The sequence below is a fragment of the Oryctolagus cuniculus genome, chromosome 20 (genome assembly GCF_964237555.1).
Source record: "Oryctolagus cuniculus chromosome 20, mOryCun1.1, whole genome shotgun sequence".
In the NCBI taxonomy this organism is placed as follows: Eukaryota; Metazoa; Chordata; class Mammalia; order Lagomorpha; family Leporidae; genus Oryctolagus; species Oryctolagus cuniculus.
The window spans coordinates 38147510-38211010 of record NC_091451.1 but is presented as its reverse complement, the minus strand read 5'-3'; the positions used below and the strand labels follow the sequence as shown (position 1 = coordinate 38211010).

Genomic DNA, 63501 nt, shown 5'->3' with positions numbered 1-63501 from the left:
CTTCCTGTAATCTGTGAATTGAGTACCATTCATGCCAAACGAGGGAGATAACAAGTACCTTGCCCAAGTAAATTGGCAGAGCCTGGGTGGAAGCCCGGGTGGTCTGGCTCCCGAGCCCAAGTTCTCAAGCACCGTGTTGTGCCGTGCACCAGCAAGCACGGTGGCGTGGGCAGAGGGCGGAAGTAGGTGCACGCGTGGCGTTCATTTGTTCAGCAAGCATTCCTTCGTCCTGCCGGGAGTCCAGCCACTGCCAGCTGCTCAGGCCCCGGCCGTGAACAGGGCTCAGTCTTGCTCGCCCGCAACACTGAGGGCTTTCAGGAAGAAAAGACACGGAATGGTGACAGGGAGGGCTGGGGATCTCACTGCTCCCTGGACTTCTGTGGCCATCAGGTGGGAGAGGGAAGGAGGTCCCAGGGACCAACAGCAAGGGCTCAGTGGACGAGCTCAGTGGGGTGAGCTGACTTGGCTGGAACCCAGCAGCCCTCCAAGGCCAAGCTAAGGATTTCCAAGCCGACCCTCTGCAAAGCCAAGGCCGCTACAGGGCTTCAGCGGGGTCGTAGTTAACCAGAGCCGCGTGTCATGTGACGCTGGCCAGCCTGTGAGGGACCGGCTTCAGAAGACTCATCGGCCAGCCCAGGGAGGGCCGTGTGTGCAGGCGACGTGAGATGCAAGCAGACACCTGTAAATGGCAGTTGCCTGTGGAATGGGCACACAGGAAAACTGCAAGCTACGGGTGCCCGGTGGAGGCCGTCCACACACACAGGGGCACTACAAGCCTTGGGGGGGGGGGGGGGGAGAATGGAAATCTAAAGTCCACTTCAGAAGGGAGCTGCAGGCCAAGGGCAGCGTGTCTGCAACAAAGCCTGCAGAATACGGTGCTCAGAGGACCAGGAGGGGTCCTTCCAGAAAGGAGTGAGGGAGCAGGCATTTCACGCATTTCGTGTGGTTTAGATACCCACATCCTGTTTTGGGTTCCAGTCCCAAGTCTCCCTACTGCTAACGCCCACCCTGGAGGCAGCAAGTGATAGCTGGAGTTCTTGGGTCCCTGAACCCCACGTGGGAGACCCAGATGGAGTTGCAGGCTCCTGGCATCAGTTGGCCGAGCCCTGGCTGTTGTGGGCTTTTGGAGAGGGAACCAGTAGGTGGAAGATCCCTGTCTCTACCTTTCTGATACAGTGAATCCTTCCCTCCCCCCACGCCCACCAAGCTGCTGCCCTTTTGTTGGTGCCCATAACTGGGGTGCACGTCCCCTTCTCTAAGCAGGGTGCTGTGATCCTGCAGTGGTCACCCCACCACTGTGCGCTCCCCTGACGTCTCACATCTGTGCTGTTGCACTGGGCAAGGGGAGACGTGAGGATACGGAGAGCCTGGGCCACTGTGCTTCCCAGGACCCTGCCCACCCCGGGGCCTGCCTTACCCTGCACACAGTGCTTGAGAGCAGAGACCCAACAAGTGGGTTGGTTCTAGACTTTCTCACGTTGGCTCATGGAACTGCTGGTCAGCTGGGTCTAGGAGCCTTGTGGCTAAGGTAGGCAGGAGGCCAGGATGACAGCAAGAGCTGTGGGTCCCACGCCGGGGGAAAAAGAGAGAGGAGAAACCCAGGTGGGAGTCTGAGTGGGAGGAGCCCGGCAGAGGTGCTAAGCAGGTGCTGGGAGCCTGTGGACAGCCCCTCCTCCAGCCAGACACTTGCATGGGGGTCCGGAGAGACTTCCAGCCTTTTTCCATAGGAGGAGACATGCGGACTAAGAACTGGACCGAGTGCTGGTGAGGCAGTGAATCCGGTCGCTGAGATGCAAACGCAGCCGCTGTGGAACCGCACACTTCGGCGAAGCCCACGCGCTGCACGCACTTCAGGCGAGGCGTGGTGCATTGCTTGTGGCTGAATCATGAAGACTTGTTTCTGCTTTTCGCCTTCCAGGATCCTGACTTCCTCCTAAGGCTGGCTCCTCTTGTGCCCACAGCAGAGGGCCACGGTCACACAGTAGGGGAGTGGAGACAGCGAGCTGGACACGGCACTGCCAACAAGAGCAAGACGTGGCAGCTCCACGCCAGGACCACTGCAGGCCCCGAGGGTCTCTGCGGAGGGCGGGACTCCGGTCCTGACAGCAGCTGCGCCTGCTCACTTCTCAGATCTCTTGCAAACCAGTCCAGCACGATGCAAATCCCTGTCGACCGCCTACTAGCCCGGGGAGTGGTGAGGGACCAGGGGCTGGGCCCCCTCAGCGAGCTGGTACCTGGCAATGGCTTCAAGGGGCGTGACTGGGAGGCAGCCTTACCTTACCGCTCCCACACGTTCCCTGGAGGGCAGCCCTCCAGTCGGGGCTCCACTAGCCTGCTTCCTGGTCCCCTAACGACTCGGATCGCTCTGTCAACTTCCCTCAGTTCCACTGGGGGTCTTTTATGAGCAAGAGCTGGTTTTCCTGGCATTGGCGATCGCAGGGTTTTGAGTTTTGAGCTGTAGGAGCAGCCCGAGGCTGTTACTGACAACCCCGTTTTAATAACCTCCAAGGAAGCAGGAATCGGAAGAGCACACACATGGGCCCGTACATTGGCTTTTTGGTTTGCTTAGTGTTTATTTTTGAGACCATGGCCACCACGTCGGTGAGCCTCACCTCTTCTCTGGGCCGTGGGCTCGCAGCCCTCTTCCTGCACCCACGCTACCTGGGCGCCCGACTGCTCCTAACCCAGCCTGTTGCCTTGGTCAGCTGCTTGCTGAGATCCCAGCCATCGCGGCCCCTCCCTCCCAGGAACTGCTGGAGGCCGGGAGTAAAGGAGCCCTGCCCAGGGCCCGCGGCCCGGCCGCCTGGCACAGAATGGCAGGCGAGCTCCCCGACACTGACCCAATGCCCTGTGCTGAGAGCAGGATCCCAGGGCAGAAGAGCTGTTGGAACCTACTCACGTTACACTCATTTTCCTACAACTCGCAGAGGGAGGCTGTGTAGACTGAAGGGTGACCAAAAACGATCTGAAAAGCAACGATTTTGAATTTGGTTTTATTTAAATTTTACAGAAACCTGATTGGAGTTAAGTGTGTAATTATAAGTCCAGTAACAATTTCTACAAAAACGCACATATAATGTCAGAATTCCTTAAAAGCAACTAATACCGTATTTTTTGTTTTGCATAAAACATGCATTAATTATCAACTGCCACATGTTGGCCAAAATCAGTCTCTGTAAGAAGAGACAGTCCGATAGGATCAGTAAGAAAACTAGTGTGAACAAGAGGTAAAAAAGGAGGCTCCCGAGTGCTGTAGGGAGCAGTGCCTTCCCTAGAACAAGCCCTTCCGAATGGGGGTTTGGACCGTTGTGCCTCCGAGGCTTGGTCCTGACCTGCCATAGGACAGCACTTCCTGGTGGTGAAGTCAGACATTTGGGTGGAGAGAAACCGCCAGTGCATTTTGCAGAAGGGGTTCAACACCTCCTCAGAGCCGGCGCTCCCAGGTCAGACAGAGCCTCTCCGCGAGGCCAGCTGAGGGCACTCAAGCTGCCGCAGCCGACGAGACCCAGCTCCACGTCACGCTTCCCGAGGCCTGGAACTAGGAGGCTGCGTGCCCAAGACATGCCTGAACACTTCCTGGAGGCCTGGACGCTGTAGGACAAGCTCATCTTGCTTAGGGATTGGCGGGTACCCTCCCCATGGCTGTGGGGCACAAAAGGACATCAACAGTCACAGGTGGCCCCAAAGCCCCCCTGCGGCATACCTCAGTGTCACCCAGCGTCAGGGAAGGCCCTGTTCCTTGAAGGCTCTCCACTCTGGGTGACAAAAGGTGCGTCCACCCGGCCTGAGCGGCTGCCCGGACGTCACACCAACCGCAAGGACTTCCCCTTAATGCAGGTTTTGCACAATCCTCCGTGAGGATCCTCAGAAGGTCACAGTCACCGGGGAGCCGGCTGGGGACGTGAGCATCACTACACAAACCTCCCCACGTGTGCAGCTCAATCTGTCCCACAGTCTGGCTCTTCCGAAACAGGGCACGCCCTGCCCTACTCACTACCAGGAAGCTAAGTCTTTTCTTCAGCACAGATTCAAAGGGAAAAACAATAATTTATTGGGGTTCTAGTAACATTTTCATAACAGAACGATATCAAAATAGGTCCATTTTTAATATAAGCTCATGAATATCCCTGATAATGTGTAGAAATCCAGAGGACTTCTTAACCACCCAGATTTCACAGGGGTGACGCGGTCATGTCGAGGCAGCAAAGGCCCTGCGGCACTGGCAGACTTTCTCGCGGAAGCCCCGTGAGCACGACGGGCCTCTACGCCTGACGTCCCGGTGCCAGGAGGCTCGGGAAGGACAATGTCACTATAAACTAAGTCATGAAATCCGAGACAAAGATCTGCTTCCTCAACCCTGTCACCAGTCCATCTCCCTGCACTGACAGCCAGCCAGGCCAGAAAGCCATCAGTCTGGGTGAGTCAACTCCGGAGGCTGGGCCCAGAGAGGCCTCTGAGCCAGGAGCACACCTCAGAGAGCAGAGCGGCTGGGGGAGCGAGCAGGCTCCAGGAAGCCTTGACCAAGGCACCACGACTGGAGGGGTGAAGGGACCCACAGAGGGCCTGGCTGACAGCAAGGGACCCTCTGTGACACCTACGGAGCAGGTCCTGGGAGGCAACAGCCCTGCAGCGAAGTACACACGTTCGGGAGTTCAAGAACAAACCTTCAGGGAAGAAACCAACTTGCTTTCTCATAACCGAATCAAACTGGGCCTACTGGGGTCGGGGGCTGAAGTCTATGGAATGAGGTGCAGTAGCTGAGGCAGGAAGAGGAATGCTGGCTGTGGAATCAGCTCAGACACGGTGGCCACTGCAGCGCAGAGCGGCAGGGCGCCCGAGGCCGGAGGAGGACAGCCGGGAGCCGTGGGAAGTGCGCCTCTTTTATTCCGGGAACAGCGCGGGCAGGGCCGCCGGCCCGAGGAGGTGCCACCGCACCCTAGCTGCAGTAATACTGCATCCCATCCACTCTTCTTCTCTTTTTTGACTGAAACTCTTCAAAGAACTGCTGAATGTCCTCTCTCTTGACAACCTGTTGAAGAAAAGCAAAGATCAGGAAAGGGAACTCCATTACGGAAAGCAATGCGTCCTGACGGTCAGCGTGGCCCTCAACTGACGACGGCGTGCCGGCCTGGAGCCCACACAGGCTGGAAACATCGCACAGGCTAACCTCCTGAACACGCCGGCTCAGCACACAGCAGTGGCACTGACGGTGAGCTGCAGCCGCTGCAGCCCAGCGTGGTGACAGGACTGGACGGCGCAGTGCTACCCTGGCGAAGATCACAATTCAAATCCACAGTGTGGTGTCCACTTGGACACACAGTGCTGTCACCATCGTTGGCTGGAAAGACCCTGAGTCCTGAACACTCCGAAGTCGGGGCCGTCTGCACTTAGAGCGGAACGGAGATGCTACAGTGTACAGGAGGTGCAGATCACAGCTCACAGAGGCTGACCTGCGCGGAGTCGCCAGGCAGCAGAGCGGAACGGCTCGAAACTCAGGTTCCCTGTACGACCGGGGATAAAAGCAGCACCTGAGTCCCAGGGACACACAGCCCAGCCCCCGCCAGGAGCCCCAGAACCCTGCTCACTCAGAGCACCTGTGTCCCAGGGACACAAAAAGCCAGCCCCACCAGGCCACCCCAGACCCCGCCCACTCAGAGCACCTGTGTCCCAGGGACACACAGCCCAGCCCCGCCAGGCCACCCCAGACCCTGCCCACTCAGAGCACCTGTGTCCCAGGGACACAAGGCCAGCCCCGCCAGGCCGCCCCAGACCCTGCCCACTCAGCACCTGCGTCCCAGGGACACACAGCCCAGACCCCGCCAGCAGCCCCAGAACCCTGCCCACTCAGCACCTGTGTCCCAGGGACACACAGCCCAGCCCCCGCCAGGAGCCCCAGACCCCACCCACTCAGCACCTGTGGCACAGGGACACACACAGCCCCGCCCCGCCAGGAGCCCCAGACCCCACCCACTCAGAGCACCTCTGTCCCAGGGACACAAGGCCAGCCCCGCCAGGCCACCCCAGACCCCGCCCACTCAGCACCTGTGGCACAGGGACACACACAGCCCCGCCCCGCCAGGCCGCCCCAGACCCTGCCCACTCAGCAGCACAGCTGTCTCTGCATTGCCCTTCAGCTCTGCACAAGCACACATGGGAAACAGAGTCTGCTGGCGCTCAGATCTCTGCTGTCTTCTTTACCAAGAGCAGGGAATGTTTGAAGAAAAAAAAATTTAAAAACTTCCCTCTTCAAGAGTCCAAAATTGAAGATGTTTGCTATATAAACAAAACTGGAAAAAAAATTACTATAGAAGCACTCCTTTTTCTTTAAAAAAAAAAAAAAGATTTATTTATTTGAAAATCAGAGTTACACAGAAAAGGAGAGGCAGAGAGAGATCTTCCATCTGTTAGTTCACTCCCCAGTTGGCTGCAATGGCCAGAGCTGTGCTGATCTGAAGCCAGGCACTTCCTCCAGTCTTCCCACATGGGTGCAGGGGCCCAAGCACTTGGGCCATCTTCCACTGCTTTCCCAGGCCATAGCAGAGAGCTGGATCGGAAGTGGAGCAGCTGGGACTTGAACCAGTGCCCATATGGGATTGCAGGCGACGGCTTTACCTGTGACGCCACAATGCCAGCCCCAGAAGCACTACTTTTAGTAAATCTATTTCATGCAATAAAAATGAGAAATCTACCCTCTATTTATCGGAAAAAATATTTAGAGCATTGTACTAAGGTGTTTTTGATATCAGTAAAATAAAACATTACCCATATCAGGGCACCAGCTCAAGTCCTAGCTGGCCCACTTCCAATCCATTTCCCTGCTTCCTAGAGCTTAGGAAAGCAGCAGAGGATGGCCAAGAGCTTGGGCCCTTGTCACACACGAGAGACCTAGATGGAGTTCCAGACTCCTGGCTTGAGCCCAGCCCAGCCCCAGCTGTTGTGGCCATTTGGGAGTGAACCGGCAGATGGAAGGTATGGCTGTCTCTGTAATGGTCTTTCAAATAAATAACCCTTTAAAGAAGAAAACAAGCAAGCAAACAGGAAGGAAAGAAAGAAAAAAAAAGAAAGAAGTTGGGGTAGGCATTTGGCACTACGGTTTAGATTCTTGGGTCCTCCATTTTTTTAAAAAAATATTTATTTATTTATTTGAAAGCCAAAGGCAGAGAGAGAGAGAGAGAGAGAGAGAGACAGACAGGTCTTCCATCCACTGGTTCTCTCCCCAGATAGCTGCAATGGTCAGAGCTGTGAAGATCTGAAGCCAGGAGCCAAGAGCTTCATCTGAGTCTCCCATGCGGGTGCAGGGGCCAAGGACTTGGGCCATCTTCCATTGCTCTCCCGGCCCATAGCAAGAGCTGGATTAGAAGTGGAGCAGCTGGGACTTGAACCGGCACCCATATAGGATGCTGGCACTACAGGCACTGGCTTTACCTGCTACGCCATAGCACCAGCCCAGGGTCCTCCACTTCTCATCCAGCTTTCTGCCAGTGCACACCCTGGGAGGTGGCAGGTGATGGCTCAGGTACTTGGGTCCCTACCACCCGTGTGGGAGCTCTAGATTGAATTCCAGGCTCCAGCTGTGGTCTAGCTTAGCCTAGATGCTGTGGGCATTTGAGGAGGGAACCAGCAGATGGAAGATCTGTCTTTCAAATAAAATGAAAATAAGGAAATAAAAATTTTAAAAATAAAAAAAATAAGACATAGGGAAAATGTGGATTAAAAAGTAAACTGGGAGAGTCTAGGAATCTCTGCTCACCCCCAAGAGTGAGTCTAGGGTGACCTGGTCAAAAGCTATGTAACAGCCATCCCAAAAGACAGGTTTGATAATGCACTTTCTACTACCAAGTTACCACATGGGTATTGGTAGGAAGGAAGGGAGGCGGGCGTAGAGAAAGAGGGAAAGGAGGGTAAGAAAACAAAGCGGCAAATACTTCATCTCTTTCTCTCCCCTCCCCAGGGATGCTAACCTGCAGCAACTTTATTAACCCTGTAAGTGCCAGCACTCTGCTAGCAGGCAGCAGCTGACACCTCCGTGTCACAAGTTCCAAGGGGAGAAGCGCTGGTCAGCAGCCAGGGGCTGGAGCCCGAGCACATCCAGGACAGCCCCCGCATTCCAGGACTGCAGCTCAGCCTTCCAGGGCTCTGGCATTTACACTCGGAAGTGCAGTAAGTACAGGATCTGGGAGTTCCATGATGCAGTACCTGTCCCTGCCTGGACTACGAACAGCCATGGAAAGCCGAGAGAAGCAAATAAATATGTCTGGCAAGATCTCTGCGGAGAAGAAATGGGAGCGCAAAGGCGAGCACGCGGGTTTTGGTTTCCAGAGGTCAAACGGCCACACTCACCACGGAGAGCTGCATGCTACTGAGCACAACTTGGGTTCAATAATAAATCATTTTATTAGTTTGACCAAGAAAATTCAGTTTCTCTGGATTTTTTTTATAGTCAGACATCAAAAAAAAAGGAGTCCATCCTCAGAGAACATCTAGGACTTATTACCTTTATCTCCTGTGGACAAAGACAACCAAGTGGGTAAGAGTTATAAGCAACTGGAGGCTTCTGTGTGTTCGTTCTGGAAATTCAGCAGTGACGTCATGGAATGAGCACTTAGAAAGTCATCATGTCAGATAAAAAGTCTCGTCAGGAAGGCTCACAAAAACTGGTCTGGTGATCATCAAAAGGCCAGACGTGGAAGATGCGCATGAAGACTGACTGTATCTAACTGTTTGCTGGTAGTGGTTTCAGTAGGTGTGACAAGGTTGATAAAGAGCACCATGACCACAAAATGCATTAAGAGCACCACGTTCAGGAGCATGGCTCAGACACCATTTGAACACCTCACGCCACAACAGTGCAGAGATTAAAAGACCAAGGTCCCCCTCACAGCCGTGAACAGTCTCAGCAAGAAAGCAGCATTAGTGCCCATTAGCCTGAGGACAGCCCCCGTGACACAAGTAGGAATTACAGTGTCAGAACCGGGAAGCAGTGCTCACAGTGACAGGGAAGAACATTCTAGAAAATGAGAAACCATTTAGGAGATGGCTCTTTGAACCTCTGACTTTATCATCTATTTTGCAGAAAGACAAGGCTAGGACCCTGTCCAGAAATCCAGGGAACTGCAGGTTCACCCAACATCTATGAGGAGGAAGGAAGGACCTAAGTGGGCTGCAGTCTGAGTCTTCCCACACAGCCGCCCTCCTTTAGGGGCGGCTCCTTTAGGATCCAGCACACCCCATGTCCAGCTTGTTCTGTATTCTGACCACAGCGCAGTGACAGCAGAAGAAATCTTGACGTCTAAATCTAATTACAAAGGCTCAGGAGGACAGAGGAAGAAGAGATAAGGGAAGTTACCCAGTTAGCAGCTGCTGGCAAAACTGACAAAAGGGGCCCGCGCTGTGGTGTAATGGGTAAAGCCACGGCCTGCAGTGCCGGCACCTCATATGGGTACCAGTTCAAGTCCCAGCTGCTCCATTTCCATTCCAGCTCTCTGCTGTGGCCTGGGAAAGCAGTGGAAGATGGCCCAAGTCCTTGGGCCCCTGCACCCATGTGGGAGACCCAGAAGAAGCTCCTGGTGGTTCCTGGCTTTAGATCGGCCCAACTGTGGCCATTGCAGCCATTTGGGGAGAGAACCAGCAGATGGAAGATTCTCTCTTTTTCTCTCTGCCTCTGCCTCTCTGTAACTCTGCCTTTCAAATAAATAGGGAAATCTTAAAAATAAATAAACTGACAAAACAGTTTATGTTGAAACCCTGACTTCAATCCCAGGGACTGTTCACATACAAACTTCCTGGGCTGCTAATGAACCGCAACCAATCAAACAGCAGCAAGTGCTTCTGCTACTGTACTGCCCTCCCACCCCGCTCCCTGTGGACAGGCAGTGCAGGCTCCCCTTCCCGAGTTCATGAAAACCCCATCTCGGCTCTGCTCCTGCAGACGTTTCCGATGCCACCCAGCCCTGCTGCTGGCGGCTGCAGCAACTGGGCTCAGGACCCAGTTTACCTTTTCTGGCAACATCTGTAATGACTCAATAGACCTAGACCCTTTTAGTTCAGATCCCTAAGCCTCAAGATTTGGTCTAACAGACAGAATATTTACTGTTTACAAGGACAGCCTTAGAGAAATGTTGAATTTTGTTTTGTATCCGCCTTTGGAAGACAGAAAATATTCTAGAGAAACATTCTTCCATAAGTACACTTTGAATAATAAAGACTGGAAAGTACTTGTAAATTTATCTAGAAGCCTATATTAAAACAAAATAAAATAAATGTTTATTTAAAACTTACAGAGTTGACAGACATTTTAGAGTCAGCCTTAAAAATACAGAGCCTCAGGCTGGCTCTGTGGCACAGTGGATAAAGCCACCATCTGTGGCACCAGCATCCCATATGGGCAATGGTTTGAGTCCCAGCTGCTCCACTTCTGATCCAGCTCCCTGCTAATGTGCCCAGGAAAGCAGCAGAATGTGGCCCAAGTATGTGGGCCCCTGCACCCACATGGGAGACCAGGAAGAAGTTCCTGGCTCACTACTTCAGACTGGCCCAGATCCAGCCATTGTGGCCATTTGGGGAGTGAGCCAGTGGAAGATCTTTCTTTTGTCTCTCTCTCTCTCTCTCTCTCTGTAACTCTGCCTTTCAAATAAATAAATCCTTAAAAAAAAAAGAATACAGATTATTTTACCAGAAATTTTTCAGCCCACAAAGATAAAGTTCTTCTACTCTAAACTACAGAACTCAGAATCTCACAAATGGGTCTGGTTTGCATTTTCCCCAACACAGCCCGAAGATCAGTGCTTCCGTTCGGGACCAGCAGAATCAGCATCGCTGGCTTCTCCCAAGCTACAACCGCTGGCTCTGCACCCCGGGGGATGACGCTCCTCCCTCACTCTTTCTGTTCTAGCTGGGCTTGGTAAAGAGACCCAGAGGGACCCTTCACGCTTCACCCCCCTTAGTGATTGTCCTTCTGCCAAAGCTGCTATCAACAGTTTCTGCAGTATTCTCAAATACCGTATTTAAGTTGCAAAGTCCATTAAAATAAAGTTTATTCAAAATGTACAGGGTTATGATGACATTTTCTAACTCGGGGCAGGCACTCAGTTAAGAGGCCCATGTCACATATCACAGTGTCAGTTCAACAGCAGCTCCAGCTCCTCACTACACTTTTTTTTTTTTTTTTTTTTTTTTGACAGGCAGAGTGGACAGTGAGAGAGAGAGAGAGACAGAGAGAAAGGTCTTCCTTTTGCCGTTGGGTCACCCTCCAATGGCCGCCGCGGCCAGCGCACTGCAGCTGGTGCACCGTGCTGATCCGAAGGCAGGAGCCAGGTGCTTATCCTGGTCTCCCATGGGGTGCAGGGCCCAAGCACTTGGGCCATCCTCCACTGCACTCCTGGCCACAGCAGAGAGCTGGTCTGGAAGAGGGACAACCGGGACAGAATCTGGCGCCCCGACCAGGACTAGAACCCGGTGTGCCAGCGCCGCAAGGCAGAGGATTAGCCTAGTGAGCCGCGGGGCCGGCCCTACACTTTCTACTAATGCAGACTCTGGGGGGCGGCAGCGATGGTTCCTGTAACCAGATTCCTGCCGTCCCCATGGAAGACCTGGACTGAGTTCTCAGCTCTATGCTTTGGCCTCAGCCCAACCCTGCTGTCTTGGAATCTGGTTGTGAGCAAGCACATGGGAGCGCTTGCTCACTCTCTTGCTCTTTCTCTCTGTCCATTTGTCTATTTCAAATAAATATATAAATAATTTAGAGACAGCATTGTGGCACAGTAGGTTAAACTGCTGCTTGGGACACCCATATCCCACATCATATCCCACAGTGAAGTGCCTGATTCAAGTCCTGGCTGCTCTGCCTCTGAACCACCTTCCTACTGATGCATCAGGGTAGACAGCAGATGACGGCCCAGGTGCTGAGCCCCTGCTACACGTGGGGAGACCCAGACGGTGTTCCTGGATCCTGGCTTCAGCCTGGCCCAGTGGATGGAAAATACCTCTGTGTAGGTGTGTGTATATTGCTCGTCCTTTAAAGTAGATGAAAGTAATAAACACTTTTTAAAAACTTAATAAATAAAATCCTTTAGCTCAACATACCGTGCCTTCATCAGCAAATCGCTTGAGATAGTCTTTAAGTTCAGTCTTCAAGTCATTGTATTCTAAATCAAAACCACAAAAGTATTTAAGAATTTAAAAATTCAGATAAGCCATTTGTTTTTAAAGACAAAATATTTCTTTGCCATTGACATTTAAATTAACAGCTTAAGCCACATTTTTCTTAGGTGAAACCTGCATAGAGACTTGTCCCTAATTTCCCCCAGATTCTCTAGGCTGCCTTCAATTTGATACCTGGGACCTTTCTTCTTTAAACAGACAGAAAACAGAGCAATCCTCATTCCCATGAAGATCAGCTAAGAAGTTTTTATGGGTTCCCTATTTCTCTGGAATTCTAGTACTTGAAAGACCCTGGACCCATCAAACATTATATATTACAAATACTGACTTAACAGTGTGTCAGGTAAGGCATCCTGAATGCTACAGAACTTTTAGGTGCAGCTTCCACCCTCAAAAATATTTTAGTCTAATAAATTAGAAAGAAATTAATCAAATTGCCAATAAAAGCAATGATCAGTGCCATCAGAGGGACATGAAGGTGGTGGCAACTGAGTGGAAACTGCCTGGGGCGAAGTCACTGACCTCAGTTCGACCTACCAGGAAGGGAACGTGAAAGCCTGCATGCCAGGGTCTGGGCACGTCTGCCCCTCTGGCGGCTCCCTGTGAACCACTGTAGCACCCACACGCACTGTCAGAGACGCCACGCCTTACTCCATGGAGACTAGCTGGGGGCGGGGCGGGAAAACCCGCTGCTATGCTATATTTCCATACCTACCCCAAATCAAAACACACATGTTGTGGTTTCTCAAGCATGGAACTGACTCAGTGAGAACAGCAGACAATTACTCAAGAACACAACACTGAAATCCAGCAAGTGTAGTGGAGACCAATTAGCACCATTCCTTAGACTTCTTTTCACACAGTAAAGGAAAGTATGAATGTTCACACACGAGCAGCACTTACCACAGATAAGCTCCACTTGCTGGACTCTGTTCATGCTGCTCAGGGTGTCCATCAGAGGGTCGCGCCGATCGGCTGCCTGGTCACTCTTGCCTTTGTTTTCATAAGCCAGCACCGTGTCGTGTTCATCTGTCAGGAACAGGACATCCAGCTCTCCATACATCTTCTATAATACATAAAGTCAGTGTTCTCATTAGGCGTGCACATCATTCTCAAAAAATCAACTTCACGAGAATAACTAAAAATGCAGTGAGTTTCTAAAAACTAACACCTAGGAAAATCTAAGCACAGAGTCCTTGCAGGATTCATTCTGGATGCTCCAATCTCCTTTAGAAATAGCCCGACTTCCTAGCTGACACTCTGTGGTCTCTAAGAGCTTTATTTCAAAACCACTGATGTACTGTAACTGTCAAGCAATGTTTATTTCCAAGCAACTCTATGACACAAAAGATAAGAATTACCATTTTCCATAAAAATTAAGGCAGATTTTTTAAAATTACATAATTCTTAATTTTTTCCACGAGCATTCAAACTCTAAGTACTATTCCATAAATTTGCTTAATATGAACATTTTGAAAGTCCCTTACTCTTCCACCAATTCCACAAACACACTGTCCAGGTGTTCTCACTGTGAACTGCCACTGAACTTGTGGCTACTCACCATACACTCTTGGCAGGTACACAATTTGCTGCGCCAGTTCGGGGGCCAGTAGGTGGCAGTGTCTTTCTTCACAAACTGCGTGGCTTTAAGTGCCTCAAGCCTGCAGCCAGACTGTGGTTCTGTGTTGAGGCTCTGATTCTTAAGCGCTGTCTGAAGTAAAATTGAGTTTTGAAATACATTTTTATGACTATCATAGTTTTCAGTTTAGATTTTGTAAAGGGCTTTCTTTAGGCAAAAGACAATTTAAATCTGAAGCTGTGGAGCTTAACAGAGTTAACTGTGCTGATGTTTCCCTTTTAGGGCCTGTACTTTATTACCTGAAGACCCAATGCAGAACTAGAACTGGCACACGGTTCACTATTCTGCTCTGCCTGAACTTCCGTGGCGACATCCCTTCTACGGTCAGGAAGATCTTCCTTGAGGGCACTGTCTTGATGAGCTCCATTTTCAGGTTTGAGAACTTCCTGGTCACCTGTTCCATCAACATTCAGCACCAACCCATCATCCTCAGGAGATACTTTGGTTACTGTGGTTCAATGAAAAACAAACACACATACACATCCACAGATCTTACCAGGCAATGAAATTCCTTACCCTGACTTAAAACTATTTCAGAATCTAGAAAGAGAAAAAAGTTAACCTTCATCTCGGGAATAATTTGAAAGGCAATATCAACACCTTTTTAGGTTAGGCTTGCCTAATCCAAGAATTCAAACAGTTGATCAGTCCATTTAAAAATATCAATCACTATGTAAGCATTTATACATAAAGGAGAAAATAAGATAATGTTACAGAGAACTCAAGAAACAAGAGGCAGTAGGAGGAGATAACAGCTACAAATATAGGTAAAAGAATCATTTAAAAAAAATAACCAGCTTTTCTTTATGAGAGAGGTAGACCTAAAAGGATGGGTGTAGAAACAGAAATACTGGGGCCAGTGCCGCGGCATAGCGGGTAAAGCCGCCGTCTGTGGTGCTGGCATCCCACATGGGCACCGATTCTAGTCCTGGTTGCTCCTCTTCCGATCCAGCTCTCTGCTATAGCCTGGGAAGGCAGCAGAAGATGGCCCAAGTCCTTGGGCCCTGCACCCACATGGGAGACCTGGGGGAAGCTCCTGGCTCCAGATCGGCACAGCTCTGGCGGTTGCAGCCAGTTGGAGAGTGAAGCAGAGGATGGAAGATCTCTCTCTCTCTCTGTCTCTCTCTCTGCCTCTCCTTCTTTGTGTAGCTCTTTCAAATAAATAAATAAATCTTTAAAAAAGAAAACACATGAAAAAAGAAACAGGTTGTGAGAGAAAGTGAGGGAGCTCCTATGGGATAAGGCATTTCCCTTTCTTTTCTTTTTTTATTTTTTTGACAGGCAGAGTGGACAGTGAGAGAGAGAGACAGAGAGAAAGGTCTTCCTTTTGCCGTTGGTTCACCCTCCAATGGCCGCCGTGGCCGGCGCACCGCGCTGATCCGATGGCAGGAGCCAGGAGCCAGGTGCTTTTCCTGGTCTCCCATGGGGTGCAGGGCCCAAGCACCTGGGCCATCCTCCACTGCACTCCCTGGCCACAGCAGAGGGCTGGCCTGGAAGAGGGGCAACCGGGACAGAATCCGGCGCCCCGACCGGGACTAGAACCCGGTGTGCCGGCGCCGCTAGGCGGAGGATTAGCCTAGTGAGCCGCGGCACCGGCCGGCATTTCCCTTTCATACGCAGGGTCGATGTCGTGGCCTAGAGCAGCAAGCTGCCACCCATTTCCCATACCAGAGTGCTGCCTGGCATCCAGGCTGTTCTGCTTTGGATCTAGCCAGTGGAAGACAGCCCAAATACTTGGGGCCCTGCCACTGACTTGGGAGACCAGGACGGAGTCCATGGCTCACGGCTTCAGCCTGGCCCAGACCAGAAAACAGACAGAGGTACCCTGACCCTGGACTCTCGCCCCCGGAACGAGGAGCTGCAAATTTCCATTACTGGCCACTTGTGGAATGTGTTGTCTATGGTTTTTTATTACAGCACCCTAATCACCCATCCCCCACCCCTAACCAATAGCATGTTATTTTACATCTATCATCCTTCAAAATCCAGCTCAAACACTGCTGTCTGCACCACTCTATTTCTGGTTTCAGCCATACGCTGCACCATGCCATTTCAACACAGATTCGTTCTTGGTGGGCTCCCAACCACTCCACAACACACCCTAGAGAAGGAACATATCCTTTACTGTTTTCTATACCTCAGAGTTCAAATGAAAATAGTTGCAAAAAATTCTGGCTTAAACGTACAAATTCCACAAGCACAACACCTACCTGCCAACTGTGCAGCATAAGCCCACAAGAAAGAACACCGTTCCATACAAGCCTGGCACACCATCTCTTGGAAATCTCCACTCTCAGGGGGGACGGCACCAAGATGCTAAGAATACAAAGCACCAAATATTCTTTCCAAGTTGTACAAAATGCCCATGATTTTGTAAACAAATATTACAGTTGTATACTGATCGTATCTTTATTTTTGAAAGAATACTATAATACAAAAAATAACAATGCAGAGGGAAAAGACTATCTTTTTGTGAAGACAACAGGTGTCAAAGGTGAAAGTTCTTACCCTGCCATGGAACCAGTCTTCACAGACCACACATTGGATCATCTCATCTGGAATCTAACACAGAAAGGCAGCGTGTTTGTTAAGGAGCACATTGCATTCTGGGACAGAAGTGAATCAGGCACACAGCAGAACAGGTATCAGATAATGCCCTTCCAGTTCTGTGAGACCCCCGCCCATGTAATAGTAGTCACAGGGGACAAAGGAGTCCTCTCTACACAAACTGGTGTCACAAAGGGTTACACTGAGACAGCACTTCGCAAGCAGTTATCAAGGCTCTTTCGAAGCAGATACCTAATATCTGAATCTCATAAAACCTTAGAGATAAGTAGGGTATTTCTATTTTATATAACACTGCCTTGTTGTTCTTCCTAATTTTTTAAAGGAAAATATGCCCACCACACACATATATTTAAAAATACTGTTTTATTGTTTTCTCTGCTTTTGTCAATTTATTCAACATCTTCTATTTTGTCTTTTTACAACACTTTTGGAAGTAACACTTGAAGCACCAGCATTGAGGTGTACCAGATTAAGCCACCCCTTGCAACACTGGTATCCTGAATCAGAATGTTGGTTTGAGCCCTGGCTGCTCCACTCCCAATCCAATTTCCTGCTAATGTCCCTGGGAAAGCAGCAGAAAATGGCCCAGGTGCTTGGGTCCCTGCCACCCAAGTGGGAAAGTCAGCTGGAACTCCTGGCTCCTGGCTTCAGCCTAGCCCAGTCCTGGAGGTGTGGCCACTTGAGGAGTGAACTAGCATATGAAAGGTCTCTTTCTGTCTATCCCCCTCTCTCTGCCATTCTGCCCTTCAAATAAATAAATCTTAAAAAAAAAAAAAAAAAGGAAAACTTTACCCTATCATTTAAAATATCCAGTTTTAAAGTTTTATTTTTGATAACTCAAAAAGATATCTTCAATTTGTCCCTCTATGCCACTTGGTTTAATAATTATAGTTGCAAGACAATTAGGAAGCAAGGAAGAAAACATAAAGTTAATTTCTCGCAATGTAAAAAGCCTCCAATAAGTAAATAGACAAACCCAATCCAATCAAAGCATAGACTGATGATATGAAGAGCAATTCAGAGAGAAGGTTACTACAAACATCCAAAAAACTCTTGAAAAGATGCACAATCTCACTCATGATCGGGAAAAGAAAGGTATTTTTCTTCATTTATCAGAACGGCAAAGTTTTAAGGGACTGGTAATGAGCACAGTTAACTGGAGTACTGGGGGGAAATCAATACCGTTGGTGGCTGAATCCTTTCGGCAGACACAGTCTCAATTTTAAAAGCCAATGTCCTATGACCACCAGCAGCCACACTACCTGATACCTGCAGGGGAGTGTTCAGCACATTAATGCAGAAGAGTGTTCACTGAGGTGAAAAATCAATCACACCATGCTATTTTGCTACAGACCAAGAGCTAGGTTAGTTAACTCACGGCATGTCCAATTGCAGGATATTCTGCCAACAATAAAACCAAGTAGATATGTGTTGGTATGGAAGGAAGTCTATGATACATTGATTGAGAAAAGCCAATCGCAGGAGTGAATACATGGAATTTTCACTTTGGTTACAAAAGGAAACCATGGGACCGGCACTGTGGTGTAGTGGGCTAAGCCTCCACCTGTGGCGCCAGCATCCCATATGAGCACTGGTTTAAGTCCCAGCTGCTCCACTTCCGATTCAGCTCTCTGCTGTGGCCTGGGAAAGCAGTGAAAGACCCTTGCACACAGGTGGGTGAACAGGAAGAAGCTCCTGCCTCCTGGCTTCAGATCAGCTCCGGCCACTGCAGCCATTTGGGGAGTAAACCAGTGGATGGAAGACTCTCTCTGCCTCTCTGTAACTCTGCCTTTTAAATAAATACATCTTCAAGAAAAAAAAAAACTCTACACATTGAAATAAATATACATTCATTCAATCACTTTTAAGTGCACAGAAAAAGACCTAAAAAATTATACACCAAAAAGTGTTAACAGTGGTTATGCCTGGGAGTTAAGAGGTGCAGGACCAAGTAATCCATTCTAAATTTTGTATATTCTTCGAATTGAAATTGCTCAAAGGATCCACTTTGTACACTCCATTTCTTTCCTTCCAAAGAGGCAAACAGCTGAAGGTCTCTTAGAAAGTGTTTGGGGGATGGAGCAGGCAGGCAGGAACGTTGCTGAGAAGAGGCATTTTGGTCCTGGGAAAACTCACTCCAATATTTCATTTTTATGATCAAAGAAACGAGAGTTGAGCTCTGTACCAGTTATAGATCCAACCCATATTCCTGAGAGATACATCTGGAATCCTCCCACATTCCCAAAACTCCTCCTGAAATGCTGCAGAGGACCAGGGGTGCCAAGAGGCTGAGAAGTCAAGGCTAAGGTAACAGGTCCAGGTTTTAATTTCCAATCCTCTTACCTCATCTTCAGGGTCGGGATAAGGTCTCTTACAAATGCAGTATAGTCCAAAAAAGTTGTCATTGTACTTATTGCCAGAATTTACCTTTGCTTTGTCCTAAAAGATAATACTAATTTCAACATACAATATTTTAAATTTTCAACTACAGCTTCATGTACCATAAAATTTACATATTCAACAAATTGCTGCATGAAATTTACCTCATAAGGTGGTTCTTCAACTTTCAAAGTATAAAGAGAAAAAAGTCACTTTTACTAAAAGGATACTTTTTCCAAGACTCAAGGAAAAAAATTAAACTCTCTTTTTGCACCTTTTTCTGTACCAACTGTGGCAAACTCAATACAGAATTAAATAAAGCAGAGACAAGAGTTAATTATGAACATTAATTTTTCAATCGCCTAGAATTTCTGCGTTCTTCTTTATGCTCAGCTGTGATAGCCAAGGCCCCTAGCTTACTAGGAGGCTTAAAAGAGGCAAAGAAATTGTCCAAAACTAGCATCAAAGGAGGAGAAAAGCATGACAATTTCCGCAATGATGACTGAACAGCGTAGCATTCTTGGTAATCATAACTTCTATTAGCCAAAAAACATTTTAAAAGTTCTTTGTGCATCTAGCCCACATTCATTAGTACAAAGCTTTATTTATTCAGGTTTTTAAGGTCAGATCCTTTGTTTTAAAAGCATCACACACACACACACACACACACACAGACTGAGCACACAAAGGCACAGAGGGTCTTTGGCACAGTGAGGATGGCACTTGGAAAGCCTGCATCCCACAGTGGAGTGCCTGGGTTAGGATTTCAGCTCGACCTCCAATTCCAGCTTCCTGCTAATGAACACCCGTGACAGTGGTGCTGCCTCAAGTACTGGATTCCATCACCCACGTGGGAGGAGGCCTGGTCTGAGTTCCAGTCTCCCGGCTTTGGCATGGCCCAGCACCAGCTGTTGCCAGCGTTAGGAGAGTGAACCAGCAGCTGGTATATTGCTGCCTGTGTATGTCTCCCCGCTGCCTTTCAAATAAGAATGTATAACTAACATAAAATCTCAGAGCATAAGCACAATCAACTTCGAAAGACCTGACTCAATTTAAAAAACATTTTCCCTCAAAACTTTTCATGTTAATGATAATCCATATTGTAGACTCTGAACATGCTGTGTAGTTTTCCCAACAAAATAAGAAATGAAAAATACTTTTGCAAGGAATAAAAAGGAAAAACTCCCCGTCTGGAAAACATTTGGCAATTATAAACATCAACTTCTTTAAATGCCTTTATAGTTACAATGCTTAACTTACAGGAAATAATTTGCATTCCAAATTTTTAAACTTGCTGTTTCCACAATCACAACGAAAATTTCTGAAAAAAAGAGGACACTATTTTATTTTTGTTTTGAATCTAATGAAGTACTCTTTAAACTCAAATCATAGCCTCTTTTATTTACGACTCAGTTCTAGAATCTAAAAAGGGGCTTTGCTGTTCATGTATTCAATTTGGAATTTCTCCAAGAATAAAACAATATAGAATTTTAGAACTCTGTAAAATATGCATAAAGACAAACACCTTTATCACACACATACACAAAACAATGGCAGAGAACGATGAGTGGTTTAAGTATGTACTATAATTATATTTTAAACGAGCCTATGGAAAAATTATGTTTATGTTTTATTACATGAACAATTATATTAAATTTCACTAATGCACAACACTTTTGGATGAAAACACAAGATTAAGAAAAAAGTACACTTGGAAAAGAATCTAAACATTTAGAAAGCATTCGGGAACAATCTCTATTTACCTTTTTGTGTACAACTCAAATAGTTTATGACTTCCGTGACATTCATAACTGCAAGCTAGGCAAATTCCTGCTGGTTCTTCTCCCTCTGGGGTGCAGGTACTACAAGCATATAGTGCTTGTCTCTTTACTGAGCCCTGACAGCACCAAAATAAAAAGGAAAAAATGAATTAATGACAGAGCATAGTTACTTAATACCTATACTAGGTTCTGAAACAGAATGAAAATTCCTGTGGGTAAGATATTCCTTTAAAAACCACAGTGACAGCTGAGAAAGTTTATACAACGGAGTTCCAAAACACCGTTGTGTGTTTCATATCTATATTAGTGCTTGTGTTCATCCAATTTTTTCTTAAAGTCAGAGGAAGTATAAATGTGTCAATCACCTGTGAATAGTTTGTTCTGCTTAATCATTTAACATATGAAAATGTCAGAGACAGTAAGTAAGATCATACTTTCAATTTTGGAAAATGATTGTAATTACACCAAGGAGAAAAATCAATGCATGCCAAGACTCTTTGGTTATTAGGAAATGCAGGTTGAAATAGTTAGAGATGTAGGGTCATGATGTCTGCAATCTATTTTCAAATGGTCCAAAAAGAAAGCAAAGAGTATAACACACAAAAGAGATGGGCCAGCATTGTGGGTAAGCCCCTGCCTGCTCCCATATCTGATCTGAGACCCAGCGGCTGCACTTCTGATCCAGCTCCTTGCTAATGCACTAGGAAAACAGTGAAAGATGGCCCCAGGGTTCCCACTCACATGGGAGACCCGGAAGAAACCCTGGGCTCCCGGTTTAGTTATGGCCCAGCCCAAGCAGTTGCTGACACTCATGGAGTGAACCAGTGGATGGAAGGTCTCTCTCTCTCTCATCCTCTCCGTTAACTCTTTCAAATAAAAAAAGAAAAAAAAAAACTTAAAAAAAGGAGAGAAATAAAACAAGTGTGGCAAAATGTTAAGCCACCACTTCAAAGACACCTGCATCTCCTGGCAGAGTGAGTCCTGGGTGCTCTGCTCTGCTCCAGCTCCCTGCCAACGTGCCTGGCAAAGCAGTGGAGGATGGCCCACGTGCCTGCATCCCGGCCATCCACATGGAAGCCACAAATAAAGCTGTGGCCTCTTGGCTTCAGGGCGGCCTAGTAGAGTTGCAGTCACTTAGGGAGTGAACGAACAGATGAAAGATCTCTCTCCGGTCTTTCAAATCTTTTATTTACAAAAAAAAAAATAGTTTCAAAGTAAAAAGCTGGAGGAAAAACGACGAATCTCGTGGCGTCTCCGTGCGATGACCCCCCTCTCAGAGGCGGGAGGGCGGCCCCTCAACGTCAGAATCGTCCTCTGTGGAGCTGGGTGTGGGGACAGGCCTGCACACAGGATTCGTGCAAATTCCCCTATGTTTTACTATAAGAAAAGGAACGGATGAATTTCTGTTTTAGGAAGCTAACTGTATTTCACAAACAGCTGACTTTTGTAAAGACTTAGGATTTTTTTTTTCCTAAGTACTTCTAGCGATGAGCAAAGGTTTAAATGCGAGCCAGCGTCTGGGGCCATCTCTGGGTGCCGGGTTGACCACGGTCAGCTCGGTCCGGTCAGCCAGGACAAGGGGTTTATGAGCTCAGTCCCTACCACGGAACGACTGCCCGGCGCTCACGCCAGCCCCTGCCTGGGTCACCCTCCTCCCACCTTGTCCGTTCCCTCCCGGCCCGCGCCTAGACGTCCATAACGAGGCCAGCACGCACGACATCACGCCCCCTGCGGTCCTGGTCCAGGCCAGGCAGACCCTCTTCCCCGGCCGGGACCACCCGCTGTCCCGGTTCCGGCCTTTTCCCGGCGTGGGGCCCAACGCCGACAGCCGCGGCGAGGAGCCCACCCCAGAGCCAGGGCGGCCTCCGGTGACGGCCCCGCTCCGCACTCCCGGGAGGGGTCCGAGAGGTCGCGGAAACCAGCCGAGGCTGCGAGGGCAGGGGCCGCAGCCCGCGAATCCTGAGGAGCCCGACGTGGCCCCGGGGAGAGGGAGGCCCCCGCGGGACGCGGGCTGCGGAGGGACGGGCAGCTGGGCCTGGCAGCGGGGCGGCCGCCCCGGGGGAGGCGGCAGAGCGGGCAGGACGCGGGAGAGTCGGGCCGGGAACAGGGGGTTCCGCCGGAGCCCCAGGGCAGAGGCCCGGGTCGCGCGCCCACCTGCGAGTAGGAGCACTTCTCCGAGTCGCTGCCGCCCAGGACGGCGCACGCCTCGTTCTCCAACTCCTCGTCCTCCTCGAGTACGTCGACCAACGACACCACGGGCTCCAGCTCCGACTGCCGCCCGGCTGACTCCTCAGCTCCGGCCATCCTCAACTGTCACCTGGACCGCAGCTCGGTCCCGGCGGAGGCGGGAAAAGCGGCCGCGAGGGGCGTAGCCGGAGGAGGCGGGGTCTGAGCGCCAAGAGCCAATCCCTAAGGCGGAAACGAAGGAAGGAGGAGGAGCGACTTCCCACCAACGGAAGTGGCTCGTCTGCCTTCTCCCGCCCGCGCTGGCCGAGGGCTGGCTTCCGCTTCCGGGTCACGCTGCTTTGTGGCGCGCTCTTGAAGCTCCGCGGTCGCCATGGAGTTGGTGGGAGAGTACGTGGGGCCGGACGGGCAGCCGCAGAGGCTGCGGGCGCCGTGTGAGTTGCCGGGTGACGCCGACCCCCTCGAGGGCCTGCTGGCGGGCGCGGCCCAGATGAGGGAGCTGGTGTCCGAGCTCTTGGGCCCGCTGGTGCAGCGGGAGACGCGGGACCGGGTGGCGGCGGCCGGAGACGAGGCCTCGGATGGTGAGCTCTGAGAAGGTGCTGGCGCGCCCGAGGGCCGGCGTGGAGGGACGGGGGCCTTGGGAGGAGGAAAGGGGTGTCTAGAAGTTGTTGGCGCTCGCCGCCCCGTTAGCTGGGCTGCCGGCCGCCTGAGCGTTTCCGCGACCCCCCCCCCCACCACGTTGGGGTCAGGATTTATTTTTCTGTAGAGGAGCTTCAACTACTTGGTTTCCGGTGGTGATAATAAATGTAACACTAATAAAAATAACGTAGCTGTTGGCTCTGATCAGAAATCGAGCGCAGGCGTTACGGACGTGAAGAAAGTGGAGGTCTTGGTCAGTGTAGGCGGGGTGTAAAATGGCGTACCCGCTGGGAAAACCGTGTGCTTCCTCAGAAAGCTCGTGGGAGACGGCGCGGTGTGGCTGCCAGCCCTCCGAGAGGCTCGCGCCGAACCTGGAGACGTCCCCAGCGGCCTTGCGCACAGCTGAGGCGTGGAAGCAAAAGATGGCCAGCAGCTGATCAGAGCCACGAGTAGGCAGGGGTGGCTGCACACAGAGGAGTAGTATTCAGCAGTCAAAAGGAACGAAGCGTTGATACACGCCACAACGTGGCCAAACCTGGACACCATGCAGGGTGAAATACGCCGGCACCAAAGGCTCATGCTGTGTGCCTGTATTTCTCTGAAATGTGCGCCATAGGCAAATCCACAGAGACGGGAGGTGGATCGGCAGCTGCAGGGGCTGAGGGGCCGCGGAGAGGAGCGCTCGCGGGTCGGGGGTCCCTTTTTGGGGTGAAGAAAGTACTCGGGAATTAGATGGTGGTGATGGTTGCACGAGCTACTAACACGCACTGAACTGTACACTCTCAAGAGTAAGTTTTATGGTAAATGACTTAAATCTCTCAAAAGAACGACAGGAAAGTTTAAGGGCTGAAATTCTGCAAATCAGGTTGAAAATATACTTGATTTTATTAATCCTTAAAGTGAAGTGACTCATAACCATTTTAGCTGTGGAGGCGTCTTTCAACCACTGAACGTAATGTCGTACAACAAATATTTATTTTAAAAGGTGGTGATGAAGATGATGCAGAAGATGACAGTGACATTGATAACAGGACTAGTTCAGGTGGACCATCTGCAAAACGGCCAAAGCCATCATCATCGTAACAGTAGCTTTTAGGCGATTTTAAAACTGCTGCTCTGTCCTCATTGTCCCTGACCTTTAAGGAAGACTTGTGCTCTATTTGGAAAGGCATTTGTTTTTCTTTCCCAGGACATTTTTTGCCAAAAAGAATACTGTTTCTACTGCAAAAAGATAAATAAGTGTTTAGAAATGAAGTTTGTTTTCTCAAGTAAGAAATAAAATTCAGGCCATGTAAATAAGATAGAATACTAAATTCAGGCCATGGAACAATAATAGGTTACTTAATAATGTGTAAAACCCTCTAAGAGTTGGCAACTGAATTTTTGCTTTCTGTTTTTGAAACAGCTGTTAAATTGTGATGTCTACATCTTTTAGCTTCTGTTGTACAAAGTGTACAGGTCATGCGTCATGGGCAGTAACATTTCAAGGAACTGGCATGGCAAGTGATGACTATTGGACATTACATGACATGCTGTCAGTTTCTTATAAGTAGAAGGAAAATAAAGTAACAAAAAATACTGAAGTGAAAGAAGAGTCCTTGAGAGGGACCCGTGGAAATTTTGAATTCACACCTACACCGGTTGTAAAGACATCCGAGATGACCCTATTCCGTGGACATGGACTGCTGTTCTGATGTGTCTTGTATCTTGAGAGCCAGATGGCATGTGTTGTTGTGCTCTGCTGTGTTATATGTACAAGGACAAATATAATGCCTTAAGTAAACAATCTGTGTTGACAATAACTTGGATATTTTCTCTCCTTCTGTAGCCGTACTTTGTTTTAACTTAAGGGATTATTAAATCCTTTTCAAAATATATATTCCCAAAATACATGTGAGTGTGTGTTCTTTTCTACTTGTCAGGGGGACTAGAGCATTTTTTGTTCGCCATGCATCTTTCCTGATCAATTTAGATAGCTAAAATGCAGAGAAATCTCATAGCATGTACCTAAGGAATACAAATGCTTGTATTCAGATTTTAGTTTGGAAATAACCTGGAAGTAACTTTTGCAAATTATATCATTTATTTCAGAGATAAATTGAATCTCAGAATAGGTATTTACCCCAGGTGACAGAGCTAACCATTGACAGAGCCGGATTGTATACCTATTTAAATATTGCTATTAAAGTTGTTAAAAAATAGAGAAATTATTAACTTTTGTGATTCACCTTTATTACAGAATAATTTAAATGGATATAGTAGTACTTTGCCAGTTGTGCATTCTGAAGTCTATAGCTTACAAAGTATATGCTATTAGGAAAACTCAATTTACATACCTTTTCATATTCCTTTTTTTCTAGGATTTGTTTATTTGAAAGACAGTTTTTTCTGGTGAGGGGCCATGGCCAGGGGTGGGCCAGGCCAAAGCCAAGAGCCTAGAACTCCATCCAGATCTCCTGCATGCATGACAGGGGCCCAAGTACTTGGACCATCCTCCACTGCCTTCCAAGGTACATTAGCAGGGAGCTGGATCAGAAGTGGAGCAGCTGGGAGACCCACAGGATGCTGGTATCTAAGGCAACCACTTAGCTTGCTGTGCCACAGCGCTGATCCCTCTGCCCTTCATGTTCCTTTTTTTTTTTTTTTTTTTTTTAAGATTTTATTTGACAGAGACCGAGAGAAAGGTCTTTCATCTGCTGGATGGATGCAACGGCTGGAGCTGGGCTGCTCCGAAGCCAGGAGCTTCTGCGGAGTCTCCCATGTGGGTTCTGGGGTCCAAGCATTTGGACCGTCATCCACTGATTTCCCACGCTATAAGCAGAAAGCTGGATCAGAAGAGAAACACCTGGGACACAAACAGCCACCTGTATGGGATGCTGGCACCGCACAGCCTGCTGTGCCACAGTGCCCGCCCCTTGTCTTAGAATGTTTAACTTGGAACATAGGCCTTCTGCTGAGCAGTCCAAGGTAGTCAGAACAATGTCAACTGGAAAAGTTAGAAATGGTGAGCAATCATTTGTTTAGTTTATGGTAATGTTCCCAGGCCTTGCAGAGAGCTGGATCAGAAGTAGAGAAGCCAGTGGGTGAACTGGTGCCCATATGGGATGCCAGCATTGCAGGCAGTGGCTTTACCCACTACGCCACAGCGCTGGCCCCAATAATCTTTTAAAATATGAAACATACAGAATTTATGCAAGATCCATGTTTTTCCTAACAGTTAATGTTGCTTTTATTCACATAAAGAAATACTTATTTTAATAATAAGTGACAAGAACTTTCACCCTTTTGTAATAGGTTGTGTGGTTGCTTGGGTGTGCTATTAGAATTCAGAAAAAAATTTACTTGGAGCAAAAGTAAAGTATGGGAGAAAATCATCTGTGTCATGTGCCCCCGACCACTCCCACCATCTGGCTCAGAGGATTTATGCTTCTGTAGCTCCATGCTTTTCAAATCCTATCTGTCTAGCTCTTCTCATCTTTCAGGTTATTTGAAAGGCAGAGACAGAGAGATCCTCCATCCACTGGTTCACTCCCCAAATGGCTGCAATAGCCATGGCTGAGCCAGGCTGAAGCCAGAAGCCAGGAGCTTCCTCTGGGCCTTTCATGGATGGCAGGGACTCAGGCACCTGGGCTTTCCCAGGCATACCAGCAGGGAGCAGAATTGGAAGTGGGGCAGCCAGGTCTCCAACCAGCCACCATATGAGATACTAGCACTGCAGGCAGGCAGCAGTCCAACCTGCTATGCCACAGTGATCCCCCCCCCCCCCCGGAAACCTTTTCAACTGAGAAGACCTATACTTTTTATGCTTTAATTTCTGTTTTCATTTTATTTGAAAGGCATAGAGACAGACTGATCTTCCATCTGCTGGTTCACTCCCCAAATGCCTACAGCAGCAAGTTTGGCCAGGAGATTTGAACGCAGTCTGGCCTCCCACATAGGTGGCAGGGACCCGAGTTCTGGAGCCGTCTGCTGCTACCTCCAGGGTGCTCTCTAGCAGCAGAAAGTTGGGATTGGAAACAGAGCCAAGGATCAAACCTAGGCGTTGTGTTGGGAGTGCAGGCACTGCAGTTAGCATCTTAACCACGGCACAGACTCCCCTCTGTAGGCCTAGACTTTGGCTCATTGTTTTGTTTTTGTCTTTTAAAGATTAACTTTTATTTGAAAGGCAGAGTTACAGAGAAAAAGACCTGCCGTCTGCTTCCATTAGCAGGGAACGGGATCACAGTGGAGCAGCTGGCATTGCAGGTGCAGCTTAGCCTGCTGTGCCGCAGTGCCAGTCCCCCTTTAAAAAAGAAAAGAAACTGCCGACTGGAGTGCTGGCATCCCATATGAGTGCTGGGCGCCGGTTCAAGTCCCAGCTGCTCCACTTCCAATCCAGCTCCCTGCTAAAGTGCCTGGGGAAGCAGTGGAAGATGGCACAAGTGCCTGGGCCCGTGCCACCTACTTGAGACTCGGATGGAGTTCCTGGCTCCTGGCTTTGGTCTGTCCCAGACCTGGCTGTCGGCAACCATTTGGAGAGAACCAGTGGATGGAAGGTATCTCTCTCTCTCTTTGCCTTTCAAATAAATACATCTTTAAGGGGAAAAAGTGAGGAATTTTGAACATTCTGTAAACAAGGTCAAAATACAAAGAGGCAAACAGTATTTAGTATTTTCAGCACAAATGATTAGGAATTATTTCTTTCTTAGATTTCTCATGTCCTGGTCAGGAAAAAGACAACAAATACATAAAGGATAGGATGAACAGGATCATAGAAAAGAAACACGTGCCTTTTAAGTGAAAAGAATACTTTTACAAAGAAATGAAAATATCACCATGTGATACCGTTTTTCATTTTTAAGACTGAAAGATTAGCCTTGCCCTCTGCTGGCAGCCATTAAGTAAGCCAGGATAGGTGCATGCAAGTCTGTCCCCAAACTGGAGAAAGTAGCCGTCTAATGTGATGCACGCTCTAAGTATCACCAGCTCCCTGCCCCACTCAGCCAAATAAAGTACAGTCTGGAATATAAGACCTAGCATGGTTATGTCACACAGGATCTGTGTGTGCCATGGGAGCCACAAATGCCCAGTTCTTAAGGGTGCAGCCTGTGAAATTAATCAGCTAAAGTTTGCATGAAGCCAAACTGTTGCCAAAGAGCAAGCTGGATGCTGCTGTGGGGCCTTGGAGTCCTAAATTATTACTGGATTGGGGAAGATTCTATATATATATATACATTTTTGAGGTTATCCTCATTGATCTATAACGCTATCAAAATAAATTTTTATTTATTTATTTGAAAGTCAGAGAGAAGGAGAGGTTGGGGGGGGGGGTCTTCCATCTGCTGGTCCACTCCCCTGATGGCTGCAACAGCTGGAGCTGTGCCAATCCGAAGACAGGAGTCAGGAGCTTCTTCCGGGTCTCCCACGTGGGTGCAGGGGCCCAAGGACCTGGGCCATCTTCTATTGCATTCCCAGGCCATAGCAAAGAGCTGGATCAGAAGAGCAGCCGGGACTCGAACCATGGACAGCGCCCATATGGGATGCTGGCGCTGCAGGCAGCTGCTTTACCTGCTATTCCACAGTGCCAGCCCCAAGAAATCTTAATACCTAGTGAATCACCAAGCCAGTCCAGGAGGGAGAACTTGAGGGCTGTCACCTGCAGGCCAAGAGTTATGGCTTTGGGAAGGGTGACAAGTTTCATTCTGACATTGGTGGTTTTCATGAAGCAAAATTAAAGTGCAATAATTTTTTTAAATTTAAATATTTATTTGAAAGGCAGAGAGAAAGAGAGATAGACATCTTCCTTCTGATTCACTCCCACATGCCTGCAAACAGCTGAGGCTGGGCCAGGCCAGTTCTCACATGAATGTCAGGACCCAGTATTTGAGCCATCACTGGCCTCCCAGGAAGGGAGAAGTAAGCTAGAATCAGCAGTACTGGGACCAGCACGGGCACCCCAATATGAGATGCATGAGTCCATGCTGTGCCAAAAGTCTACCCAATGTTTGAAGACTAGATGATAGTGTATCTCGTTTCTAATAAGAAACCTTTTTGTCTTTGCTTTACCTTATTAGGGAGTTCTATATGTTTAAGACATGCTATGTTCTATGATAGATATAAAATGTTTACAAGAAAAAGAAAAGCTGAAAGACTGATAAATATTGACCTGGGAAGAATGCAAGGTCCATAGTATGTTGATGATCACAGTAGAAATTGCTCTAGGGGCTGGCGCTGTAGCGTAGCAGGTAAAGCTGCCACCTGCAGTGCTGGCATCCCATATGAGCCCCGGTTTGAGACACGGCTGCTCCACTTCTGGTCTAGCTCTCTGCAATGGCCTAGGAAAGCAGTCGAAGATGGCCCAAGTCCTTGGGCCCCTGCACCCGAGTGGGGGTCCTAGAGGAAGCTCCTGGTTCCTAGCTTTGGATCAGTACAGCTCCAGCCGTTGCATCCAATTGGGGAGTGAGCCAGCGGATGAAGGAGCTCTTTCTCTCTGCCTCTCCATCTCTCTCTGTGTAACTCTGACTTTCAAATAAATAAATCTTTGTAATAAAAAAAGAACGATACTTCTTAAATACCATGTTTAAAAAATTGCTCTAAGCTCAAAGATGATTGATGATTCTGTTAAAATGTTAAATATACACACTCTGACTCAACAGTGTCACTTCGAGGAATGTATCCTGCAGATAATAACACACATACACAAAGATTATTTTAATAATATTCATTGTGGGTCCGGCACTGTGGCATAGCAAGTTAAGCCACCGTCTACAGCACCAGCATTTCATATGGGTGCCAGTTCAAGTCCCAGCTGCTATACTTCTGATCCAGCTCCCTGCTAATGTGACTGGGAAAGCAGCGGAAGATGGCCCAAGTGCTTGGGCCCCTGCACCCACGTGGAAGACAAAGAAGAAGCTCTTCATTTTGGCCTGGCCATTGTGCCCATCTGGGGACTTAAGCAGTAGATCAAAGATTAATCTCTCTGTCTTTTCCTTTCTGCAACTCTGACTTTCAAATAAATAAATAATAAAAAGAATATTCATTGCAACATTATTCTTAGGTTATAAACCTAAAAATTTATCAGCAGAAAGTCATAAGTAAATAAAAATAGAGGAACATTAGTAGAATATGGGCTAGATGTGCCTGTGATATCTCTGATAGTTCAACGGCCTCTGGGAAGAGGGAAATTTTTCATTATATATCCTTTCATTCTCTGGGCTTTTTTTGTTGTTTTTTGGGGAAAAAAATTTATTTTTACTTATTTTAATTTACCTTGAAAGGAGAGAGAGACAGACAGACATCCTGTATCTGTTGGTTTACTCTCCAGATGTCTGCGGTAATCAGGGCCAGAATCGAGAGCACAGCAGGACTCAGGTCCTCCAGTGTGGACGTGGGCATCATGAAAACTCAGCTTTGTAAGGGCAAGTCAGCCATGGTAACAGCTTTAAAACACTGTCATGTGAGTAATTCAGGGTAAAAAATAACCAACCCAGACTTAAAAGATTCCAAATTTCCCATCCAAATACTTGTCAGAATAGGGAGCAGAGGGGCTGATGCTGTGGCGTAGCAGGTAAAACCTGCTGCCTACAGTGCCAGTACCCATATGGGTGCTGGTTCAAGTCCCAGCTGCTTCTCTTCTGATCCAGCTCTCTGCTATGGCCTGGGAAAGCAGTAGAAGATGGCCAAGTCCTTGGGCCCCTGCACCCGCATGGGAGACCCGGAGGAAGCTCCTGGCTTTGGATCGGCACAGCTCCGGTCATTGTGGCCAGTTGGGGAGTGAACCACTGGATGGAAGACCTTTCTTTGCTTCTCTTTTTATGTATAACTCTTTCAAATAAATAAATAAATCTTAAAAAAAAAAAAATAGGGAGTAGAATGAAACTTTCAGAGAGGTTGGGAATGCAAGGTTAGAAATAAGATGGGGGTGTTTTAAAGGGGGCGAGGGGTGGTGAGAGTAGTATGCCTAGCATACAAAGTGAATTTCACAATGTTGCTGCAGCTATTCCAGTTCTCAGGTGACCTTTGGGACCAGAATTGCTCTATTGAAGACATGGCCCAGGAAACAGTGAATAAGCATCTAGAAGTAAGCGTCTCTTTAAATCTTCTAAAAGGAACAGCTCACATTGGTACAGCAGGCCATTGGGGTAGTTTTGTTTTGTTTTAAGGATTATTTATTTGAAAGGCAGAGTTACAGAGAAAGAGATATTCCGTCCCCTGGTTCACTCCCCAGATGGCCACTGTGGCTGAGCCAGGCAGGAGCCAGGAAGGAGCTTTATACTGGTTTCTCGCATGGGTGCAGGGGCCCAAGTACTTGGCCATCCTTTGCTGCTTTCTCAGGTGCATCAGCAGGAAAATGGATAGGAAGTGAAGCAACCAGGACTCAAAGTGGCACCCATACGGGATGCTGATGTTGCCGGCAGCAGCTTAACCCCTACGCCACAATGCCAGCCCCAGGGTATAGCTTCAAATAGGAATTTACTCTTCACAAAATTTCTGGTGGAGGTAAGAAGTAGCTTCTAGAAACGGTAGATTAAATAAGTGCTTCATGGGTCCAAGACATCGCTCTGAGTACTAGAGTACTGGAATTGTGTGCTGTAGCTGTGGGGATCCTGAGAGCTGATGCGTGTTAGGTGGCTTGGGAGACTAACATGATGACAACTTGAATCCCTCAAGGGCTATGACAACCACTTGAAACCTTGTTTATGAATGTATACGTTTTTTCTCTGCATCAGTAAGGAAACTTCAAGAAAATATTAAAAGAACTATTGACAAAAATGGGGAGGCTCAGTTCAAATCTAGGCCTTAACGAGAATATACCACTGCAAGCTGAAACTGAAGAGCTTAATAATTAAACGAAAACATGACAGATTATTTTATGTAGTTAACAGTAAGTGTTAACTTTTAACCTTTATTCTTTCCAAGTGTGAACTAGGTTCTCTGTCTAGTGAGAAAGAAAAGTGCATTGAACAGGTAAACACTGAGCACCTACTGTGTCCCAAGGCACTCTTCTAGACGGGGCCTACAGCTGTGAACAGACAAATTCCCCAGCCTCATGGAGTTTAGATTCTAACAAAATATATAACGTGATGATAGTGCTGTGGAGAAAGTCAGGAAAGGAGGTTGCTTAGTTTTAAATAGGACAGCCAGGGAGCAGAACTACAGAGATTGATCTTCCCTCACTCCCCCAATGGTACAACAGCCCCGGCTGGGCCAGGCCAAAACCAGGAGCCTGGAGCTCCATCTGTGTTTCCCACACGGGTAGCAGGGTCCTGGCCACTTGGGCCATCTTCCACTGCCTCCCCAGGCACATTAACAGGGAGCTGGATTGGAAGTGGAGCAGCTAGGAGCAGCACTCATTTAGGATGCTGGTATCACAGGCTGCAGCTTAACCCATTGCACCACTTACGCTGGATCAATAAATCTTTATTTAACAAAAAGAATCAAGAAGACTAGAGTGGCTGGAGTCAAGTCAGGAGCAGAGAGACTAGCAGAAAATGAAGTGAAGGTAAAGGGTGGCACTTTATCTGTTTTTTGAGAAGCTACAGGAAGGTTTTTGAGAGAGAGCATTTTAGAAAGATCCCACTGTCGACTGGGTTGATAATAGACTTGTAGGGAACTAAAGGAGTGGATTTCGGTGAGTGGACATCAGCAGCTTGGTTTGGGCAAGATTAAATTTGACAAGCCTGGTAGGACATCTTAGTAGACATATCAGTAGGCAGTCGCATATTCAAGTCTAGAGCACAGGAGAGAGGTGCAAGAGAAAAATGGGGTATTTAAAGTCATGAGCTGGGATGAGATCACCAAAGGAGTATCAGGGCTGGTGCTGTGCAGCAGGTTAGACTGCCATCTGTAGCACCAGCATCCCTTATGGGTGCCAGTTCAAGTCTCTGCTACTCCACTTGTGATTCAGCTCCCTGTTGATTTGCCTGGGAAAGCAGCGGAGGATGGCCCAAGTACTTGGGCCCTTGCACCCACGTGAGAGACCCGGATAAAGCTCTTGGCTTCATCTTGGCCCAGCCTCGCAGTTGTGGCCATGGAGAGTGAACCAGCAGATGGAAGATTTCTGTCTGTCCCTCTCTAGCTCTGCCTTTCAAATAAGTAAAATAAATCTTTTAAAAAAAAAAATCAGTTCTTCAGTCAGATTAGCTACATCTAAAGGGCTCCTTTCACATGGTTAGTGGCTGCTGATTGGACAGCACAGATGGGAGAACGTTTTCATCATTCTTGGAGTTCTGTTGAACGAAGCTGTTCCAGAAGCCGACTGAAGAAAGTACCTCAAGGATGGGGAATAGCAGAAATGGCACATAATTAAGGGAACTTGGACTTGACCACTGGATTTCATTATTATTTAAGTGATAATGACTTGTTGCTAGAACAGTTTTGGTAGAGTAGGGAGCAAAGCCTAGAGGACTTGCAGTGAGAAGCACGTACAGGTGACTAGAGATTTACAGTTGGAATGGCTGCTGGGGTGAGCTTACAGCAGATTATTTGTTGAAGCTACTTCAAAGATAAACACAACTCTCAGGACGAACATGAGTTCTTAGTAAATAATACATAAACAGCACAAGCCAGTGATTCTCAACCCTAATAGAATCACTTGAAGAGCTTCCGAAACATAATTTCCTGGACCCACCCCCAGAGATAGACATAATTGGATGGGAGGGGACGCTGGCTTGGTTGATGTCTGAGTTTTGCCTTGTTTATTTCCTTAGGTAATTCTAATGTACAGCTGTTTCCTTGTCTTCGTACAAGAAATAATTCAGGCGTGAGACAGGGAGTAAGTGGAAAGCAAATAGCAAGGTTTATTAGGGCAGGGACATCCGTAAGAACGGATGGGCACCTCCCCAGACAGAACCTGAGAGAGAGCGCCCAGTCGCTCAGACTGGGGGAGAGCGGGGTTACATGGTTGAGTGGAGAGAGTACACCTGGGCAGGCAGGCGAGCGACTCAGCAGAGAGGCAGAGGGCTGAGCGCGCAGTCCGGTTGAGGCCGGGGGTTTTTAAGGGGATTGCTCTTGCCTTTCCACATCTCCTCCTGGAGCTTTTTGGATGTAAATACTAAAAATTCCTTTCTGAGTTTTCCCCCTGAAGTTATCAGCTAGGGGGAAGCCTGGCTGGAGCCGCCCCGGTTAGAAGAAGGGTGAGGGGGACCCCCGGAAGATCAGGATCCCGGGCAGGATGTTTGAAGTACAGATACTGGGCTGTACCTGGAAGTTTATCAGGCAGAAGAGGCAGGGGCCCCCACCTGGCAGGTTATTGGGTAGAAAGGGCAGGGCAGGATGTTTCAAGTGCAGATACTGGGCTGCCCCTGGAAGGTTATCGGGATGACTTTGAGATGTCTCCTTAGGCCTTTGTCACACACACATAAGCTCATATCTGACTTCCTGCCTAACATAGCCACAGTTCAGGTCTCATTCTTTGCCTTATATCAAAACATAAATGCAAGCTATGGTCCCAAGTTAAATGCAGCTTGCATGTTGAGGAATTTACAAAGCAAAGGTACCTACTTGATGGAAAAACGAGCCATACAGTATGTAGTACCACTGTTAGACTGAGACTGCCAAGTCCACCCAGGACATCAACACTAGATAATCATAACAAAAAAGACTAAACACTACCACGATGAACAAATACACCAGTTTACTTTATGGGGCAGTTCCTCACATAGGAGCACGTTATGACTTAACTTCCTCAAAGAAAATTTTTGTTATTTGTCAAACTTCTGGAGCAAAGTCAAATTCTCAACCTAAGAGAATCACATTTTTATTTTAAAATTGTTAGCGTCTTTCAAACTAGAAACTTTATGTGGTGACTGAAGTTCCATGAAGCAGATGTTTCTGTAGTTATCTGGTCCCTATATTGGCAAATTATTTAAAAGGCAGAGTCAAGGGGAGAGAAACAGAAATCTCCTATCCACTGCCTCACCACCCAAATGCCCACAACAGCCAAGGCTGGGCCAAGCCAAAGTCAGAAGCCAGGAATTCAGTGCAGGTCCCCTACACAGGTGGCAGAGATCCAACGCTGCTCCCTCCAGGGTGTGCCTGAATAGGAAGCCAGAATGGAGAGCAAAGCTGGGATCTGAACCCATGTCTCAGACATGAGGTCAAACGGTGGCTTAACCACCCCTATATTGGGACCTCTGAAGAAATATCTGGCATGTTTCAGTGAAAAACAGTTAACAAGGTTACTTCACTTCAGGTGCAGTTTCAAATAAAGTGAATTATCAAATCATTGTGGCTATAGCTCCCTTATCTCTGGAAGCAAATATTTACCAGTTAAGGATTTTTACATTTGCCATTTATCTTGCTATATAATTCTATGTTCACCACTTCTTGTATTGTGATGTGAATATGAAATAAATGACCACCTTGTGTTATACACAAGCTTCCTCTCCATTATCTTCCTCATCTAAGAGCTGAGCCATGGGGCTGGCACTGTGGCATAGAAGGTAAAGCCGCCACCTGCAGCCTACCATATGGGCGCCGGTTGGAGTCCCAGCTTCTGATCCAGCTCGTTGTTGGTATGCCTGGGAAAGCAGCAGAAGATGGCGCAGGTCCTTGGGCCCCTGCACCCACATGGGAGACCTGGAGGAAGCTCCAGGTTCCTGGCTTCAGATGGGCCCAGCTCCAGCCATTGTGGCCATTTGGGAAGTAAACCAGTGGATGGAAGACCTCTCTCTGCCTCTTTGTAGCGCTCCCTTTCAAATAAATAAATCTTAAGTAAAATAAATAAGAGGGGCCAGTGCTGTGGCGCAGTAGGTTAATCCTCCGCCTGCAGCACTGGCATCTCACATGGGCGCCGGTTCTAGTCCCAGCTGCTCCTCTTCCAATCCAGCTCTCTGCTGTGGGCTGGGAAAGCAGTAGAGGATGGCCCAATTCCTTGGGCCCCTGCACCCACATGGGAGACTTGGAAGAAGCTCCTGGCTTCGGATCGGCGCAGCTGCGGCCTTTGTGGCCATTTGGGGAGTGAACCAACGGAAGGAAGACCTTTCTCTGTCTCTCCCTCTCACTGTCTGTAACTCAACCTCTCAAATAAATAAAATAAATCTTTAAAAAAAATAAGAGCTGAAATATTAGAAAAATATGTATTTCTCCTTTTCCTCTTTGTCAAAAGAATGTTTTGAACTAGTTATTAAATAACCATAAAGAAACTAGGGATAATGTACAACTTGGATAAGTAATTCCTAAATAATCAAAAAAGACTAGCCTTAGATAATCTGAAATTTGGTTATTAAATTTGGGAATAATACACTAATCCTACTCTATTTTAGTGTTCTACTATTGAAGCAATATGATTTTGAAAGATAGAAATGGGCTGAACATTTACTTAACCAAATTCCAAAATCCTAAATTTGAGGTATAAAAATAAAACCTACTGCAATAAAAAATTGCTCAAATCAGAGTAAGTTCTAGTGTTCAGAATACAGGGGGGCTATTTTGGTGCACAAAAATGTGCTACATACTGCATAAAGAACTGGAGGGGAGGGGTGGGGAGGTGGGGTTCTGATGGCCTTATCTGATCTGCTTACACTGTGTCCCATGAAGATGTACCTGTGTTACTTATTACCTATTAAGGAAAAAGAAATTACTCTTTCCTAACGGACAAGTTCACCAAACCTTGTATTACATCAAGCATTTATAAAATACATAAAAATAATTGAAATAATTTTCTTCAATCGTTTCCAGATTATCACTGCCTCAAGGCTGTGAAATTAGAAACTGCCCAGTGATTTTCCTCAAATCATCCTTTTTTTAAAGAAGCAGTAGAGGCCGGCGCTGTGGCTCAATAAGCTAATCCTCCGCCTTGCGGCGCCGGCACACCGGGTTCTAGTCCCGGTCGGGGCGCCAGATTCTGTCCCGCTTGCCCCTCTTCCAGGCCAGCTCTCTGCTGTGGCCGGGAAGTGCAGAGGAGGATGGCCCAAGTGCTTGGGCCCTGCACCCTATGGGAGACCAGGAGAAGCATCTGGCTCCTGCCATCGGATCAGCGCGGTGCACCGGCCGCAGCGTGCCAGAAAGACCTTTCTCTCTCTCTCTGTCCACTCTGCCTGTAAAAAAAAAAAAAAAAGCAGCAGCAGTAGAGTGGAATGATAAAGAGCTGGCGCTCTAAAGCCAGACATCCTAGGTTCAGATCCACTTACTTGCTGTGTGACCATGGACAGATAATTCCTATTTGCTTCAGGTTTTCTTGTCTGGAAAGTGGCACCTGTATCAGTACAATGTGTGCCTCATACCACTACCATGAAGAACGAATGTAACTCACTCTAAAGTCACCTGCAGCATGCGTACTAAGTACTCAAAAGATGCAACTGATCTGTCATCCGACCCTCAGAGAAGTGCATGTCTGGCGCCTGCTGCCTGTCTGGCAGATCATAACCAGATCTTTGGAGAAAATAAGAGAGGCAAGGCCGGCGTCGTGGCTCACTTGGTTAATCCTCTGCCTGCGGAGCCGGCATCCCATGTGGGTCCCGGGTTCTAGTCCCGGCTGCTCCTCTTCCAGTCCAGCTCTCTGCTGTGGCCTGGGAAGGCAGTGGAGGATGGCCCAAGTGCTAGGGCCCTGCACCCGCATGGGAGACCAGGAAGAGGCACCTGGCTCCTGGCTTTGGATCGGCGCAGTGCCGTCCGTAGTGGCCATTTGGGGAGTGAACCAACAAAGGAAGACCTTTCTGTCTGTCTCTAACTCTGTCAAATAAATTTAAAAGTAATAATAAAGAAAATTAAGGGAGGCAAATGATATTTAACTGGAGAAGGCTTGATCCTGCTGTTTGTGAACTATAAGGCACCTGCCTGATCTCTTTAAGTTTGCTATAGAATGCTCAGCCTTCCCTTCTGGTCAAATCAGGTGTAGCAAAAAGGTGAAGCTGCTAAGAAACTTTCAGTCAGTTCTACAAATGGAGAAAAACCTTTCTCGGTAATATTGCCGTTTCCATTCTTTGGCATGACCAGGCCAGCAGTGTCCTGTGCTGATGTGAGAAGCCTACAGCTCAGTGGTTAGGAGTCGTGGCATCGAGGTGCCTGCTATTAGTTGGGTGACCTTTGGCAGACTGCTTAACACCTCTACCTCAGTTTCCTTATCTGTCGAAATCTGCCTGATTGTTTCATGGAGTCATGAGAACTACACGAGTTAATTCTTAGAACAGGGATTAGGCCGGCGCTGCAGCTCACTTGGCTAATCCTCCGCCTGTGGCGCCTGCACCCCAGGTTCTAGTCCTGGTTGCCCCTCTTCCAGGCCAGCTCTCTGCTGTGGCCCGGGAGTGCAGTGGAGGATGGCCCAAGTGCTTGGGCCCTGCACCCGCATAGGAGACCAGAAGGAAGTGCCTGGCTCCTGGCTTCGGATCAGCGCAGCATGCCGGCCGCAGTGCGCCAGCCGTAGCAGCCATTTGGGGGGTGAACCAGCAGAAGGAAGACCTTTCTGTCTGTCTCTCTCACTGTCCACTCTGCCTGTCCAAAAAAAAGGGGGGGCGGGGATTAAAGCTGTATCAAATGTTTCCTGATATTAATGATGTAACTACTTAATAAAAGTGTATCTTGATTCTCCCAGGAGATAAAAATGCCTAGTAATTTCCACTGTGGTTATTTGCCTTGGTACCCTGGCACTACACACAAGGTAATACAAATGCCAAGGCGGAGGTACACAGATGACATCTCCACGCGATTTACCGATTGCCTAAAAGACCAGACCTTACTCCAGAATGGAGAAGCTGCCCGACGAGGACACGCACGGTATCTAGAGGGACACAGGCTCTGGTAAGGAAGGACGTGGACAGAATCACCTGGGAGCAGTACTGCAAGGGGAAAGCAGTTCAGGCAGTATTCTCATCAACCTCCTCCTCTTGGCCTCGATATAAGTTAACGTCTTCCTTTCACTGAGTCCCTTCCCAAGGAGTTTTTTAAACTGACAGCATTAATGATTTAGCTAGCCGTTACCAAGAACAAACTGTGCTCACCAAGACAGCCGTCACCTCAGTAATTTTATGTGAGTGTTTCCTACTGATAGCATAAACAGTTGGCCTAGCTACAACAGGACAAACTGTTTTTTTAAGTTTGAGAAATTGTAAAGCAAGCCAAGTAGTTGTATAAAATTTAAATTTTATGACCATGTTTGGACCTTTTATACACGTAACACAATGGAAACGTTTATATTCATTTTTTCCCCTAAAGGAACATTTTCTGAATCATCACTATGTTGTACAGCAGAATAGAAATATAAGCTCAGGTGCTTATTCAAGTTTCTAAAGAATGCAAATAACAGACACAATTTCACCTCCAAAAATCTGAAGTCGTCAACATGATTTTGTTGTACTGTGTCTCCGGCTTTACCTAAAAAGCCATTATTACTCAGATACAGCCCTCCAGTCACATTTCCTTAAAAACCCGCTGCCCGCCACAACTTCCTGAGATCTGCGAGAACTGCAGCCTGCGGTCAGACTCCATGAAGTACCGGCAGTTCCGGAACAAGGACAGCGACTACGTGTCGATCAGTTGCAGTCTGCTGATCTGATTAGACGCCTTGACAAACGCCTGGTGGCGATTGCAGATCACTGCCAGGCATATGGGGATGATGCAGTAGCCCACCGTCTTGGGGTCGGCTCTTGTGCAGGAGTACAGGAACAAAAACATCTGTAAGTAGGGGACCAGGAAAATAACCGTCCACAACCAAAAGGGCAGCGAGAGCAACCGCGCTTTCAAGGAATGTGTCCATGTGGTCCCTTGCAGGGGCTCCTCGGGGTGCTGCTGAGTGTGCTCCAGGGCCAGCCTGTTGTACGTCTCGTTGATCTCAAAGACGTAGTGGAAGGCCGCCGCGCTCGCCAGCAGGTACAGCCCCACTCCAATCCACCCCATCCGCTGGCGGAAGTTCATCATTCTCCATGCTCTGTGCCTTCAAACCAAACAAACAAGCAGTCAGCGCTGGCCGAGCTGTGACGGCAGCTACTCCGCATTATCTGATTGCCTTCCAGAGTCCTAGAATAGCCGCACCTAACACTGTAAGAGTTCGCGTACATTTAGTAAGAGGTGGCGGCGGCTTACAGGTGGTTTCATGCAAGTTACAGGCAAGCAAGGAACATGGTTGCAGGACACATCGAGTTCTGCTTTTTACGTGACTCCCACAAGACAGAGGTCATCAGATCCCACTTAAATAAATCGGTATACCTGCCCTTCGAAACTGCACTTAAGCTAGCCTCCTCCGGGACACTGCGCTTGTCCAGGCTCTACTCGGGCCGGCGCCGCGCCCCGTCAACACTTACAGTGGTCCCGGGAATCTTCCTGGAGCCAGAGAACCACTCAGTTCTGAGGACTCGGCCGGCTTCGGCATCTCCGAGGCAGCCGCCGCAGAAATCCCTGGGCCGCCCGCTCGGAGAAGGCGAGCGCCGCCAGCCCGAAGCACAACTCGGTGTAAGCGCGGCGTGGGCACAGCGGTCACGCGGCCCCTGGCGCCGCCGCGGGAGCCCCGGCCCGGCGGGGAGGCTCCCGCCCCTGCCGCGCCGCAGGCAGGGCTGCGCCGGGCCCGGGCCTCGCCGCCGTGCAGCGCGACAGCCCCGCGCCCGCCGGCCGAACCTGCCAGCAAAGGCGACCAGCCCCCCGGTCTCACCTTCCTGTCCCGAGCGGCCCGCCCGCCCGCCGTCCCGGATGCCGCCGCAGTCGGGGCTTCCGGCTCGAGCCGGAAGCGCTCGCGCCCCGCCCCGCAGGGCCTGCCCCCTGGTGACGTCAGGGAGCCCCGACGGCCGGCTCACCTGCCGGCGCGAGCGAGCTCCAGACGGCCGAAGTGGGACCCGAGCCGAGGCTGCGGCCCGGCCCCCGGCGTCGGCCTCCGTCGGGCTTGGCGGCCTTTGCGGTTGGCATTCTCGGCCCTGGAGCCCCGTCGCCTTCTCGCCCCATCGATCTCTCCTCGTGCGCCGCAGGAACGCCGCGGTCCGCCATCGATCGCCGCCTCGCGCGGCCTCCGGCTGTCCAGCCTGGCCCTCGGCACACGGACGCAGACCAGAGCTCTGGGTCCACGGTGAGTCTGCTGGGGACGCCAGAGGCGGAGAGGAGACCGTGGCTGCTGGACCTGCGCACGTCGCCGAGACCCGCCTGGGCCACATCTGCGCCCCGAGCCCATTGGAGCTTCAGTCGTATCTCGGGCACCATGGCGAGGCTCCTGGGAGACTGGTGCGGGGTGGGCGCGGGCCCTGCAGAGCGCTGCCGGCTGCGCCGGACCCCTCGGGGCACAGGCTGCTTGGGAGGGTGCTCGGGAGGCCTGAGGACGGGGAGGGAGCCGCAGTGGGCATGCTGGGAGGAAGCCCCGGCCCAGAATTGTTTTAGAAAAACTTATTTACTTGAAAGTGATTTTTATAAGGATTTACTTATTTATTTGAAAGTCAGAGTTACAGCGAGAGATGGAGAGACAAGAAGAGAGATGTTCCACCCATCAGCTGGTTCACTCCCTAAATGGCCGCAACAACCAAGGCTGGCACAGGCCGGGGCCAGGAGCTGGGAGCTTCATCCGGGTCTCCCAAGTGGGTGCGGGGACCCAAGTGCGTGGGCCATCCTCCGCTGCCTTCCCAGGCACGTTAGCAGGGAGCCGGATCAGAAGTGGAGCCGCCGCGACCAGAACCGGTGGTAGGCAGTGGCTTAACCTGATATGCTGCAGCCCCGCCCCCAGACAGTGAATCTTCAAGCAGACTAAATGAGTTTCTGGAGAGAAGGATGTGACCGTGGGTGAGCGGACCAGAGCTCTTGGGTATGGAAATGACCCCCTTGCTGTGGACGAGGACATGACCCCAGAAGCGGGGCGCCTCTCTTGGCACAGGCGTTGGATGAGGCTCTTCAGCCTGCCCTGCCGTACATGAAATACAAAAGGCTGAGAATGTTCTCGGTCAGGGACCCTCCAGAACCAGGGGAGGAAGAATTTGAGCCGTGATGCCCCATACTGCCCAGATGTTGGAGACATGGCTGGTGTCAAATGCAGAGAAGAGAGCCTTGGAGGCCCAGCACCGGGTAAAGAACCCTTGATTAAAGCCCCCAGTGCCTCCTGGCTCAAGTCAGCGTTTGGGGAGCTGGGGCTCGTCTTGTGTCCTAGGTCTGGAGCCTCCATTATGGCTGGTGCAGAGAGGAGCCCTTGAGAAAGATGGTGTCAGGCCCGTGAGAGGCCGGCGCAGCCCCTGGCCTGTGGCAGTTATCACACTGACAACGGAAGGGGAGAAGGCCCATCTGCAGGCAGCACCTGGCCTGAATCCCAGGGCACTGGGAAGGGGCACCTGGCAGTGAACAGAGTGAAGGTAGAGCAGTTCACATACGCCAGGGACAGACGTTCACCAACCCCGCCTGGTGCTGCAGATCGCTCTTCTGTGCTGTTCTTAACATAAACCCTTGTCCTCAGGTCTCCTAAATGTGTCGTGCACAGGAAGGAGGTTGTCTGCGTGGCTGTTTATATTCACCCCGTGAATGCTTTCTGTCATGCAGCATTGTACAGGTTTATCACTTGCACGTGTGTGGTGACCTGAGGCCAGACGGCGCTCAGGTGCGTATTCTGAGCAGAGCTCGTTGAGGAGTCAGCTGTCGGATAACAGGTGCAGTGTGGCGGGTCACACGTGATCGCGGGCCATCAGTAGTTTTTAGGGGTGCCTTGCCCCACATTTGATGGTGAGGGTCACCGTCAGTGGTTAAGATATTTATTATTTTCTTCATGAGTCAGAACTATATTCTGTCTAATCAAAACAAAAGGCAGTCGACAGACGTGGTGCAGTGGGTTAAGCCACAGCTTGGGACACCCACTTCCCACAAGAGTGCCGGTTCAAGTCCTGGCACTGACTGATCCAGCTTCCTGCTAATGCACCTGGGAAGGCGGCAGGTGGTGGCTCAAGCAGGGTTCCTGTCACCCACGTGGGAGACCCAGATGGAGATCTGGCTCCTGGCTTCAGTGTAGCCTGGCCCAGCACAGGCTGTTGCGGGCATCTGGGCAGTGAACCAGTGAATTGAAGATCTTCGTCTCTCTGTCTCTTTCTCTCCATGTCTTTGTCAGAATTGAATGCCGAGGTTGACAAATTTGCAACTTCCTTTTTTAACCCCACATTTCTGATCTGTGTCATTGACGCGTGTGGTTCTGAATTTCATTTTCATGGTTGTTATAAATTATAGTGTGAAGTTATAAAATTTAAAAATGATAATACAATGACTTCTTTTCTCTGTTTTGCTTATATCAGGATTCCAGGAGGGATATCATTTGAACAAAGGGTTCCTTAAGCATGAATCTGGAAACCACTGGACGCACAGAGACTTCGTCCTCTGGACTCGTTCCTCCTGTGGCCCGTGGACAGAAAGTCGTCTTCTAGGTGAAACGGCAGGAGGGACCGCAGAAGCAGTAACAGAGCAGCATGAAGCCAGACAGGACTCAGGTCCGTGCAGGCAGCAGGTCAGACGCGTAGTGTGCTCAGTTAGGGCAGAGAAGGAGAGACGTGCAGGGTGCTGGCCAGTGCACGGCAAACTGGACTGAAGGCGCTCCCGTCACCTCTCCCATAATGCTCTTGCTAAGAATTCTGCTTTAAAGGAAAATGTAGTTCCATGATGGTGAAAATGGACAGAGAAATTAGGGAAACTTGTGCAAGGTGAAACAGCTTGAAAGTAGCTGGGCCAGAATCCTGTCCTCCGTCTTCCTCCAGGGTCCTTATCCCCGAGACAAGAACCAGGCCATCCTAAGGGTAGCTGTACCCAGAGCCTCACGAGGCGAGACGTTGTTGGTGCTCCACCCCACATGCCCCGTATGCACCAGACTACCTTGCTCGGAATCAGCGAGCCCCCTGCAGACTGCACATGCTGGCAGTGGGACATAGGACAGCCCGGAAGTCCCAGGGACGTGAGAGGGTGGTGTGAGTCAGTCCTCAAAAAGGAAGGCAAGTGGCGTGGGTGTTGGGTGCGACACTTTTTTTTTTTTTGACAGAGAGAAAGGTCTTCCTTCCGTTGGTTCACCCCCCCAAATGGCCACTACGGCAGGCCCTGTGCCGATCCGAAGCCAGGAGCCAGGTGCTTCCTCCTGGTCTCCCACGCAGGTGCAGGGCCCAAGCACTTGGGCCATCCTCCACTGCCTTCCCAGGCCACAGCAGAGAGCTGGACTGGAAGAGGAGCAACCGGGACTAGAACCCGGCATCCATATGGGATGCCGGCGCCACAGGCGGAGGATTAGCCAAGTGAGCCACAGCGGCGGCCCGGGTGCAACACTTAAGACTGCTTGGGGCCGGCGCCACGGCTCACTAGGCTAATCCTCTGCCTTACAGCGCCGGCACACCAGGTTCTAGTCCCGGTCTGGGTGCCAGATTCTGTCCCAGTTGCCCCTCTTCCAGGCCAGCTCTCTGCTGTGGCCCGGAGTGCAGTGGAGGATGGCCCAAGTGCTTGGGCCCTGCACCCCATGGGAGACCAGGAGAAGTATCTGGCTCCTGCCATCGGATCAGCGCGGTGCGCCGGCCGCACTGCGCCAGCCACGGTGGCCATTGGAGGGTGAACCAACGGCAAAGGAAGACCTTTCTCTCTCTCTCTCTCACTGTCCACTCTGCCTGTCAAAAAAAAAAAAAAAAAAAAAAAAACCGTTTGGGGTGCCCACCCCCTGTTGGAGTACCCAGTCCTAGTCCTGGCTCTTAGCTTCCATCTAATGTACACCCTGGTAGCCCGTGCAGGATCAAGTTCTTGGGTCCCCGCTATCCACATGGGAGACCCAGAATGAGATCGGGCTACTCCTGTTGCAGGCATTTGGGGAGTGAACGAGCTAAAGGGAGATCACTCTGTGTCTCTGTCTCTGCCTTTCAAATAAATAAAAATTTTGGCAAAAAGAGTGAAAGTGATAGCACGAAGAAAGCTTGAAGACTGTTGAAAGGTAGGAGAATGTCTAATAAAAAGAACATTTTATTTTATTTTTTAATATTTATTTATTTGAAAAGCAGAGTTAGAGGTAAAGACAGAGAGAAAAATCTTCCATTTACTGATTCACTCCCCAAATGGCGACAATGGCTGGCACTGCCCCGATCTGAAGCCAGGAGCTTCTTTGGGTTTCCCACTTGGGTACAGGGGCCCAAGCACCTGGGCCATCTTCTGCTGCTTTCCCAGGCCATAGCAGAGAGCTGGGTCGGAAGTGGAGCAGCCACGTCTCAAACCGGCGCCCGTATGGGATGCCAGCACTGCAGGCGGCAGCTTTACCTGTTCGCCACAGCCCCAGCCCCCTCATTTGATTTTAGATTCAAAAGCATCGTGTCTCTGTTAGGACTAAGTGTCACGACTGCATTCTTTGTAAGCTCTTCCACCGGAAAGCTTGAGGACATGGACTTTGGATAGACTGAAAGGCGTGAGTCTACTGTTTAGAGCTTGCAAGTCGCCGTCACACAGGTGGGTCATTTGTTAGAAGTGGCAAGGGCTGTGTTTCGCTGATGTGCAGATGCGAGTGCACACACAGGCTCCTGCAGATGTACTCAGGGCAGTGAGAATGGCTGACATTGGCCGCTGGACGCCTTTAGTCCCACAACAGCCTGGCTGTCTGTTCCCAGTTTACGCAGGAGACGCACAGAGAAGTAACTTGCCCGGAGTTTCACGGCCAGCAGGGGCAGGGCAGGGGTCCGCCCCTCAGGCTGTCTGTGCTGCCTTGTCAGGGACTCACAGAAACTCGTCAGGAACAGGCTGTTCTGTCCTCCCTCACGTGTGAGAACTTGAGATTCAGAGAGATTGGACGGGGGAGAGACACTGGTCTGATTCTGCAGAGCTTTTGACGGCCTGCCATGCATCTGGTAGACAGTACATTACAAAGGAAGGAAGGAGGAAAGAAAGAAATGCCGGGTTAGCATAGCTGTTAGGGTGCTGCTTGGGGTTCCTGGGTTCCTGTCCAGGCTCTACTGGGACTCCAGCTTCCCGCACACGCGTGGGACTCCAGCTTCCCGCACACGCGTGGGACTCCAGCTTCCTGCACACGCACCCCGGGAGAGGCAGCAGGTGAAGGCTCAGGCGACTGAGTTGCCCCTCCTGGCTTCTGACACCTGGGGAGTGGAGCAGCAGATGGATAACCCCCTCACCCCAAATGTAACAGAAAAAAAGGGGGAGCCAGCCAGAAAACCCCTCCAGGCAAAAGCCATGACACTTTGAGCTACAAAATACAACCCAAAGTAGAAAGTGAGTGTGGGCTCGTGCCCACGTCAAGTAAGTGCCTGTGGACAAAGAGACTGGAAGACTCCCCACAGGAGGTGTGCCCTCCCTTCCCCCACTGCAGGCAGAACGTGGCGACGTGGAGAAACCCGGCAGATACCTTGTGTGCAGGCGGGCCGTGGTGGTTCGTGCTGAGGGCGTGGGTCTCATGGATGTGACAGCAAGGACATTTCACTCCTGGTGTTCTTCCTCCAGACCCTCAGTGCCAGGCTAATACGAGAAAGACACCAGAATCCAACTTGAGGGACATTGCACAAAGTCGCCGACTAGCATTCTGAATACCGTGGAGATCACAAACAAGAAGCCTGGGAGGCCACAGAGCAGCAGAGATCCGACACAGTAGCAGACGGGAACAGTGAAAGGGCGTGAGTGGAGAGTGAGGTCCAGAAACAGGCGCTTCACAGCTACGTGTCAGTGTCCGCTTCCTGGGGGAGGTCAGCGTACCGCGGGACGGTGAGATGTTACAGGGAGAGGAGGTGGTTGGATGGAACTGTAGTGGAAAACTATTAGAGGAAAACATGGAATTCATGCAAGTCTAAAACTCTTCTAAGCTGAAGTGCTCCATGAAATGCATGTGCAAGTTCACACGTCTACAAGGAGATCATCGGCAGGGAAGCAGTGAACTGTGCTGTCGTGGGGCACCTCCTAATCGTGGTTATTCATCGGAGCACCACTAGAGGGCGATGAGCACTCGGGCCAGACCCCAGCCAAGCCAAAACACGAGCGATCCTTTTTTTATTATTATTTGTTTATTTTCACTTTGAAAGGCCATGAGACAGAGAAAGACAGAAACAATGAGAGATCTTCCATCTGCTGGCTCATCCCCCAAATGCCAGCAGCATCTGGAGATGTGTCAGGCTAAAGCCGGGAGCCAGGAGCTCAATCCAGGTCTCCTGTGTGAGTGGCAGGCACCCAAGTACCTGAGCCGCCATCTACTTCCTGGTGTGCATGATAGCAGGAGCTGGAACCGCGTGGAGCCAGGACTTGAACCAAGGCGTTCTGGTACGGGGTGCAGTCGTCTCAAGCAGCGTCTAAACCACTGTGCCAACTGCCTACCCCAGGGACTGATTTTTTTTAAAGATTTATTCATTTATTTGAAAGGGCTACACAGAGAGAGAAGGAGAGGCAGAGAGAGAAGTCTTCCATCTGCTGGCTCACTCCCCATTGACCACAATGCCTGGAGCTGCACTGATCTGAAGACAGGAGCTCCATCCGGGTCTCCCAGAGTGCTGGATCGGAAGTGGAGCAGCTGGGATTTGAACCGGTGCCCATATGGGCACCAGCACTGCAGACGGCGGCTTTACCTGCTACACCACAGCTCTGGCCCCAAAAGGCATCTTCTCTGCCTACACCTAACACTTGGAAAACTACTCAAGTCTTTGTGTCAAAAAGTACTGAAGTGCTCACTCAATCTGAGACAATGATTTCCCCCTGGGCCCATGAGACTTCTAGAATCTTCTAGTTATCAGACTTCTGGCCTTTACAAATGAACTGATCCCAGTCTGCACAGGTGACAGGATCCTCAGTGATCCCCTTCACTCCCAGCCTGAGGGTCTCACAAAACTGTAAACCAGATCAACTTCTGCAAGTCTCACGTCAAAGAGAATGAAAGTCAGGTTTCAAGTGCTACTGAGGGGGCCAGCGCTGTGGCGCAGCGGGTTAACTCCCTAGCCTGATGCGCCTGCATCCCATATGGGTGCCGGTTCTAGTCCCAGCTGCTCCTCTTCCTATCCAGCCCTCTGCTGTGGCCTGGGAAAGCAGCAGAAGATGGCCCAAGTCCTTGGACCCCTGAACCCACGTGGGAGACCCAGAAGAACCTCCTGGCTCCTGGCTTTGGATTGGCACAGCTCTGGCCGTTGCGACCATCTGGGGAGTGAACCAGCGGATGGAGGGTCTCTGTCTCTGTCTCTACCTCTCTCTGTAACTCTTTCAAATAAATAAAATAAAATCTTAAAAAAAAATAAAGTTGCTACTGAGGTGCCATAGATTCTTCAGACACTGCTGCCAGTCAGCCTGTTTTTTATTTATGGAAAGGCAGAGAGAAGAAGAAGAGAGACAGATTTTCCATATGCTGATTCATTTCCCAAATGCCTGAGAACTTAATCCAGGTCTCCCATATGGGTGGCAGGCACCCAACTACTTGAGCCCCACCTGCAGGGTGTGCATTAGCATGAAGGTGGAATCAGGAGCAGAGCTGGGCTCGAACCCAGGCACTCTGGTGTGGGATGCGGGTGTCCCAAGTGGTGTCTTAACTGATACCCCAGGCGCCTGCCCCTTAATTCCACTTTTAGAAGCATTAAGTTTTCTTATGTACATAGGGAGTACCACACAGACTGGGTGAGTATATAAAATAAGTGCAATTAATTAATGATTATTTTTACTAATTGAGCGTGAAATAATCATGTGCATCACTAAGAGGTAGGCTGGGAATCAGGCTAGGGCCTAAAATCTTAGAATTTGGGAGAGGCAAATGAAACGTACAGAAGGTGAGTGGCCTTGCTCAAGGAAACACAGCGGGGCCACCACTGTGGCACAGCGGGTTAAAGCCCCAGCCTGGCATCCTATATGGGCACAGGTTTGAGTCCCAGCTGCTCCACTTCCGATCTAGCTGCCTGCTAATGGGCCTGGGAAAGCAGTGGAGGACAGCCCAAGTCCTTGGGCCTCTACACCCAAGTGGGAGAAGCTCCTGACTTCAGAATGGCTCAGCTCTGGCTGTTACGGCCATTTGGGGAGTGAACCAGCGGATGGAAGACCTCTGTGTCTGTCTTTACCTCTCTCCTTAACTCTTTCAAATAAATAAAAAATACATATTTAAAAAACATAAAAATATACACAGCAAGGTAGGGACAGAATCCAAACCTGAACCTCTAAGCCTGCCCCTGTCCTGCTTTATGACCCAAGGACAGGCACTCACTTCCTCTTAGTCTCCTTTCCTGCAAAATCCATGCTCTCTTTTGGCCCTAAAACTGACTCAGAAGATTCTTCTAAACATCTTTATTTTAACATCTTTAATCAATAAGCTGACTTTAGTGTCTTAACATGCCCTTTTTTAAAGATTTATTTATTTATTTATTGAGTCAGAGATCTTCCATCCAGTGGTTCACTCCCCCACGTGCCTGCAACCAGCACTGGGCACAGCCAAAATCACGAGTCAGGAGCTTCACCAAGATCTCTCTTGGCCGGTGCCATGGCTCACTAGGCTAATCCTCCGCCTGCGGCGCCAGCACACCGGGTTCTAGTCCTGGTCGGGGCACCGGATTCTGTCCCGGTTGCTCCTCTTCCAGTCCAGCTCTCTGCTGTGTGGCCCAGGAAGGCAGTAGAGGATGGCCCAAGTGCTTGGGTCCTGCACCCGCATGGGAGACCAGGAGAAGCACCTGGCTCCTGGCTTCGGATCGGCACAGCGCCGGCTATAGCAGCCATTTGGGGGGGTGAACCAATGGAAGGAAGACCTTTCTCTGTCTCTCTCTTTCACTGTCTAACTCTGCCTGTCAAAAAAATAAAAAAACTATGGGGAGCTGGCGCTGTGGCTCAGCAGGTTAAAGCCCCAGCCTGTAGTGCCAGCATTCCATATGGGCACTGGTTCAAATCCCAGCTGCTCCACTTCTGATCCAGCTCTGTGAAAATGTGCTCAGGAAAGCAGGAGGAGAGGACCCAAGTTCTTGGACCCTGCACCCACACAGGAGACTGGGAGGAAGCTCCTGGTCCCTGGCTTTAGATTGGCTCAGTTCCAGCTGTTGTGGCCATTTGAAGAGTGAACCAGAGGTTGAAAGACCTCTCTCTCTCTCTCTCTCTCCTTCTACCTCTCTCTGTAACTTTGTCTTCCAAATAAATAAATCTTTAAAAAAAATCATGGAAAATGTATATTAATTCCATTTTACCGTCATCTTAGAATTGCACCTATGACATACATGAAATCTGTTCTTTTTCTATTAATAAAATGATACGGATGCCTGCGTTCCATGTCAGAGTGAGTGCCTGGGTTCAAGCCCCAGCTCCACTCCTGATTCCAGCTTCCTGCTGACGCACACTCGGGCTCAGTGATGGGCTGGTGGTCATGTCCATGCCTCCTCGGGTGGGAGACCTGACCTGAGGTCCTGGCTCCCAGCTTCTGCTATTGTAGGTGTTAGGCTAGTGAACCCCTGGGGAGAAGATCCCTCCCTCTCCCTCTGTCCCTCCCTCCCCCTCCCCTCCCTCTCTCTCCCTCCTTCTCCTCCTCCCTCCCTCCCTCTCCTCTCCCTCCCTCTCTCCCTCTGTGTGTGTGTGTGTGTGTGTGTCTGTGTCTCTTCGACTCCTTTTAAAATAAATAAAAATTTTTAACATCCATTTCCCACAAACTTCTTGAAGTATCCTTGTATTCCTTTCCCTAACTTCACCAGGAAACCAATGCTTGAATAGGTAAAGTGGTTTCTTTGAAGTCTCACAGCTGGAAGCTACCAAGCTCTGTCTGGGTCCAGAGCCTCTACCTTGAGCATTGTGTTTGGGGACCTCCAAGAGGGTCTGGGCCCTGAACCCCACAGCAGGGCTCCAAGAGCAGGCATGAGGAGATGAGTATGATCTCTGATGAGCTGTTTCTGACCATGTAACCTAAGCCCATAGCCAAGGGCAAGTGTGTACCGTAGTGGTTAAGATGCCCGTGTCTCACACTGGAGTACCTGGGTTCCATTCCTGGCTCTGGCTCCAGACTCCAGCTTCCTGCCAGCACAGACCTGGTAGGCAGCCATGATGGCTCAGGTAATTGGGTTCCGGCCTTCTTGGGAGAAACCTGCATTGCATTCCTGGATCCTGGCTTTGCCTGGTCCAGACACTGCACTGCAGGCACTGGGGGATGGGGTGGGAGCTCTCTCTGTCTGTCTCCATCTCTCTGCTTCTCAAATAATTTCCTTTTTATCTTTTAAGTTTTTTTACTGGGGCCGGCACTGTGGCTCACTCGGTTAATCCTCCCCCTGTAGCACTGGCATCCCATATGGGCACCGGCTTCTAGTCCCGGTTGCCCCTCTTCCAGTCCAGCTCTCTGCTGTGGCCCGGGAGTGCAGGGGAGGATGGCCCAAGTGCTTGGACCCCTGCCACCCATGTGGGAGATCCCAATGGAGTTCCTGGCTCCTAGCTCAGCCCGGGCTGTTGCAACCATTTGGAGAGTAAATCAGGTGATGGGAGATCTCTCTCTCTGTTTCTCCCAGTCTCTCTCTGACTTTCAAGTAAATAAATAAATAAACCTTAAATTAAGAAAGCAACACTCTGAGGTCCCTCCCAGCACTCATCGACCCCTCCTTCCTGACCCATTGTACAGAAGCTTGCAGGCCCCTCCCTGGGCCTCAGTTTCCCCAGGTGGACACAGGGTCATGATGCTGTTACCCTCGGGGCTCTGTGAGGACCCGGGGACGCGCAGGGGACGTGCTGCCCCTGTCACGCAGTACGTGAGCTCTCAGTAACTAACTGTTGTCTTCTTCACCGCTGCGGTGCGATAAATTAACCTGGAACTTCGGGCTGCAAACAGCGTTTGCTTAACAGCTACGAACTCACGGATCCTCCAGGTGGGGAACCGGGGAGCCGCTTAGCTTAGACTCAGACTGCTACGGAAGTCAGGGCCAGGGCCAGCGCCAGGGCCAGCGCCAGGGCCAGCGCCAGGGCCAGCGCCAGGGCCAGGGCCAGGGCCAGCGCCAGGGCCAGCGCCAGGGCCAGCGCCAGCGCCAGGCCGTCTCCTGCAAGTTCCTCTTCCAAGCTCACCCACGGGGGCCTCTGTGGGGCGGCCTGGTGACAGGGAAATAGGGGGCCCGTGAGCGAACACCCAAGACAGACGCCCTGCCTTTTATGTGGTATCAGAAGCGACATCCCGTTACTCGTGGCATCCTCTGGTCTCCCAGGCAAGCCAGCCCAGACCCCAGGGAGGAGCGGAGGGCACCCTGTGGACCATCCTGCCGGCGGCCCTGACGGCTGCTGTTAGTTTCCATTTGCAGATCAGGAGCTTCTCCTTGTATTACTTCCATTTTACGTATTAATTCCTTGTTAGAAGCGAGTTAAAACAGAAATCCCCCTTCCGGTTCTCGTCGCTGCTGTAGTCCTCCCCTGCGTCAGAGCAGTGAGCTCAGGTTCCCTCCTGGTCGGTGAAAGGCGCTGCAGGCCCTCGGGCTCCACAGCCACCGCGGACTGCTGTGGGCAGTAAATGCCCCGCTGTGTCAGACTCCGGAGTCCCTTCTGAAGGCCCTTTAAGGAGAAGCAGTAACGCAGGCGGCCCGGGCCCTGCCTCCTGGGGAGTGGGCAGCAGGCTCCTCTAAGGGACCACACCCTCGGCAGCACAAGGGCTTTACAAAAGCAGGTGCCTTTTGTCTAGCGTACTCCATTTATGGAAACACACCCCCAGAAACCGAGGAAGAAGGTTCACAAAGAGTCAGTTAAAGTCATGTTTCATTATGGTGCTTTTTATAATTGTGAAAAATTGGAAGCACAAATACCCAATAATAAGTAATAGATTGGGTCAGTTATTTATCATCTAAAGGAATACGAACTCTCGGGCTGGCGCTGTGGCATAGAAGGTAAAGCCACCTCCTGCAACGCAGCATCCCATCTGGGCGCTGGTTCGAATCCTGGCTGCTTCACTTCTGATCCAGCTCCCTGCTAATGACCTGGGAAAACAGCAGAAGATGGCCCAAGTGTTTGGGCCCCTGCACCCACATGGGAGACCTAGAGGGAGCTGTTATGGCCATTTGGGGACTGGGGATGGAAGATTCTCCCTCTCTCTCTCTCTTTCTTTCTCTCTCTCTCTCTCTCTCTTCCCCTCTTTCTTTCCTTCTTTCCCTCTGTAACTCTGCCTTTCACATAAATAAATAAATCTTTTTTTAAAAAAGAGAAATAAACTCTGTAGCCATATTTTAAGACGGCAGTGGTTGAAGCATGTGTGGTTACTATCTTTGTAGGTGAAAATTAATTGAACTTTGGTAATTTCCTATGGTTCAACCTAATAGAAGGGTATGTTTTTGGTATTCAAACAGGTCTACACCCTACCCTTGGGTAAATGAAGCCGCGTACAACATTTACAGAACAGTTGGGAGACATGAAAGTTCACTGGTAAAGGACAGAATTCTGGAAGAGCACAGACCAAAAAACATCAGCATGAGTTATCTTTGGGTGGTGGAATTATAGGCAATGCTATCCTTTTTTTTTTTTTAATTGATGTTCCAGTTTCTCTCCAATGAATGTGTCCTAGTCATGTAATGTTTACCTATTTTTGAATAAATAAGATAAACCATGAGCAATAAACCACAAGAAGCCAGCCCCACGCTGTTGTTTTTTATTGGTAATTACTAATATATTAAGTGAAGTGGGAGCTGGGCAGGTGCCATCCTAGCCAGCAGGAGAGAATTCAGGAGACTGGCCCAGCCTGGGACACACAAGGGACTGTGACGTTTTCGCTAAGTGACAAACCCATACTGGAGCTCAGCAGAGACCAGAGAAACTAAAGGAATGTGCACTCCCTCCAGATGACTGCTGGACACCTGCCTTTTTCCACAGATCAACAGCCTCAGGGTTTTTACTTATTTAAAAGGCAGAGAAACAAAGAGAGAGACAAATAAAGGTTTCTCATCTGCTGGTTCATTTCCCAAAAGCTCACAATACCTGCAGCTGGGAACTGGGTCTCTCATGTGGGAGGCCGGGACCCAAGTCCTGGAGCCGTCGCCTGCTGCCTCCGGGGTGCTCAGTAGCGGAAGCTGGAGTCAGGAGCCCAGGCGCTCCGATACGCAATGTGCGTGTCCAAGCATTTTTAACTGCGGCACCAGACAGCCACCTGCTCACCCCGTTTTCGTATGAGGATTCTCCCCGGGGACCTAGCTGTCCCGTCCTTCCTGGGGCTCAGTGCAGAGGTGGGCCTGTGACCTGGGCCATCTAGATCTACCCACTTGCTATTGAACTGTAACTCCTCAATCAGAGCTTTACTTTCCTGGCACTGGCTCATATTGCCTGGCTATTCCCACTTTATTGTTATTCTCCTCTTAGTCACAACTGTGTTACCTGTTTCTGCCTAACTCTTCCGAAACTTAGAGGCATAAAACTTAAAGGCATCTGTTATCACTCATGGTTTCTTTGGCCTGGGAACTCAGACTGGGCTCCATGCAGAGGGCTGGTCTTCGCTGCCTGTCTGGGTCCTCAGCTGTATGACGCTAGGGTGGGAGAGGGGTGGGCGGGTGAGCTGGAATCGCACGGAGGCTCAGGGCTTACTTGTCTGCCGCTGATGCTGCGTCTCCTCAGGGTCCAGCCGGAACACAGGGTTGATAATTGTTATTATTATCCATCATTCAAGAGAAAAATAGCGGGAGAGCTCCCACCTGCTAGTTCACCCCAACTGCCCATAGCAGCTGTGGGAGTGCCGAGGCTGGGAGCCCGCAACTGAAGCTGGGTCTGCCATGTGTGTCGCAGGACCCCACTACTTGAGTTATCACCGCGGCCCACCAGGGCCTGCACTGTCCGGAAGCTGTCACCGGGAGCTGGAGTGAGCCAGCAAATGGATGATTCCTCTCTCTCTCTCTCTCTCTCTCTCTCTGACTCTGTCTTTCAATATTATTAAATATTAATATAAATCTTAAAAAATATAAATAAATCTTAATACATATATAAATCTTAAAAAAGGAGTGAACAGATAGAAGATCTCTTTCTCTGCCTTTCAAGTAAAATAAATAAGCACATACATTTTTTAGAGATATATTTATTTATTTATTTGAAAGTCAGAGTTACACAGAGAGAGGAGAGGCAGAGAGAGAGAGGTCTTCCATCCGATGGCTCACTCCCCAGTTGGCCACAACAGCCAGAGCTGTGCCGATCGAAGCCAGAAGCTTCTTTCAGGTCTCCCACGCGGGTGCAGGGGCCCAAGGACTTGGGCCATCTTCTACTGCTTTCCCAGGCCACAGCAGAGAGCTGGATCGGAAGTGGAGCAGCCGGGTCTCGAACTGGTGCCCATATGGGTTGCTGGCGCCTCAAGACAGGGCGTTAACCCACTGCACCACAGTGCCAGCCCCTAAAATTTTTTAAATAAAAAGTATCTGGGAGGCTATGTGTAGGGTCTATGCAACTACCACAGCGTTTTATACAAGGGACTTGAGCATCCAGCATTTCGGTCCCCACTGGGGGTCCTAGAGCCCGTCCCCCATGGGTCCCGAGAGACAGCCGTAAGCCAGGAAGTCTCCAGGAGTCCAGCAGCAGCTGTGCCCTTGTCATGATCTGGCCTCAGCCGTCGGCAGCTTTCCTCCCGAGCTCCCGCGGGTTCCTGGCTGGGCTGTCACGAGGGCCCTCCCATGCTCAGGTTTGAGGAAGGGACAAAGATTCTGCTGTGTCACATGGAGAGACGAGCACACGGCCGGCACAAACGCATGACTGGAAAATACGGTCTGGCTGGCTGGCCGATCACGCGTCGTCATTGCTCCTGGGGTACGGATTCCAGGTTTCTGTCTGTCTCACTTGCAGCTTGTTTTTGTTTTCACGTTCCGTCCCCAGAACCACCCCCAGGTAAGGCCCATGGAGCCTTACGCCCCTGACAGGACGTCACAGGAGTGGTTTTCCCATCTTGTCCCATCCAGGGGGAGCCCTGCGTCCCTGCCTTTTCCCGCACGTTTGGTTGCCTTTCGTGTTGGAAGCCTGAGAAAATGTGTAGTTGGTTCTCAGAGGGGTGCTGATCATTAGCCGTCGAGTCCCATCTTTTTATATATATATATTTTATTTGAGAGACAGAGTTACAGACCGAGAGAGAGAGAGAGAGAGAGAGAGAGAGAGAGATCTTCATTCACTGGTTCACTCCCCAGTTGGCTGCAATGGCCAGAGCTGGGCTGATCTGAAGCCAGGAGCCAGCAGCTTCTTTCAGGTCTCCCACGTGGGTGCAGGGGCCCAAGGACTTGGGCCGTCTTCCATTGCTTTCCCAGGCCATAGCACAGAGCTGGACTGGAAGAGGAGCAGCTGGGACTCGAACTGGCACCCCTATGGGATGCTGGTGCCACAGGCAGAGGCTTAGCCTACTACACCATAGCACCGGCCCTGATTCCCATCTTGAAGTGGGTGTGGGAGCTGTCTTCTTGGGTGGAGCTGGAGGCCTGGAGGGGGTTCCTCCACAGCGTGGCACGATGGCAGGGAAACTTTTGGGTTAGGGGACCCCCAAATGTCAGGTCACGGAGGCCTTTGCTCCAGGCTGCTGAGTTCCTCTTGGGCAGCAGTCCTTTGGCCTCCTGCCCAGGCGCTCAGAGCCTGACTGCTCCCGTCCCAGGAGCCAGATTCCAGTCTCGAGGCAGTGACGCAGCCGTGGAAGCAGAGCCTCGGTCAGGGCCTCAGCCACGCCCCGCACCGTGCCTGGCTCCCCAGAGTCGGCAGCAGCTCTGGCTCAAGTCCAATTTGTGCACGGAATCCAGCCCCCTTCTCCAGCCGGGCTGGGCCACACGGGGTAGGGGGCTCCGGTGTCCCTGCTCCTGACACGCAGCTTTGGTGGCCGCTGCCATTCGGTGGCTTGTGGTCCCATCACTCACCCGGAGGGCCTCTTCGAATCTCTCTCTGCCCATCTTCGCGTGGCCTTCTCCTCGGTGTCTGTGTCACAGGCCCCTCCCCCTCCCCCGTGTGACTGCACTGGGGCCGGTCAGGACAACCTTGTCTGAGGAGCCTTGGCTTCATGGCATCTGCAGCACCCACAGGTTCCTGAGATGAGGACCTGAGGTCTCGGGGCCCGCGCGGCACCCACCACCCCTCCCCTTAGTCCCACTGTGCGTCCAAGCCTGCTGCCGCCCCTGATGTTCGCGGAGGGACTGGCTGTCCCTGGCAGCCTCCTCTAAGGTCTTCCCTTCAGGACCGGTCTCCCCACGGTGTGCTGACGTCTCTGCTCAGCAGTCAGTGCACCCCCTTCCCCTTGGTCCCACACACGCACACTTGTAGCCCCCAGCTGGCATTTCAGATGAGTTTCAGGTGGAGACAAACACCTATATTCAAAATACAGAATTTAGGGGCGAGCATTTGGCCTAGCGGTTAAGACACCTGCATACCACATCGAAGTACCGGGGTTCAAACCCAAGTCTGGCCCCTGACTCCAGCTTCCAGCGAATGTAGACCCTGGGAGGTGGCAGTGACGGCTCAAGTGACTGGGCTCCTGCCCCCCACGTGGGAGTCCAGGCTCCTGCTCCAGCCCTGGCCTGTCCCCTGCCATTGCGGGCATGTGGGGAGTGAGCCAGTGGATGGGAGCTCTCTCTCTACATTACACACACACACACCCACATTCACACACACTGTGTGTGTGTGTACATATAGGCAAATTACACCACTTAACCAAATGTCTCTGTATGCTTTAAATATTTTTATGAATAACTCTATTGCTTATTCCAATGGTTGAGCTTTTATGTGCTTGTTTTCAAAATATTCTCATAGTAAGAGCAAGTACACAGGCCACCTCTCACCCAAAAGCAGTGGTTAAAATTGGAGACTCCCATGACAGTATCTTTTTTATAAGTGTTTTTTTTTTTTTTTGAAAGATTTTATTTTATTTGAAAGACAGAGTTACAGAGAGAGGTAGAAACAGAGAGAGAGAGGTCTTCCATCCACTGGTTCACTTCCCAGATGGGTCTCCCACACAGTTGCAGGGGCCCAAGGACCTGGGCCATCTTCTACTGCTTTCCCAGGCCATAGCAGAGAGCTAGATCAGAAGAGGAGCAGCTGGGACTAGAACCGGTGCCCATATAGGATGCCAGTGCTTCGGGCCAGGGCTTTAACCAGCTGCACCACAGCGCTGGCCCCGTGATGGTATTTTTAAAGCATATTCCAAAATCCTGGGCTTTCTGTCCCACAGCAGCCAGTAGCATCTGAAACAGAGTTTTTCGAGGTGCACCCGTTTTTTCACCCAAGTGTCTTGAGCAACCCTTTCCAGGCAACGTTATCTTTGGATCAGATGGGCTCTCGGAGAAAGCCGTGACCCAGAATATCCCATTCCTTCCACAGAGGCCACAGCGCCCTGGGGACACCCTTGCTGCATTTCCTAAAGCTCATGCATTTTAAGAATCAGGCAGAGCCGCCGGCGCCACGGCTCACTAGGCTAATCCTCCGCCTTGCGGCGCCGGCACACCGGGTTCTAGTCCCGGTCGGGGCGCCGGATTCTGTCCCAGTTGCCCCTCTTCCAGGCCAGCTCTCTGCTGTGGCCCGGGAGTGCAGTGGAGGATGGCCCAAGTGCTTGGGCCCTGCACCACATGGGAGACCAGGAGAAGCACCTGGCTCCTGCCATCGGATCAGCGCGGTGCGCCGGCCGCAGCACGCTGGCTGCAGCGGCCATTGGAGGGTGAACCAACGGCAAAGGAAGACCTTTCTGTCTCTCTCTCACTGTCCACTCTGCCTGTCAAAAAAAAAAAAAAAAATCAAGCAGGAACCCTTCCCTGGAACTGTCACTTCAGAACATGACTGGAGCGTGCTGGAGAACAGGAAATGGATCTTCTCTTAGGGTAAGAAGGGAGCGTCTGTACCCCCTTCCTACACAAATAGTTAAGGATTTTCCACTGCGTTCCGTTTTCCAGGGCTACTGTGACCAAGTACCGCAAACTGAGGGCTGAGGACAGAAACGTGTTATCTGCCTTCTGGAGGCCAGACGTCTGGAGTCGAGGTGTCAGTGTGCTCTGGGGAAGGCTCTGTTCTCCGCCTCCCTCCCAGCTTCCTGGGGCTGCCAGCAACCCTGGGCATTTCTTGGCCTGCAGACCGACCTATCGCTTCAATCTCTGCCCCTGTCCTCACGTGGCCTGCTCCCTGTGTATCTCTCCGCCTCTCTGTTTTCTTTTCTTATAAGGACTTCAGCTGTTGGATGAGGGCCCACCCGAGTCCAGTATGGCCTTATTTTTAACTATTCACATCTGCAGAAGCCCTACTTCCAAATAAGGTTACATTCTGAGGCACTGGGTAGAAATGGATTCCTGGAGGACGCTGTTCAAGCCAGTACACCCACTCCATCACTCACCCCACGAGTCTGGTTGGGACACGTCTCCCTCTCTGGTGCTACAAGATGTGTGACCTGGGCTTGAGTGACAAGGTGCAGCCACAGAGGACTTTGTGTCTGGAGCAAGGGGTCCAAAGACACAGGTGAAGAGAGAGTCTTGAAGCTGACGTATGTATTTGTCAGCTTTCAATGGAGTCGCACACACCCCTCACATCTGAGTGGCTTCTGAACCCAAGTCATGCACTTCTTGATCCCAGCTCTCGGTGGTGGCTGGAGCGTGGGCTGCCTGTGCTCTGACATCGGGGGTCCAGGTGCACGCCCTGGGTCTCCCTCCAGAAGCCAGGCTGAAGGAGCAGCCTGCTTCCTGGGACGTGCCCTCCGTGCAGGCTGGCAGGAGGGCCAGGGCAGGGTGCTTCTCCAGCCCTCTGCTCAGAACTGGCGCACTCGGCCCAGGTTCTGCTGGTCTGCACAGGTCGCATGGCCAAGCCCAAAATCAACAGAAGGGGCTGGGGCGGTGTGGAGAGGGGCAAGAGGCCCCACCGCAGGCAAGCACAGAGTGGGAGGGGCACGCGGAGTCCCTCCTGGAAAAGGATAGACCCTAGACCCTGTCACACCATGACACCAACTTGCAGGTGCGGGGGGCGGTCGTGTCCTGATGAGGCTGGATCTAGGCTGTGGTCCTGGCTCAATTTCTCATGTAGGTTCTCAAACCAGATGCCCGACAGCCATCGCTAAGTTCCTTTTTGGCTTCAGTGGGCCATAGTCGGCTCTGTGGCTTGCAGCTAAGAGATCTGGAGATGTGTGCTGTTGGCTTCTTTCTGGCCTTACAAAGGGCCTGTGTCCCCCAGCCCCAAGCCCATCGTCGGCAAAGCACGTTCCAGACTTCTCGGCCAGCTGGCCTTCAGGTCAGCCCACGTGCTGAAGGCCGAGCAGGAGAGGGGGCGCCTGTCCTGCTGCAGGCGCACCTGGCTGTGCTGTGTTAGCAGCAGCAGCTGGCCCCGGCCTCCAGATTCCGCCGGCGTCTCAGACCCTGCCCCACGCCCTCTCACATGGCCAGCAGCAGCTCTCCTTGGGTTTTCACTGTCCCAGACTAGAGGCCCAGCTAAGTACAGCTCCGAGGCTGCCCTGGCCACTTGGGGCTCTTGGGGTCCTGGTGGCTTTACGAGGCCACACTTTGTACTCCGACAGGACGAACACAGTCTGGTTCATCACTGGGAAATCCCTGTAGAGAACCCGACTCCCTCCTGTGTGTCAACAACCAAGGTAGGGTCTGTTTCCAGAGTCTCCCAGCCAGAGGCTGGGCAGAAGCTGCAGGGGCGCCAGCCCTCGAAGGCGCCTCCCAGAGCCCTTCCCTGTAACCAGGCCACACAATAGCCCTACTCTCTTTTCTTCCCTGATGGCCCAATAAAACTGGACACGAAGTCATTGCCCATTGAAAAACTGGTTTCTCCCTTCCGGAGGGCTGGGAGACTCACCCTTCAGGCGCTACTGCAAAGAGAAGGGAGAATTTGCACCTGGGTGTGCCCGGGGCCGAGCAGCGAGGGCGGGAGAGAGACTTCCCTCCCTGGGCTGGGCTGAATCCGAGCAAGGCAGGGAAGACCAGAGAGACGCGCGAAACTGTCCAACTTCCACATTTCACCAGTTCCTATTCTGCCTCAGCTGTTAAACTCAAATAAACTTAAAAAGAAACAAAGAAGTCATGAACTTTTTTTTTTTTTTTTTTTTTTTTTTTTTTACAGGCAGAGTGGACAGTGAGAGAGAGAGACAGAGAGAAAGGTCTTCCTTTGCCGTTGGTTCACCCTCCAGTGGTCTCCGTGGCCGGCGCATCGCGCTGATCCGAAGGCAGGAGCCTGGTGCTTCTCCTGGTCTCCCATGGGGTGCAGGGCCCAAGTACTTGGGCCATCCTCCACTGCACTCCTGGGCCACAGCAGAGAGCTGGCCTGGAAGAGGGGCAACCGGGACAGAATCTGGTGCCCTGACCAGGACTAGAACCCGGTGTACCGGCGCCACAAGGCGGAGGATCAGCCTATTGAGCTGCGGCATTGGCCAGAAGTCATGAACTTTAACCACATGAAACCAGCCTGTTGGATAATACTCCACCAAAACCAAATCACTGAAGTGTCCGTATGGGTCTCAATGCAGAAGAGATATATTTTCAATTTGATTTTTCTCTCCCTTTTTTTCTTTTTTTCATAATGTATCATTATTTGAGTCATTGGCATTATCACTATCGGTGCTTTTCCTGGGCTTTGAATAATGACCTCCTTTATAAGCACCTGCCCAGTATTGTAATGAGTGAATCGATCCAGTGATGCACACCCCCAATATAACAGAGAAGGATCTAAATAGCACTGAATGAAACTTCGCCGTTATTTATTTCCTGCCGCACCTGCTGCAGACTGTGGTGAAGTTGGAAGGGAAAGAGGTGGGACCACACAACTCTCCGTCTTTCCGTGTCCAGCCCTGGTGAAGCGTGTGTCTTTGATGACGCCGCACACGGGTCCGTCTGCCGTGAACACAGCCTTCGCCCAGCGGAGAAGCAGGTGCTGGAATCATGCAGCAGCAGCCCTGGGTTCCGGGCGACCTGCCTTGTGATTTGGAAACGCAAACACAGCATCCTAAACGTCTGGTAGCTCCCGCAGACCCACAGGAATGCGTCCGCAAGGCTCAGTTGGAAAAGCGCTGCTCCAGGTGACCTGGGGAGGGGATGAGGCTGAAAAGAGGTTGCTTGGGGGCCATGAGCACAGCTCCGGGAGGTGTCCACTGTGACCAGCAAAGCCAACTTGAGACAACCGGGATGGGTGGGAGAAGGAGGGCGAGGGCTGTGGCGGGGCTGTGGTGTGAGTGTGTCCCCCGGCAGCGTGGTCCCCAGTGTGGTGATGCCATGAGGGGCCTTTAAGGAGCGAGCGTTTGGTCCTGTGGTGAAGACGCCAGCCAGGGCCTCTCCGCCCCACATCCATGTGCCTGATCCAGCTTACTCTCAGTGTGGACCTGGGAGGCAGCAGGTGGGAGACCCTCTCTCCCAGCGTCAGCCGCGCCCAGGGCTAGCCACTGCAGGCACTGGGGATGTGAGCTCTCTTTCTGCCTCTCAATAGCACTTTTTCCTTTCAAAGAGGTGGAACATGGTGCAGAGTGGCTGGGGGTGGGTGGGGGCTGTACTCTGAAGGGATTAAGACAGCTCTGGCAGGCCCTTGGCTGAGTTCTCCCTAGAGCAAGTTGTCAAAGAGCCCCTTTCTGCTCGCTGGCTTCCTTCTCTCTTGTATGAGCTCCCGCCAGGTTCTACAAAGAGATTTATTGGATTTATTTATTTGAAAGGCAGAGTTACAGAGAGAGAGGGAGAGAGAGAGAGAGAGAGAGAGATCTTCCATCTGCTGGTTCACTCCCCAAATGCCCACAACAGCCCAGGCTGGGCCCGGCTGAAGCCAGGAGTTCAGAAATCAATCCAGGTCTCCTACATGGGTGGCAGGGACCCAACTACTCGAATTAGCAACTGTTCTCTCCCAGGATACTTGCTAGCAGGAAGCTGGACAAAAAGCAGAGGAGGTGGCGAGATAGGTTACTCTTCCACCTGCAAGGCCGGCATCCCATATGGGTGCCTGTTCATGTCCCGGCTGCTCACTTAGGATCCAGCTCCCCGCTAATGAGCCTGGGGAAACAGCAGAAGATGGCCCAAGAGCTTGGGCCCCTGCACATGTGTGGGAGACCTGGAAGACGCTCCTGGCTCCTGGCTTCTATCTGGCCCAGCCTCGCCCATTTTGGCCATTTGGGGAGTGACCTGGAAGATGGAAGACCTCTCTCTCTCTCTCTCTCTCTCTCTCTCTCTCTCTCTCTGCCTTTCAAATAAATAAAACAAATCTTTAAAAAAAAAAAAAGGAGCGGAAGTAGAGGAGGTGAAACACCAATCAGGCACTCACAGGAAGCCAATGTCCAAACAGCGTCAACCACTTCACCAAATGCCCACCCTCCCACTTATTTTTTTTGAGGTACACATAAATTTCTTTCATTCTCTCTCTTTTTTTAGATTTGTATTTATTTATTTATTTGCAAGTCAGAATTACAGAGAGAGAGGGAGAGACAGGGAGAGAGATCTTGCATCT

At 50.4% G+C, this 63501-nt stretch overlaps 3 protein-coding genes across 7 annotated transcripts; 1 reads left to right on the top strand and 2 right to left on the bottom strand.

The window, feature by feature from the left end:
* Positions 1 to 2977: 2977 nt before the first annotated feature.
* Positions 2978 to 23030, bottom strand: UBR7 (ubiquitin protein ligase E3 component n-recognin 7). The gene is made up of 11 exons (XM_008271904.4): positions 22681 to 23030; positions 20509 to 20642; positions 20006 to 20066; positions 18710 to 18805; positions 16307 to 16360; positions 16009 to 16114; positions 14038 to 14246; positions 13721 to 13870; positions 13063 to 13225; positions 12082 to 12143; positions 2978 to 5029 (listed from the first exon to the last, which is right to left on the bottom strand). Exons 1-11 carry the CDS (start codon positions 22828 to 22830, stop codon positions 4937 to 4939), a joined length of 1278 nt encoding a protein of 425 aa, XP_008270126.1. The 5' UTR covers positions 22831 to 23030; the 3' UTR covers positions 2978 to 4936.
* Positions 22998 to 53749, top strand: GON7 (GON7 subunit of KEOPS complex). 3 transcript variants are annotated; one of them, XM_070065555.1, is made up of 3 exons: positions 22998 to 23291; positions 43503 to 43694; positions 46672 to 50810. In XM_070065555.1, the coding sequence occupies exons 1-3, from the start codon at positions 23084 to 23086 to the stop codon at positions 46752 to 46754; spliced, it is 483 nt and encodes a 160-aa protein (XP_069921656.1). In that variant the 5' UTR covers positions 22998 to 23083; the 3' UTR covers positions 46755 to 50810. The 3 variants fall into 3 exon arrangements, with proteins under 3 accessions (XP_069921656.1, XP_069921657.1, XP_002719721.1); XM_070065556.1 differs by lacking the exon at positions 46672 to 50810 and adding an exon at positions 53463 to 53749 and having other exon boundaries at positions 23006 to 23291; XM_002719675.5 differs by lacking the exons at positions 43503 to 43694; positions 46672 to 50810 and adding an exon at positions 24335 to 25237 and having other exon boundaries at positions 23015 to 23291.
* On the bottom strand, positions 39392 to 40999 carry LYSET (lysosomal enzyme trafficking factor). 3 transcript variants are annotated; one of them, XM_051826434.2, is made up of 2 exons: positions 40910 to 40999; positions 39392 to 40198 (listed from the first exon to the last, which is right to left on the bottom strand). In XM_051826434.2, the coding sequence occupies exon 2, from the start codon at positions 40180 to 40182 to the stop codon at positions 39787 to 39789; it is 396 nt and encodes a 131-aa protein (XP_051682394.1). In that variant the 5' UTR covers positions 40183 to 40198; positions 40910 to 40999; the 3' UTR covers positions 39392 to 39786. The 3 variants fall into 3 exon arrangements, with proteins under 3 accessions (XP_051682394.1, XP_051682393.1, XP_051682395.1); XM_051826433.2 differs by lacking the exon at positions 40910 to 40999 and adding an exon at positions 40566 to 40899; XM_051826435.2 differs by lacking the exon at positions 40910 to 40999 and adding an exon at positions 40471 to 40897.
* Positions 53750 to 63501: the final 9752 nt, after the last annotated feature.

Excerpts from the sequence above, each read along its gene's own strand:
- GON7 (XM_070065555.1), top strand. The coding sequence starts at position 23,084 with ATGGAGTTGGTGGGAGAGTACGTGGGGCCGGACGGGCAGCCGCAGAGG. Across the intron at positions 23,292-43,502 it reads CGGAGACGAGGCCTCGGATG|GATTCCAGGAGGGATATCAT; the intron begins GTGAGCTCTGAG and ends TGCTTATATCAG. Across the intron at positions 43,695-46,671 it reads TGAAGCCAGACAGGACTCAG|ACCCTCAGTGCCAGGCTAAT; the intron begins GTCCGTGCAGGC and ends TTCTTCCTCCAG.
- LYSET (XM_051826433.2), bottom strand. The coding sequence starts at position 40,633 with ATGCCGAAGCCGGCCGAGTCCTCAGAACTGAGTGGTTCTCTGGCTCCA. Across the intron at positions 40,199-40,565 it reads GGAAGATTCCCGGGACCACT|GCACAGAGCATGGAGAATGA; the intron begins GTAAGTGTTGAC and ends TTTGGTTTGAAG.
- UBR7 (XM_008271904.4), bottom strand. The coding sequence starts at position 22,830 with ATGGCCGGAGCTGAGGAGTCAGCCGGGCGGCAGTCGGAGCTGGAGCCC. Across the intron at positions 20,643-22,680 it reads AGAAGTGCTCCTACTCGCAG|GGCTCAGTAAAGAGACAAGC; the intron begins GTGGGCGCGCGA and ends TGGTGCTGTCAG. Across the intron at positions 18,806-20,005 it reads TGGAATGCAAATTATTTCCT|GACAAAGCAAAGGTAAATTC; the intron begins GTAAGTTAAGCA and ends ATTATCTTTTAG.